The sequence below is a fragment of the Heterodontus francisci genome, chromosome 21, assembly GCF_036365525.1.
Source record: "Heterodontus francisci isolate sHetFra1 chromosome 21, sHetFra1.hap1, whole genome shotgun sequence".
NCBI lineage: Eukaryota > Metazoa > Chordata > Chondrichthyes > Heterodontiformes > Heterodontidae > Heterodontus > Heterodontus francisci.
Genome location: NC_090391.1, coordinates 47,544,298 through 47,616,386, shown reverse-complemented (window position 1 = coordinate 47,616,386; position 72,089 = coordinate 47,544,298).

The window sequence follows — 72,089 nt, the reverse complement described above, 5'->3', positions numbered from 1 at the left end:
CGGAGAGGGAGAAACTGTGATTCAGAGGGTAACAGAGGGAGAAGTAGAGATGAAGAGTGAAGATGGGAGAAAGACAAAGTCCAGTGTTCGTAACACATGGATAAAGAGGAACAGAGAGGTGAGACAGGGCTTGAGAGAGTAAAAGACAGAGGAAGGAGAGATAGAGATGGAGAGATTACCAGGAACATAAATCTCCAGCAGTCTCTTCATGCTGATCACTCCTTTTCTCTGGATGTGGCAGGATTGCAGAGCTTCGATCTGATCCGTTGGTTATGGGATCGCTTAGCGCTGTCTATCGCATGCTGCTTAAGCAGTTTGGCACGCAGATAGTCCTGGGTTGTAGCTTCACCAGGTTGACACCTCATTTTGAGGTATGCCTGGTGCTGCTCCTGGCATGCCCTCCTGCACACTTCACTGAACCGGGGTTGGTCTCCTGGCTTTATGGTAATGGTAGAGTGGGGGATATGCCGGGCCATGAGGTTACAGATTTTCTTTCTTTCTGTCTGTCTGTCTGTCTCTCGTTCCCTCCTCTCTCAGAACATCAGTCAGTCATTTTAGGTTTGTTCACGGTGGCCATTTTATTTTACAGCAGCACTGGGACATTTATTTCAGAGACTGACTCCTCACTAATGCAAGGTTAGTGCTTTAAACGTGACAGAGAAACGGGTCCTGGGGTTCAGTTGAATGTAGCTTCTCATCCCGAAAAGTGTTAGCAAACGTGTTTTTCAAATCAATTCCGCAACAACCTCAACAGGAGGAAAAACACCAACAAATTCAACAACAACTTCAACATGAGAAAAAAACCACCAACAAATGCAACAACAACCTCAACAGGAGAAAAAACACACCAACAGATGCAACAACAACCTCAACAGGAGAAAAAACACCAACAAATGCAACAACAACCTCAACAGAAGAAAAAAACACCAACAAATGCAAAAAATTCAACAGGAAAAGAACAGCTTCCCGAGGACTAAAACTTCAGTAGGAGAAAAGCCACTAACAAATTCAACATCATCAGAAGGGGAAAACACACCGATAAACAGGGCAGTGGCACAAGCTGTTGGAGGGACAGGAAATCGTTTGCGAAGGGACAGAGTATCTGATCACACCCGGGATGGTGGAATTGAGTATTTATTAAATGGTAAGAGATTAGAAAGAGTAGATGTACAAAGCGACCTGGGTGTCCCTGTCAATAAGTCACTGAAAACTAACATGCAGGTGCAGAATGCAATTCAGAAGGCTAATGGGATGTTCGTCTTTATCACAACAGGATTTGAGTACAGGAGTAGTGAAGTCTTGCTTCAATCACATAGAACATTGGTTAGACTGCACCTGGAGTACTGTGTGCAGTTTTGGTCCCCTTACCTTAGGTAGGATATTATTGCCAGAGAGGGAGTGCAATGAAGGTTCACCAGACTTGTTCCCGGGATGACGGGACTGTCCTATGGTGAGAGATTGGTGAAACTGAGACACAGAGAGAGATAGGGACAGGGAGAGGCAGAGAGACAGAGGCAGAGAGAGAGAAATGGTGTGAGAGAGACACAAACAGAGTCATGGACAGAGAGAAAGAGGAGAGACAGAGAGAGAGCAACAGACGGAGAGACACAAAGAGAGAGAGAAACAGAGAGAGAGAGACAGGAAGAGGCAAAGAGAGAAGCAGTGAGAGAGAAAGAGAGAGAGGGAGAGTGAAATAGAGGGGGAGAGTGAGATAGAAGAGCCCTGTGAGATAGAGGGGGAGAGGCACATAGAGGGGGAGAGTGAGATAGAGGGGAAGATTGAGATAGAGGGGGTGTGTGAGATAGAGGGGGTGTTATAGATAGAGGGGAAGAGTGAGATAGAGGGGGAGAGTGAGATAGAGGGGGAGAGTGAGGTACAGGGGGGAGAGGGAGATAGAGGGGGAGTGGGAGATAGACGGGGAGTGGGAGATAGAGGAGCAGAGGGAGATAGAGGGGGGAGATCGAGATAGAGGGGGAGAGGGAGATAGAGGGGGAGAGGGAGATAGAGGGGAGAGGGAGATAGAGGGGGGTGAGAGGGAGAAAGAGGGGGGAGATGGAGATAGAGGGGCGGAGAGGGAGATAGAGGGGGGAGAGGGAGATAGAGGGGGGGAGAGGGAGATAGAGGGGGTGTGTGAGATAGAGGGGGTGTGTGAGATAGAGGGGGGTGTATGAGATAGAGGGGGGTGTATGAGATAGAGGGTGTGTGTGAGATAGAGGGGGGTGTGTGAGATAGAGGGGGGGTGTGAGATAGAGGGGGGTGTGAGATAGAGGGGGGGTGTGAGATAGAGGGGGTGTGAGATAGAGGGGGGTGTGAGATAGAGGGGGGTGTGAGATAGAGGGGGTGTGAGATAGAGGGTGGTGCGAGATAGAGGAGGGGTGTGAGATAGAGGGGTGTGTGAGATAGTGGGGGTGTGTGAGATAGAGGGCGTGTGTGAGATAGTGGGGGTGTGTGTGATAGTGGGGGGGTGTGAGATAGTGGGGGTGTGTGAGATTGTGGGGGTGTGTGAGATGGAGGGGAAGAGTCAGATAGAGTGGGAGAGTGAGATAGAGGGGGAGAGTGAGATAGAGGGGGTGTGTGAGATAGAGGGGGTGTTATAGATAGAGGGGAAGAGTGAGATAGAGGGGGAGAGGGAGATAGAGGGGGAGAGGGAGATAGAGGGGGTGTGTGAGATAGAGGGGGAGAGTGAGATAGAGGGGGAGAGTGAGATAGAGGGGGAGAGGGAAAAAAGGGCGGAGAGTGAGATAGAGGGGGTGTGTGAGATAGTGGGGGTGTGTGAGATAGTGGGGGGAGTGTGAGATAGAGGAGGTGTGTGAGATAGAGGGGGTGTGTGAGATAGAGGGGGTGCGTGAGATAGTGGGTGTGTGTGAGAGAGTGGGGTTGTGTGAGAGAATGGGGGTGTGTGAGATAGAGGGGGGAGAGACAGATAGAGGGGGAGAGTGAGATCGAGGAGGAGAGTGAGATAGAGGGGGTGTGTGAGATAGAGGGGGTGTGTGAGATAGAGGGGGGTGTATGAGATAGAGGGGGGTGTATGAGATAGAGGGGGTGTGTGATATAGAAGGGGTGTGTGAGATAGAGGGGGGTGTGAGATAGAGGGGGGTGTGAGATAGAGGGGGGTGTGAGATAGAGGGGGTGTGAGATTGAGGGGGGTGTGAGATAGAGGGGGTGTGAGATAGAGGGGATGTGAGATAGAGGGGGATGTGAGATAGAGGGGGTGTGAGATAGAGGGGGGGGGTGTGAGATAGAGGGGGATGTGAGATAGAGGGGGTGTGAGATAGAGGGAGGGTGTGAGATAGTGGGGGTGTGTGAGATAGAGGGGGTGTGTGAGATAGTGGGGGTGTGTGAGATAGTGGGGGTGTGTGAGATAGTGGGGGTGTGTGAGATAGTGGGGGTGTGTGACTGGAGGTGAAGAGTCAGATAGAGGGGGAGAGTGAGATAGAGGGGGAGAGTGAGATAGAGGGGGTGTGTGAGATAGAGGGGGTGTTATAGATAGAGGGGAAGAGAGAGATAGAGGGGGAGAGTTAGATAGAGGGGGAGAGGGAGATAGAGGGGGAGAGGGAGATAGAGGTGGAGAGGGAGATAGAGGGGGTGTGTGAGATGGAGGGGGAGAGTGAGATAGAGGCGGAGAGTGAGATAGAGGGGAGAGGGAAAAAAGGGGGGAGAGTGAGATAGAGGGGCTGTGTGAGATAGTGCATGGGGTGTGAGATAGAGGAGGTGTATGAGATAGAGGGGGTGTGTGACATAGAGGGGGTGCGTGAGATAGTGGGTGTGTGTGAGAGAGTGGGGGTGTGTGAGAGAGTGGGGGTGTGTGAGATAGAGGGGGGAGAGACAGATAGAGGGGGAGAGTGAGATAGAGGAGGAGAGTGAGATAGAGGGGGTGTGTGAGACAGAGGGGGTGTGTGAGATGGAGGGGAGAGGGAGATAGACGGGGTGAGTGAGATAGAGGGGGTGAGGGAGATAGAGGGAGGTGAGGGAGATAGAGGGGGGTGAGGGAGATAGAGGGGGAGAGGAAGATAGAGGGGAGAAGGAGCTAGAGGGGGTTGAGGGAGATCGAGGGGCGTGAGGGAGATAGAGGGGGTGAGGGATATAGAGGGGGATTGGGAGATAGATGGGGAGAGGGAGATAGAGGGGGGTGAGGGAGATAGAGGGGGAGAGGGAGATAGAGGGGGAGAGGGAGATAGAGGGGGGAGAGGGAGATAGAGGGGGAGAGGGAGATAGAGGGGGTGTGGGAGATAGAGGGGGTGTGGGAGAGAGAGGGGGAGAGGGAGATAGAGGGGCATTGGGAGATAGAGGGGGAGAGGGAGATAGAGGGTCGTGACGGAGATAGAGGGGGAGAGATGGATTGGGTAGAGGGTGGTGAACCTTTGGAATTCTCTACCGCAGAAGGCAGTGGAGGCCAAGTCATGAATATATATTCATAGAGGAGAGAGATGTCTTTCTTAATGTCAAAGGGATCAAGGGGTATGGGGAGAAAGTGGGAACAGAGTACTGAATTAGACCATCGGTCATGATCTTTATTGAATGACGGAGCAGGCCCGAAGGGCCGAATGGTCTGCTCCTGCTCCTATTTTCTATGTTTCTGTGAGAGAGGCGGATTGAGAGAGGGAGAGAGAAGGAGAGATAGAGATGTAGCGAGGTGACCCTGATATTCTCACTCTCTCACACACACACATCCAGACACACACAGACACATACATAAAGGGACACACACACAGACACACACACACACACACACACACACACACAGACAGATTTTACAATCCACACTGATGTCAGTAAAAATGACCAACAGAACCTCAGTAACAATCCCCAGTGTGTGCCCAGTCTGGAGAGAGACAGAGAGAGAGATAGGGCAGTGACAGAGAAAGACAGTGAAAGAGGGAGGACAAAACAGCTTGCAGGAGAAACTTTACATTTATTTGTGTTCCACAGATTTTATTAAAAGTTGAAAGGGACTGGACACTGGAATAGCTGTCAACACACAACAACAACACTGAGAGACTTTAGATGTGAGGGAAGGGGAGACACACTTTAAAATCCACACTGATGTCAGTAAAAATCCCCAAACACAACCTCAGTAACAATCCCCATTATCTGCCCAGTCCTGTATTGTGGGTTTCTTCTTTGGCCTCCTTATCTCGAGAGACACTGGGTAAGTGCCTGGAGGTGGTCAGTGGTTTGTGGTGCAGCGCCTGGAGTGGCTATAAAGGCCAATTCTAGAGTGACAAGCTCTTCCACAGGTGCTGCAGAGAAATTTGATTGTCGGGGCTGTGACACAGTTGGCTCTTCCCTTGCGCCTCTGTCTTTTTTGTGGGTTTCGTGTGAGGGTTTGAGGGGGGAGGGTTGGATCAGTGTTTGATATTTTGAAACTGCAGGCAAAGAATTAAAGGTTTAAAATGAACTAAGAGATGGCTGAAAGCATTGCTGTGCTGGGATTAACATATCAATGGACTGTAAAAGTCAGGAAGGTCCTGTCCTGGGATTAACATATCAATGGACCGGCCCCCTCCCCCGCCCCCGAGGCGGGAAATTGAGAGACAGCCCAACATGTCAGAGGCTCAATGGGTGGAGTTTGCAAACAGCTCACTCAGGATATAAACTGGGTTTGAAGATCTCAGTTCCAATCACAAAACCCACCTTTCACTCTCTCTCTGGAGAGAGTGGACACATTCCCCAGTCTGATTCAGTGTGTGTGTCTGTGTATCTGTGTGTGTGCTCTCTCTGTCTCAATTTGGTTTATAACTGTGATTTGATTGTATTTGAATATTGATGATTGTCTGTGTAACTGAGAGAGGAAACTCTGGGCTCTTGCTGTGCAATTTTGTTTAAAAATGTCCTCGCTTTGTATTTTAATCCAATTTTTTTCTCCTTCTTTCCCCTGAGGAATTTTCATTCTGAAAACTGCACGGTGAAGGTGAAAAGAGGGAAAGTTTGGGACGAGGAATCCTTGGACAGGAGCTTCCTCCAGAGGGGATGGACTGAGGCCTTGTCCACAGGCTGCACCCAAAGGGCCCACGTGAGTTGTGTCTGTTTATTAGCCTGTGGTTTAATTTCCTCTCTGGGGCCCTGGGTTAACCATTTCATGTTGTATTGGGGTTAAAGGAGCAGCCCCAGGAGGGAGTCACATTTGCCCCTTGCTCCTTCCAGCCCTGTCTGTGAGGTGTGCTGGTGTTCTGGTCAATGCTATGAAGCTAACAGTTAAATAAGATGCACGGTGCCCATTTTAATTCATTTTACTGTCGGTCTGAGCTTTCTCTCTGTCTCCACATTCTTTCCCTGTGTCTCTATCTCCCCCTTGCTTTCAGTTCTCTGTCTCTCTTTCACACTCACCTTCTCCAATTAAACCTTTAATAAATTTAAAAAAAAACATGCCACACACAGCAATGTGATTTGTCGTTATTTGACAGATTTGTCAGACAGAATCAGCACCTTGTTCCCAGTTTAAGGAGGGAGTTTCACCCTTTCTGGGGACTGAAATCTAGCTATTATCACATTGCTGCTCGTGGGATCTTGCTGTGCATCTCGTGCCCTTAAGCATTTCCTGCACAGCAATGAGGACACTTTAAAATTCAGCTTCCTGAGGGTCAGATTGTAGATTTCTCTGTGTTTTCTCTCCATCTTCCTCTGCTTTTCTCTCCCCTGCACTTTCTCTATTTTAACCATTAATCAATAGGTGCCACAATGTGTGCACAGCAAGATCCCACAGTCATCAATATGATAATATGCAGATAATGTGTTTTCAGTGATGAAAGTTTCGGGATCGCAGAGGGAGGGACTTTCCTGCAGTGGCTAAGTGGTTAGTACCGCAGCCTCACAGCTCCAGCAACCCAGGTTGGGTTCTGGGTACTGCCTGTGCGGAGTTTGCAAGTTCTCCGTGTGGGTTTCCTCCGGGTGCTCTGGTTTCCTGCCACATGGCAAAGACTTGCGGGTTGATAGGTAAATTGGCCAGAATAAAAATTGCCCCTCGTGTTGGTAGGTGGTCGGAGAATTGAGGGAAGGTGGGGACGTGAGAGGGGGAAAAATGGCATGAATGTAGGATTAGCATAAATGGATGGCTGATGGTCAGCGTTGGGACGAAGGTACTGTTTTAGTGCTGTATCTCTCTATGACTCGAATGGGACGTGTGGTTATTTTAAACGGTGACAGAAACATTTCAGCGGACGTTTCAATCTAGATTAAAGCCCAGATCGAGAGAGGAAGAAACAGATGTGGACCAGTTCGGGGAGGGAGCAGGAAAACGACAGGGAGAGGGGTGTTTGAGATTTTCAAACTGCAGGAATGTCCCTCCCTCCTGGATCTCGAAACTTACATCACTGAAAACAGATTATCTGCATATTAGCATATTGCCGCCTCTGGTATCTTGCTGTGCACAAATTGGATTGAACCCCTGGAGTTTTTGCAGGTTGAAAGCCTGGGGATAAAGGAGCAGCCCCAGGAGGGAGTCCCCTCCTGCCACTTGCTCCTTCCTGCCCTGTCTGTGAGGTTTGCTGGTGTTTTGGGCAATGCTCGGAAGCTGAGAGTGAAATAAAATGCGCGATGCCCATTTTAATTAATTTTACTGTAGTTCTGTGGTTAGCTTTCTCTCTGTCTCCACATTCTTTCCCTGTGTCTCTATCTCCCCCCCATGCTTCTGCTTCTCTGTCTCTCTTTCATACTCTCCTTCACCAATTAAACCTTTAATAAGTAAAAAAAAACATGGTGAGACAGAATCAGCCACTTGTTCCCAGTTTAAGGAGGGAGTTTCACCCCTTCTGGGGACTGAAATGTGGCTATGATCACATTGCAGCTTGTGGGATCTTTCTGTGCATCTAGTGCCCTGCAGCATTTCGTACATGACAACAATGAGGACACTTTAAAATTCAGCTTCCTGAGGGTCTGAGTGTGGATTTCTCTGTGTTTTCACAAGAATTTTACAACAGTTACAAGAGCTGAACGTGAAGCTGTATAAAGACTGGTTAGAAGTTTAAAGATGGAGTTCAGCATTTTCAGAGGACTGTGATGGGATATCTGGCTATGGTCACATTGTGGGATCCTGCTGTGCATACATTCCCTGCATCAATTCTTACATTACAACACTGAGGCAGAAACAGATGGAGAGAAAAAGAGGGAGAGTGAGAAACAGCTGGAGGTGGCAGGTTAAACAGAGAGAGAGAGAGAGAGAGAGAGAGAGAGACAGGCGGAGTGTGGATGAGGGAGGGAAGGCAGAGAAAGATGGAGAAAGACACAGAGAGAGAGAGAAATACACACTCAAAATCTTGGGAAACTAAATTTTGAAGTGTCACCATTGCTGGGATCTTGCTGTGCCCAGCTTGCCTGCAGAATTCCCTGCATTGTAACAGTGACTGCATTTTAGAAGTTAATTCATTGTGTGTAAAGCTCTCCTGAAGGCCTGGAATTTAAGTCTGGAGCTTGAAGCCAGTATAATTCCCGAATAATGCTGGTGTTTTGGGCAGTGCCGTGAATTTCTCTCTCTCTCTCTCCATCTGTCTCTCTGAATGAGACTAACAGGAGGGAGAGAGACGCAGGAGAGTGAGGGAAACATGGAGGGAATCAAGAGGGGGAGAGAAGGGGTAGCCCACTGTTATCAGACTGCTGCTTGTGGGATCTTGCTGTGCACCAATGGTCTACAGCATTTCCAACGTTGCAACAGTGACGACCACTTTAAAAATTAATTCATTGAGTGTCAAATAGTTCTGTGAATCAGCAATGAAATGGGTGAAATGTGACGGTTTGTAAAGGCTTGTTCTCATTCCCGATTATTGCTGGTGTTTGAGGCTGTGGGCTGAATTTGACAGTGAAATGAAACACCGGGGGACCATTTGTATTCAGATTTTCAGGGATGGGAATGTGGATTTCTCTCTCTATCCTTCTACAGGAGAGAGGATGGGGGTCTCCAGTGTTTGTGTGCTTTTACAATGAGGCAGAAACAGATGTAGAGAGACACAGAGAGAAATAGAGAGAGAGAGAGAGAGAGCAGGAGATGACAGGGTAAACACATCTACACTTCCCAGTCTCTGGCTGTGTGTCAGGGGATGTGTTTGTAAGTCACTGAGAGATTGTTTTATGTCAGTGAGTTTGAGCGAGAGTCCTGGGCTCTCGCTGTGTTTTATTTCTGTGCAGAAATGCTTTGCTTTGTTTGAATCAATTTTATTTCTCTTATTCCCAAGGAGAATCTTTTCGGAAGCTGCAGCTGTGATGATGCAGAGGGAGAATCTTTTGGCCACGTGGAATTCTCCGACAAGAGCTTTAACCAGGGAGGGAAAGTAATAATAAAAATATATTTGTCATTGTCAAATTAATTTCTAGATCAGAAAAGAAGACTGTGTGATTTCGGGACTGATAGAAAAACAAAGTGCTGGAAATGCTCAGTATTTCCAGCACGGTTTTTATTTCAGATTTCCAGCATCCGCAGTATTTTGATTTTGTGTTTTCGGGTGTCTGTGGATTTTGTATTAACCACAAGGGAGGGGGCTGCATGGTGCTCCAAAGGGAATAGTTTGGGAATCGCTGCTCCAGAACAGTCAATGTAATCCCATAGATTTCCCTCTCTCCATCTCTTGCTGCAAGTTGTTCCCTGCACCTTCCTCTTTGTTCAAAACTCTGTTTCTTCACATCTTTAAATCCCTATCTCTGTATCTCTCAACATCCTTTCTATCTCTGCCTCTCTCCGGAGTCTCACAAGTTTCCATTGTCACTCTCTTTCTGCGACTCTCTGTATCTTTATCTGTCTCTCTCTCTCTCACTCTATTTCTTCTCTCACTCACTTCCATATCCCTGAATCTTTCCATCTCTGCTGCTCCATTCCTGCAAGATTATCTCTGCCTTTCCCTCCGACCTGTCCCGGGACACCCCTCTCCGTTCTGTGAACACATCTTACTTTGTATCTCTGCCCCTCCACTTCTTTCTGTCTCTGCATATTTAGATGGTATTTAGATGGGGTTCTGTCCCCGGGTGGGGGGGTAGATAGATTGGGGTCTGTTCCCGGGGGTATTTGTAACAGGGGTATTATAGGGGTGTAATTAGATGGGGTTCTGTCCCCGGAGGGGTAGTTAGATGGGGTTCTGTTCCCGGGAGGTATTTGTAACAGGGGTATTATAAGGGTATAATTAGATGGGGTTCTGTCCCCGTGGTGGTAGTTAGATTGGGGTCTGTCCCCGGGGATGTATTGAGATGGGGGTCTGTCCCCCAGGGATTTATTTAGATGGCGGTCTGTCCCCGGGGATCTATTTAGAGCGGGGTCTGTCCCCGGGGGGGGTGTATTTAGATGGGGGTCTGTCCCCGGGGATCTATTTCGATGGGGGTCTGTCCCAGGGGGGGTATTTAGATGGGGGTCTGTCCCCGGGGTGAGTATTTAGATGGGGGTCTGTTCCCATCAGGTATTTGTAACAGGGGTATTATAAGGGTATAATTAGATGGGGGTCTGTCCCCGGGTGGGCTATCTCAATAGGGGTCTGTCCCCGGGGATGTATTTAGATGGGGGTCTGTCCCCGGGAATGTATTTAGATGGCGGTCTGTCCCCAGGGATGTATTTAGATGGCGGTCTGTCCCCGGGGATGTATTTGTAACAGGGGTATTATAATGGTATAATTAGATGGGGGTCTGTCCCCGGGGGGTAGTTAGTTGGGAGTCTGTCCCCGGGGGGGGGTATCCAGATGGGAGTCTGTCCCCGGGGGGGTATCCAGATGGGAGTCTGTTATTGGCGGGGTATTTAGATGGGAGTCTGTTCCTGGGGGGGTATTTAGATGGGACTCGAACCTTGGGGGCTATCTAGATGGGAGTCTGTTCCTGGGGAGGTATCTAGATGGGAGTCTGCTCCTGGGGAGGTATCTAGATGGGACTCTGTCCTGGGGGGGGGTATCTCGATGGGTTGTCTTGTAACATGGGGAAGGTGATAATTAGATGGGGTTCTGTTCCTGGGGGGGGGGTGGATTCTGTTCCTGGGGGGATATTTAGATGGGAGTCTGTTCCTGGGGGGATATTTAGATGTGAGCCTGTTCCTGTGGGGGGGTTATCTAGATGGGACTCGGTCTTGGGGAGGTATCTAGATGGGCGTCTATTCCTGGGGGGTATTTAGATGGGAGTCTGCTCCTGGGGAGGTATCTAGATGGGACTCGGTCCTGGGGGGGGTATCTAGATGGGAGTCTGTTCCTGGGGGGGGGGTATCTAGATGGGACTTTGTCCTGGGGGGGGGGTATCTAGATGGGTTGTCTTGTAACAGGGGGATGGGGATAATTAGATTGGGTTCTGTTTCTGTGGGGGTTATCGAGATGGGACTCGGTCCTGGGGAGGTATCTAGATGAGACTCGGTCCTGGGGGGTTATCTAGATGGGACTCGGTCCTGGGGGGATATCTAGATGGGAGTCTGTTCCACGGGGGGTATTTAGATGGGAGTCGGTCCTGGGGGGTATCTAGATGGGAGTCTGTTCCTGGGGGGGTATCTAGATGGGACTCGGTCCTGGGGGGTATCTAGATGGGAGTCTGTTCCTGGGGGGGATATCTAGATGGGACTCGGTCCTGGGGGGTATCTAGGTGGGAGTCTGTTCCTGGGGGGGGGTATCCAGATGGAACTCGGTCCTGGGAGGGGTATCTCGATGGGACCCGGACCTGGGGGGGGGGTATCTAGATGGGAGTCTGTTCCTGGGGGGGTATCTAGATGGGACCCGGTCCTGGGGGGGTATCTAGATGGGAGTCTGTTCCTGGGGGGGGGGGGGGGTATCTAGATGGGACTTGGTCCTGGGCGGGTATCTAGATGGGTTGTCTTGTAACAGGGGGATGGGGATAATTAGATGGGGTCTGTTCCTGGGTCTGTTGATAGTGAGGGTATTAGATGGGGGTCAGTTACTTGAGATATCAGATAGGGGTCTGTAGATGAGGATTATTTAGATTGGGTGGGGGTCTGTACAACAGGGGAATGTTATCCGGGGTGGGGGGTGGGCGAAATATTGCAGTGGATAAAATTTACATCGTGGATATAAATTGCGGTTGGAGGAAATTTTGCCGGCGGGCGGGGTGAAATTGCGGGGGGTGGGTGAAATTGCGGGGGGGGGGTAAAATTGCCGGGGGTGGGTAAAATTGCGGGTGGGGTAAAATTGCGGGGGGGTTGGAAATTGCGGGGGGGGGGAATTGCGGGTGGGGGGAATTGCGGGGGGGTGTGAAATTGCGGGTGGGTAAAATTGCGGGTGGGTAAAATTGCGGGGGGGAATAACTGTGGGGGGGATAATTGCGGGGTGGATAATTGCGGGTGGGGATAATTGCGGGGTGGGGATAATTGCGGGGTGGGATAATTGCGGGGGTGGATAATTGCGGGGTGGGAATAATTGTGGGGGGGATAATTGCGGGGTGGGGATAATTGCGGGGGTGGGGATAATTGCGGGGGTGGATAATTGCGGGGTGGGGACAATTGCGGGGGGATAATTGCGGGGTGGGGATAATTGCAGGTGGGGATAATTTCGGGGGTGGGGATAATTGCGGGGTGGGGATAATTGCGGGGGGGATCATTGCGGGGTGGGGATAATTGCGGGGGGGATAATTGCAGGTGGGATTATTGCGGGGTGGGGATAATTGCGGGGGGGATAATTGCGGGGGGGATAATTGCGTTTGGAATAATTGCGGGGTGGGGATAATTGCGGGGGGGATAATTGCAGGGGTGGGATAATTGCGGGGGTGGATAATTGTGGGGGGGATAATTGCGGGGGGTATAATTGCGGGGGGGTTAATTGCGGGGAGATAATTGCGGGGTGGGGATAATTGCAGGGGGGTTAATTGTGGGGGTGGGGATAATTGCGGGGGTGGGGATAATTGCGGGGTGGGGATAATTGCGGGGGTGGGGATAATTGCGGGGGTGGGGATAATTGCGGGGGGGATAATTGCGGGGGGTTAATTGCGGGGGGATAATTGCGGGGGTGGGGATAATTGCGGGGGAAGGGATAATTGCGGGGGGGCTAATTGCGGGGGGATAATTTCGGGGTGGTTAATTGCGGGGGGGTTAATTGCGGAAGTGGGGATAATTGCGAGGGTGGGAATAATTGATGGGGGGATAATTGCGGGGGGATAATTTCGGGGTGGTTAATTGCGGGGGGGGGGTTAATTGCGGGGGTGGGGATAATTGCGAGGGTGGGGATAATGGCGGGGTTGGAATAATTGCGGGCGTGGGGATAATTGCGGGGGTGGGGATAATTGTGGGGGGGATAATTGCGGGGGGGGATGATTGCGGGGGGGGATAATTGCGGGGGGGACAATTGCGGTGGAGATAATTGCGGGGGCTATAATTGCGGGGGGGTTAATTGCGGGGGGATAATTGCGGGGGTGGGGATAATTGCAGGGGGGTTATTTGCGGGGGTGGGGATAATTGCGTTGGTGGGGATAATTGCGGGGTGGGGATAATTGCGGGCGTGGGGATAATTGCGGGGGGGATAATTGGTGGGGGGTTAATTGCGGGGGATAATTGCGGGGGTGGGGATAATTGCGGGGGTGGGGATAATGGCGCGGGTGATAATTGTGGGGGGGATAATTTCGGGGTGGTTAATTGCGGGGGGGTTAATTGCGGGGGTGGGGATAATTGCGGGGGTGGGGATAATTGCGGGGTGGGGATAATTGCGGGGGTGGGGATAATTGCGGGGGGGATAATTGCGAGGGTGGGGATAATTGAGGGGCGGATAATTGCGGGGGGGATAATTGCGGGGTGGGGATAATTGTGGGGTGCGGATAATTGCGGGGGATAATTGCGGGAGTGTGATAATTGCGGGGGTGGGGATAACTGCGGGGGGAATAATTGTGGGGTGGGGATAATTGCGGGGGGGATAATTACGGGGGTGGGATAATTGCGGTGGTGGGTTAATTGCGGGGGTGGGATAATTGCGGGGGGGATAATTGCGGGGGTGGGATAATTGCGGGGGGGATAATTGCGGGGGGATAATTGGGGGATAATTGTGGGGTGGGGATAATTGCGGGGGGATAATTGCGGGGGTGGGATAATTGCGGGGGTGGAGATATTTGCGGGGGGATAATTGCGGGGGGTATATTTGTGGGGTGCGGATAATTGCGAGGGGGATAATTGCGGGGTGGGGATAAGTGTGGGGTGCGGATACTTGCGGGGGGAGAATTGCTGGGGTGGGGTTAATTGCGGGGGTGGGTATAATTGCGGGGGGTATAATTGCGGGGGTGCGATAATTGTGGTGTGGGGATACTTGCGGGGGTGGGATAATTGCGGAGGTGGGATAATTGCGGGGGGGATAATTGCGGGGGGGATAATTGCGGAGGTGTGGATTATTGCGGGGGTGGGGATAATTGCAGGGGTGGGATAAATGCGGGGGTATTGATAATTGCGGGGGGATAATTGCGGGGCGGATAATTGCGGGGGGGATGACTGTGGGGTGCGGATAATTGCGGAGGGATAATTGCGGGGGTGGGATAATTGCGGCGGTGGGGATAATTGCAGGGGGGATAATTGTGGGTTGGGGATAATTGCGGGGGGATAATTGCGGGAGTGGAATAATTGCGTGGGGGGTAATTGCGGGGGGGATAATTGGGGGGGATAATTGTGGGGTGGGGATAATTGCGGGGGGATAATTGCGGGGGTGGGATAATTGCGGGGGATGGGATAATTGCGGGGGGGATAATTGCGGGGGGATAATTGCGGGGGTGGGATAATTGCGGGGGATGGGATAATTGCGGGGGGGATAATTGCGGGGGGATAATTGCGGGGGGATAATTGCGGGGTGGGGATAATTGCGGGGGGGGATAATTGTGGGGTGCGGCTAATTGCGAGGGGGATAATTGCGGGCTGGGGATAATTGTGGGTTGCGGATAATTGCGGGGGGATAATTGCGGGGGTGGGGCTAATTGCGGGGGTGGGGATAATTGCGGGGGATAATTGCGGGGGGGATAATTGCGGGGGTGGGGATACTTGCGGGGGTGGGATAATTGCGGGGGTGGGATAATTGCGGGGGGGGATAATTGCGGGGGGGATAATTGCGGGGGTGGGGTTTATTGCGGGGGTGGGGATAATTACGGGGGTGGAATAATTGCGGGGGTGGGGATAATTGCGGGGTGGGATAATTGCGGGGGTGGGGATAATTGAGGGGGGACAATTGCAGGGGGGATAATTGCGGGGGTGGGGATAATTGTGGGACGGGGATAATTGCGTGGGGGATAATTGCGGGGGTGGGGATAATTGCGGGGGGATAATTGCAGGTGGTGGATTTGAACTCGCTGTCTTGGTGTTGTCCGGGGTGATTGTGAAGTGGGATCCTGCTTTCCATCTCTGCCCAGAACCACCCTCCTCCCCTCCACCCTGGTTTGCACCATTGGCACCAAGTCCGAGTCCAGCCCAGTGTCTCTTTGACTCACTGTATCTGCTCCCCGACTGTCTCTGCCTGTCTCCTTGTGGTTCAATGGGGGAAGGGACAGGTCAGCCATGATCTAACATGGGTGGGAGAGGATCAAAGGGCTGAATGGCCTCCTCCCGACCCTGTGCCAGTCAATGTGTGAGTGTTTGTGTGTTTCCCCCTCTGTTTGATTCCCTGAAGCCAATGGGAAGAACAGGTGAAAAATCTTTCTGCAGAGAGGGATGTGTCTGGGGCTAGGATCTTCCAGTGCGTTAAAGGCTCATAATGCCAGTTAGCCTCTGAAGGTCCTTGCTCTTTGCCCGGCCCTGTGTTTGGCCGGACAGGGGTTAAAGGTGTCGGAGGCCTGGGAGAAAGTTGATGGAATTCCAGTGGCTTATCCAGACCAGGAATTAAAGATTGTCGGGAGACGGAGCCAAACCCAAGAAAGTGATGGAGGTGGGAACTACACAGTGGGGAGGCTGGTGACTGGGACGGGAGTTAGACAGGGGGCGTGCGTGGGTGGCTGTTTACGAGGGAGATGATACAGGGTGGGAATTGGTAGAGGGGGCGCTTTTACAGGACAGGGAGTGTATTCAGAAAGGCGGGAGTGTTTACTGTGGAGGGGAGAATGAGATTGGGGTCAGTTAATGGGGGGTAATTAGATGGGGGTCTGTTCCTGGGGGTATTTAGGTGGGGGTCTGTTCACAGAAGGGGGGTATTTAAATGGAGGTCTGTTCTGGGGGGGTGGTATTTATAGGGGGGTCTGTTCCTGGGTGGTTTATTTCGATGGGAATCTGTTCCTGGTGTGTATTTAAATGGCAGTCTGTCCGGGGGGGTATTTAGATGGGAGTCAGTTCCTGGGGGGTTATTCAGATGGGTGTCAGTTCCTGGGGGGTGTATTTAGATGTGAATCTGTCCTGGGGGTGTGTTTAGATGGGAGTTTGTCCTGGGGGTGTATTTAGATGGGAGTCTGTTCCCGGGGGTATTTAGATGGGAGTCTGTCCTGGGGGGTTATTCAGATGGGAGTCTGTCCTGGGGGGTTATTTCGATGGGTTGTCTTGTAACAGAGGGACGGGGATAATTAGATGGGGGTCTGTTCATAGTGAGGGTATTAGATGGGGGTCAGTCATCAGGAGATATCAGATAGGGGTCTGTAGACGAGGATTATTTAGATTGGGGGGGTCTGTACAAGGGGGGGCATATTGCAGGGAAAAAAATTTACGTGGTGGATAAAAATTGCCGGGGGAGCGGGGGCGTGGTGGTATAAATTGAGAGGGGGATTCAGACTGATCTCCCTCTCTCTCACACTGTAATCAGCTTGTAATTCACCTGGGCACAGAGACACAGAAACTGAGACACAGAAACTCACCTTCACAAACCAGCCGCATGGAAAGAAAGAATGGAGGCTGATGTTATCCTAATATATACCAGAACCTGTCACTGAATACAGACTGTCCACCCAAAATACAGCTCATCCAACCAGCTCTAAGCTTCCTCCATCTGGACACTCCCTCCCAGATATGGGGCAGTCCAAGGTGAGTCTCTGTGTGAACAAGGAATGGGGGAGAGAGGGATATTCCAGCCATATCCCAAATGGACCATTCCAGACAGAAACCTGTCTGTCTCTCTTTCCCTCCCCCAAAAACCTCATTAACAGAACAGAAAAGCTGCTGTAATTTAAAACCTGGAGGGGCCGGTTTGGATAATGACCATTTAACACTTATTGTATTAAATGTCTTTCACTATTCACCTCCAGTTAACAGAAAGTTCAGAAAATGACTCACTGCAATTACCTTGAAATTGTGACAGAGAGTTTTTGCTAGAGAGGCCTGTTTGACTGCAGTATAAACATGCGGTTTATATTCGGTTTTTCAGTTCCACTGTGTGGCAAAGACTGAAACTAGAGCCAGGTTAATGATGCTGCGAAGAGAACTTTTATAACCAGTGACATTTCAGACAACAATTCTTACCCATATTTACATTTATATTTGTCAATGATTCTTTGCCCTGTATTTGATGCTGCTGTATTTATGTATTCGCTGTAATCAATCAATAAAGCCTTCTTCACATTCACCAGTTTAATGTTACAAGGGTTTACAAAGCTGGGAAATGGCCATTTATCACAAATGGTGTTAAGATCTTCCACTTTTCACCTCCAGTTCACATAAAGTTCAGCAATAAAGACCTTTACATTCTGACAAAGTGTTTTTACTGATGCAATAAAGTGTCACTTGTTTCCATTTGCTTCCAGACTGTTTCTATCCTCTGCTGTCCTGGGGGATTCAGAGGGATTTTTGTTCATTGTTTGTCCACATTCAGGAGGTTCCAGATCCTCTGCAGCTGCTGCCCTGGAGAAATTAATTGCATTGTATTCAAAATCTTTCCCTCATTTTGGAGATATGAGGAGAGACTGTTTGCACTCTTAGAGGGGTGAAACAAATAGGCAGGGAGTTATTATGGTCTGGAATTCACTGTCTGACAGGTTTCTGAAAGCAGATTCAATATTAAATTTCAAAGGTCAAATGGAGTAAAATTTCAACTACTCGTAGTTATGGTACAGAAGATACCAACATAGAAAGAGAAGTGTGAGAGATCACAACTTATATTGACAGTTTTAATTTCTAAATAACTGTTTCAGTTTTATTTGATCCTGTTGTTTTATTTATACATTACCTTTAATCACTCAATATAACTTTCCAAACCGGAACGAGTTTCATGTTACAGGTGTTCACACAGTAGTAAAATAGCCATTTTACAAAAGTTGCATTGAAATTATTTTGTTCAGCATCTCAAGTTTAAAATAAAGTAAATTCTTCAGACTTGTGGAAACTTTCAAACTCAGCAAGGGAATCTCCCATCAGTAATGGCTCAGCATCTCCATCTGCTGGTGTCCCTGACTCACTGCAGTTACTGCCCCCTCTCAGCATCTCCATCTGCTGGTGTCCCTGCCTCACTGCAGTTAATGTCCCGCTCTCACCATCTCCATCTGTTGGTGTCCCTGTCTTACTGCAGCTGCTGTCCTCCTCTCACCATCTCCATCTGCTGGTATCCCTGTCTTACTGCAGCAACTGTCCTCCTCTCACCATCTCCATCTGCTGGTGTCCCTGTCTCACTGCAGTTACTGACCTCCTCTCACCATCTCCATCTGCTGGTGCCTCTGCCTCACTGCAGTTGCTGCCCCCGCTCACCATCGCCATCTGCTGGTGTCCCTGCATCACTGCTGTTACTGTCCCACTCACCAGCTCACAATCCTTTGCAGCTTTGTCCACTGGCTGCGGTTGTTGACAAAGCAACCACAAGTGGCGCTGTCCTGGCACATGCGCAAACGTACACTATTCCAGTTCAACGTCAGGGTCTGCCCACGCTCAGGCAGCTGCCAGGACTAAAGATGGCGCCGGTCAAATAATCACAGAGGCGGGTGGAGGGTGGGAGGTGAGGCTGGGGGTCTGGTGGGTGGGGGGAGGAGGGGGAATGGGATTTAGTTCCAGTGTTTGAAACCCTTCAGCTCTTTCTATGATTTCACTAATTTAACAATGAGATTGAAAGGGTATTTCACCCCCTTCTTCAGCTCCTGTCTGAATTTAGTCTGGGTCACAATGTAAATACATGTCTTGGTGCAGGAACTGAGAATCTGCAGCATCTTTGATGTTTGATCTGTGAGAAAGAGAGGGTCAGTGTAAGAGGAATAATAATTAATATCTGTAATTCTCATATAAATGATAGACACAACCCGGGTCACCCAGAACAGGATAAAACTGCCGGATATACTGAAGTTTAAAATAATTGATTTCCTGCGATTATCCATCTCTGGGTCATTGTGATTCTCTGCATTGCTGTGGCGCCGGAATCCCTGCGGACTTTACTGGAGAATAAAATCCGTCTGACAGTCAGAACATTGAGCAGCAAAATCAGAAAGACCGGGACACAAGGGGTTAAAATGAGGTTAAACAATTCAAATGCCCCCCATATAGGGGAAGTATAGAAGCTCGGTTTAGTAACACAACCCATGGGAACATTATCATTAATGTATTGTTGTTCCAGTGTAAAGTACCAGGGGAGAGACTGCAAACAGCCCAGCACACTCACTGTTCCCACAACCACAGCCGCCCTTTTCTCGCTGCAATATTTTGTTTTCAGCTTCTCACAACAAATGGCCACAAAGCGATCAAAGGTGAAAGTGACTGTGAGCCAGACAGAAACATCTGTGGATGCAGAAAGCAGAACGGTAATTAGAGAACACACAGGAGTAATGTTCAGGAATGAATATGGGAAATAAATTGAAACAATCCAGGTCAATATGGGATCAGTGATAACGGCCAGGAGATCAGACACTGCCATTCCCACCAGGTAGACACTGATACATTGGGAGAGACCGCACTTTCCTCGGGACAGGATCACAATCGCCACCAAGTTAACTGGAAGAGAGAGAGAAAAGGAAGCAGAGAAATTACTGATCTGACCTGGAGACAAAGCAGCAGTTTGACAGGATCTGGGCTGAAATTTCCAGCTTTGTTGCTGCATCGAGCAGTGCAAACTGATTCATTGACTCGGGCAGTGCTTTGTCACAGTGAAATGTTTGAAAACACAATTATTAATAATGAATTGGGAAATTGATGCAGAAAGTGAATAAAGTCAGCACCGGATCGACTGGAAGTACTGAGTGAGGATGCAGTGCCAGTGAAGAATGAGAAGGGACTTTACAGAGATGGAATCCAATGGGTTAATTGGGAATTTGTCTCCAGACTGTTGGTTGGGCTGTTTTGGGGAGAGCGGGATGTGTAGCTGGTTTGTTGCTCTGGGTTTAGGGAACAGACAGGGACTGTTCCCACATGGGAAAAGGCTAAAAACCGCAGTGCTGAGTTTGATTATCAGCCATGATCTAGAATGGTGGAGCTGGCGAGAAGTGCTGAATGGCCTCCTCCTACTCCCATGTTCCTGTATTCCTATCAGGTTGGACGAGGCAGCTGGAGGTGGAGCCTCAATACATTGAAATCCCAGTTAAACTCAGCCATGTTATTGGGGAGGGAGGACATTGTTCTGTCCCCTTGTAACACTGAGACTGTGAGATGTCTCATAATCAATCACTGAAAAAAATCATTAAAATATTCCAGGACCGGTTAGATCCACATCATGAAACTATTAAAAGCTCCTGATGGTCTGATTATTGATCCTAACCAAGACCGTTCCAATACATCTCATTCCAATACATTCAATGCACAGAATGATCCAGTAATAATGCCACAGTTACTTAAAACAATACCATTAAATACATAATACTGTTCCTGCAAGAATGAAAGAGTCGACAATGAGGAGATTCCATCAGTAAATTGCTGGAAAGGAACAGGCGGCTGTGTAACAAACACATTGAGAAATAATACCGAGGACAGCAGCACAGTTAACATCGATTTACACCGTTAACAGCTGAGATACTGGCTTACCAGCAACTCCAATTGCTGCAAGTACAGGATAATAAATGTCTTCTATCTGATACATTACTGGATATCCCATTTCTGTGAGAAGCAGGGACTTCGATTAGCCTGGAATCCACAGCTCCACCAGGCACTCTGAGCTGATCCATTCCAATGGGTCCTGATTTATACAGGGGATAAGTCTCCACTGACACGGTTATACCCCTGATCATTGCTATTAATTACACTCACCTGAACAAACACATTACATCAGCAGCTTTGACTCTGATGTAAATAATGTGGTGGATAAAACACAATCAATTTAATGTCAATGACATTTTCTGAGTAAGACCTCTCTCTGAAATAAATCTGAAATCTGTACTCATACTGGATGGATGGCAATTATGAGAGGCGTCATTTAGTTTAGTTTAGTTTAGACATACAACACTGAAACAGGCCCTTCGGCCCACCGAGTCTGTGCCGACCATCAACCAACCATTTATACTAACCCAACACTAATCCCATATCCTTACCACATCCCCACCTGTCCCTATATTTCCCTACCACCTACCTATTCTAGGGGCAATTTATAATGGCCCATTAACCGACCAAGCTGCAAGTCTTTGGCATGTGGGAGGAAACCGGAGCACCCGGAGGAAACCCACGCAGACACAGGGAGAACTTGCAAACTCCACACAGGCAGTACCCAGAATTGAACCTGGGTCGCTGGAGCTGTGAGGCTGCGGTGCTAACCACTGCGCCACTGTGTCGCCCATTTTCCATATTATTGTATTGACCTTGTTCACTCCTGGCATTTCTATTGTAAATGTAACTGATCTGTCTGCAGTGGACACTGAATCCAGGGTCAAAAGCAATCCCGTTTCACTCTGTTCCTGCCTTTTCCCAGTTAAAATGTGAAATTTGAGTCTCTGATTCGGGACCATGTTCAGGGTTACAGCCCAGAAACTAGTGTGAGTGATATTACGGGACATACACTGTACACATCCATTTGGGAGGCAGTTGGGTAGTGATAATATCACTGGTCACGTAATCCAGAGGCTTAAACTGATGGCCTGGGGACAGGGGTTCAAATCCCCCCACAGCGGCTATATAAAACAGAGGGAGCTCCCTTTCTGTGTATAAAGTAGCGGGAGCACACACTCTATTTATAAAGTTGGGGGCGATGAAGGAAAGAGGTGAAGAGGGAAACGGAAACAAATGGGGAAATGGAGAGAGAGGGACAAAGTGGAAGAAAGTGAGAGACAGAAGAGGTAGCGAAATGAGACCTTGATGGAACCCCAGTAACAAACCCCTTGGTCTGCCAAGTACGATATTTGGGGTTTAATGGAAGGGTTTTCGGGATGAGTGTTAGATGAGTGTTTGATATTTTCAAACTGTATTGACATTCCCAACAAAAGCAAGAGTTAAAGATTCAAAATTAACCAAACAAATGGCTCAAATCATTGTTGTTCATGAACAGAGGGACAGAGAGATGGAGGGAGTGAGACACAGACGGAGAGAGACACAGAGAGAGTGGGACAGACACAGAGGGAGAGAGACAGAACGGGAGGCAGACAAATTCAGAGGGAGAGAGACATAAAGGGGGGCAGGCAGATGCAGAGGGAGAGAGACAGATGCAGAGGGTGAAAGGGATAGTGAGAGAGAGAGGGAGAGGGACAAACAGAGGGAGAAACAGAGACAGAGAAAGACAGATAGACAGGGAGAGAAGGGGACGGCGAGATTATAGGAAAAACTTTATATCTAATAATGTTGACAAAAGATAGAATTAAAAAGTAAAACTGGCTGTGTGCAAGAACTAATTTTGAAAGGAAAGATCAGGGGTTTCGTGTGAGTGTTTTGGGGGTGAGTGTTGGATCAATGTTTGATATTTTCAAGCTGCAGTGACGTTCCCAGCAAGGGCAAGATTTACAGGTTCACAATTAACCAAGAAATGGATAAAAACATTTCTGTCCAAGGAGAAAGAGATTGTGTTAGAGACAGAGTCATGGAAAGAGGCAGAGAAAGAGGGAGAGGGTGAGAGAGAGAGAGAAAGATAGGAGGAAACAGACATGAGAGGGAGAGACAGAGAGAGGATGAGGCAAGTTGTAACAATCATTAACAATCCTCATTAACTGCCCAGTCCTGTTTTTGGAGTTTAGAGGGACTGTTTTAGGGGTGAATGTTGGATCAGTGTTTCATATTTTCAAACTGCAGTGACAGTCCCAACAAGGCTGTTAAAGTACATAAGAGCAGGGAGGTTATGCTGGAAGTGTATAACTCATTGCTTAAGCACCATAATGAGACCTCCCAGGGCAGGTACAGTGTGAGTTCAGATACAGAGTAAAGCAGTGGATTTCGAGAAGGAGGGAGAGATGGGCAGAAAGAGTGAGGAGATACGGGAAGGCAGGGAGATTGTAGGAGAAACTTTACATCGAACCACATGACAAAATAAATAATTAAAAATATAAATGGACTGCGCACTGAAAATACTGTCCGCACACAACAACGAAAGTCACACTCCATCCTCACTTGAAACTATATCACCATTCCTTCACTGTTACTGGGTCAAAATCCTGGAACTCGCTTCCGAACAGCACTGTGGGTGTACCTACCCCACATGGACTCCAGCGGTTCAATAACGAGGCTCAACACCACCTTCTCAAGGGCAATTAGGAATGGGTAATAAATGCTGGCCTGGCCAGTAACGCACACATCCAACAAATAAATGAGGCGAATAAAAAGTTGACACCGAGTCAATTAAAGAGATATTACACGAGACGAACAAAAACTTGGTCAGAGAGGTTGGTTTGAGGGAGAGTCTTCAAAGAGGAAAGAGAGTTAGTGAGACAGAGAGGCTTCGGAAAATAATTCCAGAGTTAGGGTCTTGGCAGTTTGAAGGCACGGCCACCAATGGTGGGACGATTCAAATTGAGGATGCTCAAGAGGCCAGAATTCGAGGATTGCAGATATTGGTGGATTGTGGAGCTGGAGGAGATTGCAGAGATAGGAAGGGGTCATTTGTGGAAGACAGTTCCAAACTTATACCACCCTTTGTATGCAGAAGTGTTTCTAAATTTCATCTTTGAAAGGGCTTTCGACTGATTTTTGATTTTTAGACAGTCCCCCCCCCCCCCCCCCCCCCCCCCCCCCCGTCTGAGACTGTCCCCATTGAATACTCACAGGTCAGGTACGCACGGGGTTAGATACAGAGTAAAGATCCACCTACCAATGCCAGACTCACTGTTCCTCTGTCTCTTTCTCCTTATCTCTCACTGCCTGCAACACCCTTTCTCGGCCTTGCTTTCTCCCTCTTCCCATCCTGAGAGCAAGAGGGAGAGATTGAGATAGTGTGCAGAGTGAGATAGAGATGGAGGGAGAAAAGTAGAGAGATAAAGTTGGAAAGTGAGCAACTGAGTGAAGAAATAGGGTTTCAGACAGCAGAAGAGATTGGAAGAGAGAGATCGAGATGGAGAGAGATTACCAGCAAGAGAGTTTACCAGAGATTACCTCTCTCTCAGTCCCTATCACTCCTTTCCAATTTGTTACCACCTCCATCTATTTTTCTCCCTCTACCCCGATGTTTCACACTCCATGCCTCTCGCTCGATTGTCTGTGTATACTGCAGTGAAGGATTACATCATATTATTATGTTTTACATTTGCTCTTTCAATCTAACTGAACAATCTCTCAGACTGTGAACAGAGGGGCCTTGGAGTGACTGCCCACTGATTGCTGAGGGTAACAGGACAGGTGGATAACGTGGTTAAGAAGGCTTACGGAATACCTCCATTTATTGGCCGATGTAGAGAACATAAGAGCAGGGAGGTTATGCTGAAACTGTATAAAACAGTAGTTAGACCACAGCTAGAGTACTGTGTACAGTTCTGGTCACCACATTACAGGAAGGATGTGATCATACTAGAGAGGGGACAGAGGAGATTTACAGAGGATGTTGTCAGGAATGGAGAATTTTTACTATGAGCAAAGATTGGATAGGCTGGAATTGTTTTCTTTGGAACAGAGAAGGTTTAAGGGAAGATTTAATTGAGGTGTATAAAATAATGACGGGCCTAGATAGAGTGGCTAGGAAGGACCCATTTCCCTTAACAGAGGGGTCAATAACCATGGGCATAGATTACAAGATTTCCACACCAATATCATGAGGGTGTGATGGCTTCCATGGTGGAATAACTTGCTGGACGTTTACAATTGTGCGTTCTCCTTCCTGATCATTAAAACTTGCCGCCTGGGCCCCAACTTCATGCACATTTCTCCTACTCCACCAATATTTCACTCTCCATATCTATCTTTCTCTGTTTGCATGCACAGTAGTGAAGGATTGCATCAAATAAATATATCTTACATTCTCCCTTTCAATCCACCTCAACAATCTCTCTCTGTCTCCAACCTTGTACCTCTCGACAGCCCTCTCTCTGCCTGCATATCTAAGCCTCTCTCCCTTTGTCTCCCTCTTAGTGTCAGAGATAGCAGGAGGGAGAGATAGAGAGAGGAAGACACAGAGAGACACAGAGAACAACCCAAGCTTCTCCAATCTATCCACTAATTGTTCTGGACATGCCAGCACTTTATGATAGTGAATTATTTACACTGCTGCTTCTTTCTCTTTACTTCTGCTTTTCTTTTCCAATCGGTTTCGTTCTTCCTGCTCCTTTTCTCCTTCCCTATCTCTCTGACGAACACACACCCAGTAAACTGTTACATAAAGCGACTTTTCACATATGATTTATTCCTAACATTCTGCGTCTGTGTTCTGTTCACCAGCCCCAGGTTCAATGATTCTATTCACAGAGTCAGTTTTTTCAATGGTGAAACCTCTGTGAATAATTTAATGTATCTACAGAACACCCAAGTCTCCACCTGTTCACCTGCACTCTTCACTTCATCTGCAATACATGGAATAAACAGGATCGAAAGCTACTTCCAGACAAACCTCACAATCATTGAAATTCCTTCTCCTGGAATTATAAAGTAATCCGTTAGAATGTGGGATTGTTTAATTAATAAAACACTAACATCAGCGCTGCAGCTGATAATCTACAGATAAATGGAAAGACTCCTGATTTCAACTGATAGAGTGTAAACCAATAAAACATCACATCAATACTTTCTATTTTACAATGTAGTCCAGTGATAGTGAAGGTCCACAGTGAAGCAGAGAAAGAGATGTGAAAGTGTCAGCAGCAAACTCAGTTCATTAGCCAGACTTCTGAAGCAGCGTCAGACACACACAGAATGAAACAATATTTGATAACAGTGATAATCAATAAACTCATTGAAATCCCAGTTAAACTGAGCCATGTTATTGGGGAGGGAGGACATTGTTCTGTCCCCTTGTAACACTGAGACCGTGAGATGTCTCATTATCAATCATTGAAAAAAAATCATAAAAATATTCCAGGACCGGTTAGATCCACCTCATGAAAATGTTAAAAACTCCTAATGGTCTGGTTATTGATCCTCACTGAAACACCTGATTCCAATACATTCACTAGACTGAATAATCCAGCAACAATGCCACAGTTACTTAAAACAATACCATTAAATACATAATGCAGTTACTGCAAGAATGAAAGAGTAGACAATGAGGAGATTCCATCAGTAAATTGCTGGAAATGTTCAGGCGGCTGTGTAACACACAGTGAGTAATAATACCGAGTACAGCAGCACAGTTAACATCGATTTGCACCATTAACAGCTGAGATACTGCTTACCAGCAACTCCAATTGCTGCAAGTACAGGATAATAAATGTCTTCTATCTGATACATTACTGGATATCGCATTTCTGTGAGAAGCGGGTTCTTCTGTTAGCCTGGAATCCACAGCTCCAGCAGGCACTCTGAGCTGATCAATTCCAATGGGTCCTGATTTATACAGGGGATTAGTCTCCACTGACATGATCTCTCTCAACCACACGGCCATTTTTTTTGTATCATTTGCAATCTTTTTGAACATGCCCACTACAGGGGATATGTCTCCACTGACACGGTTAAACCCCTGATCATTTCTATCAGTTACACTCACCTGAACAAACTCATTACATCAGCAGCTTTGTCTCTGATGTAAATAATGTGGTGGATAAAACACAATCATTTCAATGTCAATGACATTTTCTGAGTAAGGCCTCTCTCGGAATAAACCTGAAATCTGTACTCATACTGGACGGATGCTACAATTATGAGAGGCGTCATTTACATTTTCCATATTATTGCATTGACCTTGTTCACTCCTGGCATTTCTATTGTAAATGTAACTGATCTGTCTGCAGTGGACACTGAATCCAGGGACAAAAACATTAGGAAGGATGTGAGGGTCCTTCGGGGGATCAGAGGAGGGGAGCTTATGTCAGATACTGATAGCTCAATACCACAGAAAGCCGAGAGGAGTGAAGAAAGTGCAGGGGTGACATTAAAAGGCAAATTAGGAAAGCAAAGAGATAGTCAGAAAATAATATAACCAAGTAAAATCAAGGAAAGCACTGAGATGTTTTATAAATACACGAAGAACAAGAGGATAACTAGGGATAGAGAATTCGGGATCAAAAGGGGAATTGGTTTATAGAGGTGGGATTTGTGGGCATGGCTCCCCTTAAAATCTCAACAACTTTGATCAAATCACCTTGATCCTCCTAAATTACAGGGAATACCTCCCCAGTTTGTGTAATATCACCTCGTTATTTAACCCTTGGAGTCCAGTTATCATTCTGGTAAATCTACATTGCACTCAAATGGACATGGACCCCCGCTCCCCCCCCTCAAGTCTCTTTGGACATCCAGTGTTTCTAGTTTTTCACCATTTATAAAATACTCTGTTCTCGTCTTTTTGAAATCTATCGACCACAGTATTGCCCATTTATTTAAGATATTAATATCTTTAGTTTAGTTTAGTTATACCGCACTGATACAGGCCCTTCGGCCCACCCATTTATACTAATCCTACACTAATTCCATACTCCTACCACATCCCCACCTGTTGCTCCATTTCCCTACCACCTACCTATACTGGGGGCAATTTATGATGGCCAATTTACCTATCAACCTGCAAGTCTTCGGCATGTGGGAGGAAACCGGAGGACCCGGAGGAAACCCACGCAGACACAGGCAGAACTTGCAAACTCCACACAGGCAGTACCCAGAATTGAACCCGGGTCACTGGAGCTATGAGGCTGCGGTGCTAACCACTGCGCCACTGTGCTGTAATTTGATGCCTCCAGCTACACTGCTTACAATGCTGCCTATTTTGTGTCATTGGTAAACATGGGTATGTGGCATTCTACCCCATCATATTAAATCGTTAATAAATACAGCAAAACTGAGGCACACACGGACTTTGCTCCAGTCGACAGGAGTGAATCATTCCATCCTAGAGATTTTTCAATTCCAGATTTATGGGTTTTTTTATTTGGATAAAAACAGAATTCAAATTCACAACAGCCCAGTGTGGGATTTGAACTGCTTTTTCAATCATCATGGAACATAGAAAATTACAGCACAGTACAGGCCCTTCGGCCCTCGATGTTGCACTGACCTGTGGAACCATCTGACCTACACTATTCCATTTTCATCCATATGTCGATCCAATGACCACCTTAATGCCCTTAAAGTTGGCGAGTCTACGACTGTTGCAGGCAGGGCGTTCCACGCCCCTACTACTCTCTGCGTAAAGAAACTACCTCTGACATCTGTCCTATATCTTTCACCCCTCAACTTAAAGCTATGTCCCCTCGTGTTTGCCATCACCATCCGAGGAAAAAGACTCCCACTATCCACCCTATCTAACCCTCTGATTATCTTATATGTCTCTATTAAGTCACCTCTCCTCCTCCTTCTCGCTAACGTTAACAACCTCAAGTCCCTCAGCCTTTCCTCGTCAGACCTTCCCTCCATACCAGGCAACATCCTAGTAAATCTCCTCTGCACCCTTTTCATAGCTTCCACATCCTTCCTATAATGCGTTGACCAGAACTGCACGCAATACTCCAGGTGCGGTCTCACCAGAGTTTTGTACAGCTGCAGCATGACCTCGTGGCTCCGAAACTCGATCCCCCTACTAATAAAAGCTAACACACCATTTGCCTTCTTAACAGACCTATTAACCTAGGTGGCAACTTTCAGGGATTTATTTACCTGGACACCAAGATTTCTCTGCTCATCGACACTACCAAGAATCTTCCCATTAGCCCAGTACTCTGCATTCCTGTTACTCCTTCCAAATTGAATCACCTCACACTTTTCTGCATTAAACTCCATTTGCCATCTCTCAGCCCAGCTCTGCAGCCTATCTATGTCCCTCTGTAACGTACAACATCCTTCGGCACTATCCACAACTCCACCGACCTTCGTGTCATCCGCAAATTTACTAACCCACCCTTCTACACCCTCATCCAGGTCATTTTTAAAAATGACAAACAGCAGTGGCCCCAAAACAGATCCTTGCGGTACACCACTAGTAACTAAACTCCAGGATGAACATTTGCCATCAACCACCACCCTCTGTCTTCTTTCAGCTAACCAATTTCTGATCCAAAGCACTAAATCACCTTCAATTCCATACTTCCATAGTTTCTGCAATAGCCTACCGTGGGGAACCTTATCAAACGCCTTACTGAAATCCATATACACCACATTCACGGCTTTACCCTCATCCACCTGTTTGGTCACCTTCTCAAAAAACTCAATAAGTTTTGTGAGGCACAACCTACCCTTCATAAAACCGTGCTGACCATCGCTAATGAACTTATTCTTTTCAAGATGATTATAAATCCTACCTCTTATAACCTTTTCCAACATTTTACCCACTACCGAAGTAAGGCTCACAGGTCTAAAATTACCAGGGCTGTCTCTGCTCCCCTTCTTGAACAAGGGGACAACATTTGCTATCCTCCAGTCTTCCGACACTATTCCTGTCGACAATGACGACATAAAGATCAAGGGCAAAGGCTCGGCAATCTGCTCCCTGGCTTCTCAGAGAATCCTAGGATAAATCCCATCTGGCCCAGGGGACTTATCTATTTTCACACTTTCCAAAATTGCTAACACCTTCTCCTTGTGAACCTCAATCCCATCTAGCCTAGTAGCCTGAATCTCAGTATTCTCCTCGACAACATTTTCTTTCTCTACTGTAAATACTGACGAAAAATATTCATTTAACGCTTCCCCATCTCCTCTGCTTCCACACACAACTTCCCACTACTATCCTCGATTGGCCCTAATCTAACTCTAGTCATTCTTTTATTCCTGATATACCGATAGAAAGCCTTAGGATTTTCCTTGATCCTATCCGCCAATGACTTCTCGTGTCCTCTCCTCGCTCTTCTTAGCTCTCCCTTTTGATCCTTCCTGGCTAGCTTGTAACTCTCAGCTCAGGCCTACAAATTAAAACCGATAAAAATAGATTCATTTTCCTACTGCTGTAGTCGGACCATCTCAGGTTTTGTATATTGTTCCCTTTTCCTCTTCTTCCATGTGTCTGAAGTCTTTGAAGTTTGTCAGGCTTTGGTAAACTACTTCATGTGGTGTTCTGTAAATACCTTCAATTCTGTGCATCTGCAAGGGACACAATTCAAGTTCTCACCTTATTGCAATAACCAAAACCTGCAGGTCCATTCAAACACCCCGATTTCCTGTCTCTGCAAAGATAGCTCACACTTCCACAATGTCGGAATGACTGAATGGAAACAGTTTTGACACATTTCCCAACATGTCTGCTGACACGTTTCAGGGTGGAGCTAAATTCAACTTACAGATTGCAAGCCGCAAATTGAATCTTGAAGAGAGAAGAAGTGACACAAATGAAATCCCAGGTCTCTCTGTCCCTGCACCCAATTTAACATTGTACCACTTTGTTTATATTGCTTCTGCTCAGCCTTCCTTCCAAAATGCATCATTTTACATTTCTCAGCATTAAATTTAACCTGCCATGTGTCTGGCCATTTCACCAGGCTCTGTCTATCCTCCTGAAGTCTACTACTTTCCCTTCCCTGTTTATTACATTGCAGATGGCACAATGTTGAAGTTATGCCCTGTAAACCCAAGTCCAAGTCATTCATATGTATCAAAAAGATCAGTGGTCCGAATCCGAACCCTTGGGGAATATCCCTGTACCACAATGGATACTGTACATCGTGACTACAAAAGCAGGGAGGTTATGCTGATCATTTATCAAGCTCTAATTAGGCCCCAACTGGAAAATTGTGTCCAGTTTTGGTCACCACACTTTAAGAAGGAGGTGAGGGTCCTTGAGTGGGTGCAGAGGAGATTTACCAGAATGGTTCCAGGGATGAGGGATTTTAGCTACAAAGTTACGTTGGAAAAGCTGGGTGTGGTCTCCTTAGAACAAAGGAGATTGAGGGAAGAGTGAAAAGAAGTGTATAAGATTATGTCAGATACCGTCCTCCAGTCTGAAGCAACCATTCACCACTACTCTCTGTGTTCTGTCCCTTAGCCAATGTTGTATCCACTCTGTCCCTGTCCCATTAATTCCATGAGCATTCATATTGCTAACTAGTCAATTATGAGGCACCATTAAGACGTCCCCATAAGCAAATTGGTCCCAGAGCACAGAAAATAAACACAGACAGGCAATGAGCATCTGCAACAAGAGAGAATCCAACCACCTCCCCTTGGCATTCAAAGCATTATCCCATCGCTGAATCCTCCAGCATCAACATCCTGGGGAGACATTGACCAGGAACTGAGCTGAAGTAATCACATCAGTACTGTGGCTACAGTGACTCACCACTGACTCCCCAAAGCCTTTCCACCACCTACAAGACACAAGTCAGGTGTGTGATGGGATCTCTCCACTTGCCTGGATGAGTGTAACATCCACAACACTCCAGAGGCTCGACACCATCCAGGACAAAGCAGTCCACCTGATTGGTACCCCATCCACCACTTTAAACTTTGATCAGATCACCCCTTACCCTTCTAAATTCCAGGGATACAGAGTAAAGCTCCGTCTGCACTGTCCCATCAAATGCTGCCAAGCTATTAGTTAGCTATTGTGTAAATCTCTGTCCTCACTGTTCTATCAAACACTCCCAGGGCAGGTACAGTGTGGGGGTATATACAGAGTAAAGCTGACTCGATATGTGCCTCTCTTTCCCTTCCTCCATCCAGATGGAGAGAGTAACAGTGAGAGAGACAGGGATAGATATAGAGAGAGTAAAACAGAGAGAGGGAAGGATAGCAATGGGGAGGAAGTATCAGTGAGAAAGAGGAAGAGATTGGGATGGAGAGTGTCAGTCAGTGTTCCTGCAAAGCTATGTTCAGCAGACTGGAAGATTTGACACAGCGAAGATTGGGATTGAGCGGGGACAGAGGGAGATAGAGATAGAGAGAGAAGAGGAGACATATAAACATGGAGAGAGTAGCAGAGTGGGGAACTAGTGATTGAATGAGTAAGGGAGAGGGGAAGACGGAGATGGAGAGAGATTACCAGTCAGAGTCGCTTTCCGCATCTCTCTCCATGTATATCTCTCCCTTTCTCACTGTTACACTCTCTCCATCTATATTTCTCCTGATCGTTCACACTCTATGCCTATTTCTTGTACCTCCGTGTGCACAGGATTACATCAAACTATGATTATATTTGACATTTGCCCTTTCGATCTAACCGAACAACGTGACTGTTTCCAACATTCTCTGTGTGTGTGAACAGCGGGACCTTGGAATGAATGTTCACTGATTCCTTAAGGTAACAGACAGGGAGAGACTGGGATTCAGAGGATAACAGAGTGGCAGAGTTTGGGATTCAGAGGGTAACAGAGAGGGAGAGATTGGGTTTCAGAGGATAATACAGAGACTGTGATTCAGAGGGTAACAGGGAAGGAGAGACTGGGTTCAAAATGTAACAGAGGGAGAGACTGGGATTCAGAGGGTAACAGGGAGGGAGAGACTGGGATTCAGAGGGTAACAGAAAGGGAGAGACAGGGATTTACAGGGCAGCAGAGAGAGAGAGACTGGGATTCAAAGGGGAACAGAGAGAGAGAGACTGGGATTCAGAGGGTAACAGAGAGAAGAGACTGAGATTCAGAGGGCAACAGAGAGAGAGAGACTGGGAATCAGAGGGTAACAGAGAGAAGACAGTGGGATTCAGAGGGTTACAGAGGTTAACAGAGAGGGAGTAACTAGGATTCAGAGGGTAACAGGGAAGGAGAGACTGGGATTCAGAGGATAATAGAGAGGGAGAGACTGGGATTCAGATGGAACAGAGAGGGAGATACAGAGAGAGAGAGAAGGATAGAGGAACAGCCAGTGATAGATGCAGAGACAGAGATAATGCCAGAGAGAGACAGAGATCGAAGTTGAGAGTGAGAGAGGGATTGACAGAGAGGAAAAGACAGATGGAGGGAGAGAGAGATAGAGACAGAGAGAGGGTCAGAGATCGAAGAAGAGAGGGAGTGACAGGGAGGGAAAGACAGATGGAGGGACAGAGAGAGAGACAGAGAGAGGAGAGAGAGGGAGTGACAGAGAAGGAAAGACAGACGGAGGGACAGAGAGAGAGAGACAGAGATGGAAGGAGAGAGAGGGATGGACAGGGAGGGAAAGACAGATGGAGGTATAGAGAGAGAGACAGAGTTCGAAGGAGAGAGAGAGGCAGTGAGAAAGAGGGAAATACAGATGGAGGGACACAGAGAGATGGAAGGATAGAATGGGACAGATAGGGAGGGATACAGAAAGAGGGAGAGAAAGAGACAGAATGAGGGAGAGACAGAGGTAGAGAGAGCGAGAGAGGGAGGCACAGAGGAAGAGAGACAGGGATTGGGAGAGACAGGGATTGGGAGAGAGGGTGAGGCAGAGAGAGATAGAGAGAGGGAAAAGTAGAGGAAGAGCCCGAGATAGATGGAGAAACGGAGATAATGACAGAGACAGAGATAGAAGGAGAGAGAGGGAGTGACAGAGAGGGAAAGGCAGATAGAGGGACAGAGAGAAAGAGGGAGAGACAGAGATAGAAGGAGGGAGAAGGAGTGACAGGGGAAGGAAGACAGATGGGGAGACAGAGAGAGAAGGAGGGAGATGGAGAGACAGAGAGGGAAAGACAGATGGGGAGATAGAGAGGGAGAGGCAGAGATGGAAGGAGAGAGAGGGAGTGACAGGAAGGGAAAGACAGATGGAGGGACAGAGAGAGAGAGAGACAGAGAGAGCAGCAGAGACAGATATAGAAGGAGAGAGAACGTGTGACGGGGGGTGGTGGAAGACAGATGGAGAGACAGAGAGAGAGAGACAGAGAGACGAGAGAGAGGGAGTGACAGGGAGGGAAGGACAGATGGAGGTATGGAGAGAGAGATACAGAGAATGAAGGAGAGAGAAGGAATGACAGAGAGGGAAAGACAGATGGAGGGACAGTTCGAGACACAGAGAGAGGCAGAGACAGAGAGAGGGGGAGAGAGAGGGACAGAGAGGGAAGGATAATGAAGGAAGGAAAAATGGTTTAAACCATTGCTATCCTGGGAGCGAGGGAGGACGGGAGAGATGAAAAGAGAGAGGGGGAAGTGAAAGGGAGAAATGGTGTCAGAGACACAGACAGAGTTATGGACAGAGGCAGAGAGAGAGAGGGAGATAAAGAGACAGAGAGACAGGAGAGGGAGATGGAAGGAGAGAGAGGCAGTGACAGGGAGGGAAACACAAATGGAAGGATAGAGAGAGAGAAGGAGAGAGAGGGAGAGACAGAGAGGGAAAGACAGATGGAGGGACCGAGAGAGAAGGAGAGAGGTGGAGTGTTAGGGAGGGAAAGACAGATGGAGGGACAGATAGAGCGACAGATAGTAAGAGGCAGAAATAGAGAGGGAGACAGAGATATAGAGAGGAAAATACTGAGACAGTGACAAAGAGAGAGAGAGAGAGAGTAACAGAGAGAGATAGAGACACAGAGAGAAACAGAGAGAGAGGCAGCGGCAGTGAGAAAGAGAGAGAGACAGAGACAGTGATAGCAAAAGACAACGAGAGGGATATATGGGGGAGAGAAAGTTGTACGGGGAAGAGAGAGCGGGTGAGAGAGGGGAGAAAGAGATAGAGGGGGAGTGAGAGATAGAGGGGGTGTAGAGAGATAGAGGGGGAGGAGAGAGATAGAGGGGAAGGAGAGAGATAGAGAGGGAGGAGAGAGATAGAGGGGGAGAAGAGGGAGATAGAGGGGGTGAGGGAGATAGAGGGGGAGAGGGAGATAGAGTGGCAGTGGGAGATAGAGAGGGAGAGGGAGATAGAGGGGAAGAGGGAGATAGAGGGAGGAGAGGGAGAGAGAGCGGGAGAGGGAGATAGAGGGGGATTGGGAGATAGAGGGGGATTGGGAGATAGAGGGGGAGAGGGAGATAGAGGGTGGAGACGGAGATAGAGGGGGAGAGATGGATGGGGTGGAGGGTGGTGAACCTGTGGAATTCTCTACCGCAGAAGGCAGTGGAGGCCAAGTCATTAAATATATTCATGGAGGAGAGAGATATATTTCTTAATGTCAAAGGGATCAAGGGGTATGGGGAGAAAGTGGGAACAGGGTACTGAATTAGACCATCGGTCATGATCTTTATTGAATGACGGAGCAGGCCCAAAGGGCCGAATGGCCTGCTCCTGCTCCTATTTTCGATGTTTCTATGAGAGAAGCGGACTGGGAGAGGGAGAGGTGGAGAGAGAAGGAGAAACAGAGAGAGAAGGAGAGATAGAGATGCAGAGAGGTGACCCTGAGATTCTCTCTCACTCACACACAAACATGCAGACACACACATAAAGGGACACACAGACACACACACATAGACACACACAAAGTCACACAGAGAGAGAGAGACACACGCACACACACACACATATTTTACAATCCACACTGATGACAGTAAAAATGGCCAACAGAACTTCAGTAACAATCCCCGGTGTCTGCCCAGTCCTGTGAAAGACAGAGCGAGAGATAGGGAGTGACGGAGAGAGACCTTGGAAGGAGGAGGACAAAACAGCTTGTAGGAGAAACTTTACATTTATTTGTGTTCCACAGATTTAATTACAAGTTGAAAGGGACTGGACACTGAAAAAACTGTCAGCACACAACAACAACCTTGAGAGACTTTAGAAGTGAGGGAAGGGGAGACACTTTACAATCCACTCTGATGACAGTAAAAATCCCCAATCACAAGCTCAGTAACAATGTTTGATATTTTCAAACTGCAGGGAAAGAATTAAAGGTTTGAAGTTAATTAAGAGAAGGCTGAAAGCATTGCTGTGCTGGGATGAACATATCAATGGACTGGAAAAGTCCGGATGGTCCTGACCTGGGATTAACATATCAATGGACAGGCCCCCTCCCCCGCCCCCGAGGCAGGAGATTGAGAGACAGCCCAACATGTCAGAAGCTCAAGGGGTGGAGTTTGCAAACATCTCACTCAGGATATAAACTGGGTTTGAAGATCTCAGTTCCAATCACAAAACCCACCTTTCACCCTCTCTCTAGAGAGAGTGGACACATTCCCCAGTCTGATTCAGTGTGTGTGTCTGTGCATCTGTGTGTGTGCTCTCTCTGTCTCAATCTGGTTTATAACTGTGATTTGATTGTATTTGAATATTGCTGATTGTCTGTGTAACGGAGAGGAAACCCTGGGCTCTTGCTATCCTATTTTGTTGAAATATGTCCTCGCTTTGTATTTTAATCCATTTTTTTTCTCCTTCTTTCCCCTGAGGAACTTTCATTCTGAAAACTGCACCGTGAAGTTGAAAAGAGGGAAAGTTTGGACGAGGAATCCTTGGACTGGAGCATCCTCCCGAGGGGACGGACTGAGGCCTTGTCCACAGGCTGCACCCAAAGGGCCCACGTGGGTTGCGCCTGTTTATTAGCCCGAGGTTTAATTTCCTCTCTGGGGCCCTGGGTTATCTCGTTCCTGTCGGATTGGGGCCCTGGAGTTTTAAACATGTTGAAAGCCTGGAGTTAAAGGAGCAGCCCCAGGAAGTAGTCCCATTTGCACTTGCTCCATCCAGCCCTGTCTGTGAGGTTTGCTGATGTTTTGGGCAATGCTTCGTGAACTTAGTGAAATAAGATGCACGGTGCCCATTTTAATTCATTTTACTGTAGTTATGAGGTTAGCATTCCCTCTGTCTCCACATTCTTTCCCTGTGTCTCAATCTCCCCCCATGCTTTATCTTCTCTGCCTCGGTTGCACACTCTCCATCGCCACTTAAACCTTTAATAAATAAAAATAAACATACCACACACAGCAGTGCAATTTGTCGTTATTTGAAATGGTGAGACGGAATCAGCAGCTTGTTCCCAGTTTAAAGAGGGAGTTTCACCCTTTCTGGGGACTGAAATCTGGCTATTATCACATTGCTGCTTGTGGGATCTTGCTGTGCATCTAGTGGCCTGCAGCATTTCCTACATGACAACAATGAGGACACTTCCCTCCCTGTCACACCATTTTAGAAGTGAATTCATTTTGTGCAAAGCTCCCCTGAAGGCCTGGAATTAAAGCCCTGAGCTTGGAGCCGGTATAATTCCAGAGTGATGCTGCTATTTAGGGCAGTGACGTGAATTTGAGGGTGAAATAAATTGTGGGATCTTGCTGTGCACATATGGCATGCAGTGTTTCCAACATTGCAATAGTGACGAGCACTTAAACAGTTCACTGAGTGTCAAATGTTCCCGATTCAAACAATTCAGTTTACTGAAGTTCTGAGTTTCGAATTCTCTCTGTCTTTCTCCAGATTTCTGTCCATCTGTCTCTCTATTTAAGCCTTTAATAGTTAAAAACACTCACAGCTGTGTGATTTGTTGTTGGTTTAAAAGGTGAGACAGAAATATTTCACAGCTATTTTCAGTCAAGATTACATATGAGATAGAGGGACAAAAACAGATATGGATGGAGAGAGAGAGACAGGGGAGAGAAATACACAGACAGGGGAGAGAGATACAGAGACAGGGAGAGAGATACAGAGACAGGGGAGAGAAATACACAGACAGGGAGAGAGATACAGAGACAGGGGAGAGAAATACACAGTCAGGGGAGAGAGATACAGAGACAGGGGAGAGAGATACAGAGACAGGGGAGAGAAATACACAGACAGGGGAGAGAGATACAGAGACAGGGGAGAGAAATACACAGACAGGGGAGAGAGATACAGAGACAGGGGAGAGAGATACAGAGACAGGGAGAGAGATACAGAGACAGGGGAGAGAGATACAGAGACAGGGGAGAGAGATACAGAGACAGACACAGAGAGGTGGAGGTTGCTGTCTGAACCCTTTTATCCTTTGGTTTATGAACTGTGATTTGTCTGTATTTCGGTGCTGCTGAGAGAGTGTCTGTGTCACTGAGGGCAATTCCTGGGCTCTTGCTGTGCTATTTTGCTTAACAATGCCTTTTAATCAATTGTGGGATCCTGCTGTGCATCTATTCCCTGGATCAATTCAAACATTACAACACTGAGCCAGAAACAGATGCAGAGAAAAAGAGGGAGAGTGAGAGACAGCTGGAGGTGGCAGGTTAAATGTAGAGAGAGAGAGAGACAGGTGAGTGAGGGAGGGAAGGCAGAGAAAGATGGACAGAGACAGAGAGAGAGAGGGAGAGAGAAATCTACACTCAAAACCTTGGTAAACTGAATATTGAAGTGTCACCATTGCTGGGATCTTGCTGTGCACACACTGCCTGCAGGTTTCCTGCATTGCAACAGTGGACCACTTGCAAAATTAATTCATTGAGTGTCAACTGCTCCTGAGGGCCAATAATTACAAGAGCTGAACGTGAAGCTGTATAAAGACTTGTTTTCAGTTTAAAGATGGAGTTTAGCATTTTCTGAGGACTGTGATGGGATATTTGGCTATGATCACATTGTGGGATCCTGCTGTGCATACATTCCCTGCATCAATTTCTACATTACAACACTGAGGGAGAAACAGTTGGAGAGAAAAAGAGGGAGAGTTCGAAACAGCTGGAGGTGGCAGGTTAAACAGAGAGAGAGAGAGAGACAGGCGGAGTGTGGTTGAGGGAGGGAAGGCAGAGAAAGATGGAGAAAGAGAGAAAGAGAGAGAAATCCACACTCAAACCTTGGTTAAAGTGTCACCATTGCTGGGATCTTGCTGTGCACAGCTTGCAGGCTGTTATCAGACACTGCTTGTGGGATCTTGCTGTGTACCAATGACCTGCAGCATTTCCAACATTGCAAAAGTGACGAACACTTTAAAAATTAATTCATTGAGTGTCAAATACTTCTGTGAATCAGCAATGAATTGGGTGAAATGTGAAGGTTTGGAAAGGCTTGTTCTCATTCCCGAATATTGCTGGTGTTTAAGGCTGTGGGCTGAATTTGACAGTGAAATGAAACACATGGGGACCATTTGAATTCAGTTTTTCAGGGATGGGAATGTGGATTTCTATCTCTATCCTTCTACAGGAGAGTAGATGGGGGTCACCAGTGTTTGTGTGCTTTTACAATGAGGCAGAAACAGATGTCGAGAGACACAGAGAGAAATAGAGAGAGAGAGGGAGAGAGAGAGAGCTGGAAATGACAGGGTAAACACATCCACACTTCCCAGTCTCTGGCTCAGTGTCAGGGGATGTGTTTGTAAGTCACTGAGAGATTGTTTTATGTCAGTGAATTTGAGAGAGAGTCCTGGGCTCTCGCTGTGTTTTATTTCTGTGCAAAAATGCTTTGCTTTGTTTGAATCAATTTTATTTCTCTTATTCCCAAGGAGAATCTTTTCGGAAGCTGCAGCTGTGATGATGCAGAGGGAGAATCTTTTGGCCACGTGGAATTCTCAGACAAGAGCTTTAACCAGGGAGGGAAAATAATAATACATATATATTTGTCATTGTCTAAATTAATTTCTAAAAACAGAAAAGAAAACTGTTTGTGATTTCGGGGCTGATAGAAAAACAAAGTGCTGGAAATGCTCAGTATTTCCAGAACAGTTTTTATTTCAGATTTCCAGCATCCTCAGTATTTTGATTTTGTGTTTTGGGGGTCTGTGGATTTTTTTGACCACAAGGGAGGGGGCTGGATGGTGCTCCAAAGGGAATAGTTTGGGAATCGCTGCTCCAGAACAGTCAATGTAATCCCATAGATTTCCCTCTCTCCATCTCTTGTTGCTACTTGTTCCCTGCACCTTCCTCTTTGTTCCTAACTCCGTTTCTTCACATCTTTAAATCCCTATCTCTGTATCTCTCAACATCTGTCTATCTCTGCCTCTCTCTAGAGTCTCACAAGTTTCCATTGTCATTCTCTCTCTGCGACTCTCTGCATCTTTATCTGTCTCTCTCTCACTCCATTTCTTCTCTCACTCACTTCCAAATCCCTGAATCATTCCATCGCTGCTCCTCCTTTCCTGCAAGATTATCTCTGCATTTCCCCCATCCCGCAGCATCCCTCTCTATTCTGTAAAGGCATCATACTTTGTATCTCTGCCCCTCCATATCTTTCTGTCTCTGCGTCTCTCTCTTCGTCTGGGATCTTTCTCAATATCTCCATTTCTCTCTCTCTCTCTGCCCTTCTCAGTATTTCCGACCCTCTATTCTCAGTTTCTCTCACTGGTGTTGGACTCCCTGAATCTCATTCTCCATCTCCCTTTCCATTTATTTTTCTCTCTCTCTCTGTTCTGCCCGAATCCCGGGATCTGTTTTCTGTGTTTCTGTCCCTCTGACACGTGGTGGATTTGAACTCACAGCCTTGCTGTTGGACAGGGTGATTGTGAAGTGGGATCCTGCTTTCCATCTCTGCCCAGTTTTGCTCCCATTGAGGTAAAAACAGGGTAGAGATTCTGAACGGACAGCCGATACACAACATCCCTCCTCCCCTCCACCCTGGTTTGCACCATTGGCACCAAGTCCGAGTCCAGCCCAGTGTTTCTTTGACTCTCTGTATTTGCTCCCCGACTGTCTCTGCCTGTCTCCTTGTGGTTCAATGGGGGAAGAGACAAGTCAGCCATTATCTAACATGGGTGGGACAGGATCCAATGGCTGAATGGCCTCTTCCCGTCCCTGTGCAAAATCAATGTGTGAGTGTTCGAGTGTGTCTCCCTCTGTTTGATTCCCTGAAGCCGATGGGGAGAGCAGGTAAAACACCTTTCTGCAGAGAAGGCTGTGTCCTGTGCGTTAAAGGCTCAGAATGCCAGTTAGCCTCTGAAGGTCCTTGCTCTATGCCCGGCCCTGATTGTGTCCGGACAGGAGATAAAGGTGCCGGGGATCTGGGAGCAAGTTGTTGGAATTCCAGTGGCTTATCCAGATCTGGAATTAAAATCAACGGAAGATTGTCGGGAGACGGAGCCAAACCCAGGAAAGTGATGGACGTGGGAATAACACGGTGGGGAGTGAGGGGTGATGATACAGGGTGGGAATTAGTAGAGGGGATGCTTTTACAGGACAGGGAGGGTATTTAGAAACCGGGAGAGTTTACAGTGGAGAGCGGGGGGAGAATTAGATTGGGTTCAGTTAATGGGGGGGGGGGTATTTAGATGGGAGTCTGTTCACAGAACGGTGGGTATTTAGATGGGGATCTGTTGCGGGCGGGTATAGAGATGGGAGTCTGTTCCCGGGGGGTATTTAGATGGGAGTTTGTTCATGGGGAGGTATTTAGATGGGAGTTTGTTCCTGGGGGGTTATTCAGAGGGGAGTTTGTTCCCGGGGGGGTATTTAGATGGTAGTTTGTTCATGGGGAGGTATTTAGATGGGAGTTTGTTCCTGGGGGGTTATTCAGAGGGGAGTTTGTTCCCGGGGGTTATTTAGATGGGAGTTTGTTCTGGGGATGTATTCAGTTGGGCGTTTGTTCCCGGGGGGGTATTTAGATGGGAGTTTGTTCCTGGGGTGTAGTTAGATGGCAAAATGTTCTAGGGGGTGTATTTGGATGGCAGTCTTTTCTGGGGTGGGGGTATTAAGATGGGAGTTTGTTCCCAGGGGGTATTTAGATGGGGGTCTGTTCCTGGGGGGTGTTATTCAGATGGGAGTCAGTTACTGGGGATGTATTTAGATGGGAGTTTGTTCCCGGGGGGGAATTTAAGTGGGTGTTTCGTTCCCGGGGTCTATTTAGATGGGAATCTGTCCTGGGCGGGTGGCCGTTTGATGGGTTGTCTTGTAACAGAGGGAAGGGGATAATTAGATGTGGGTCTGTTGATAATGAGGGTATGAGATGGGGGTCATTTAACAGGGGATATCAGACAGTTGTCTGCAGATGAGGACAATTTAGATCGGGGGTGTCTGCACAAGGGGGGGATGTTTTCTGGCGGGGGGAATTGCAGTAAAAAGATTTGCGTGGTGGATAAAAATTGCGGGCGCTGGATAAATTGAGGGCGGTGGATTAATTGAAATTGGTGGATAAATTGAGGGCGGTGGATAAATTGAGGGCGGTGGATAAATTGAGCATGGTGGATCAGGTCAGGAAAAGACAGAAAAATTTTGAAAGAGAGAGAGAAATGATAGAAAGAGAAATAGAGAAGACAGAAAGATACAAAGAAAGAGAGAAGGGAAAAAAGTGGAGGGAAAAAAGTGGAGGGAAATAACAGAGACACAAAGAAATTGAAGGCACCAAAGAGACAGACAGAAAGCCAGTGAGAAAGTCACAGAGAATCACAGAGAGATTGAGAGAGAGGACAGAGAATCACAGAGAGATTGAGAGAGAGGACAGAGAAACACAGAGAGATTGAGAGAGAGGACAGAGAATCACAGAGAGATTGAGAGAGAGGACAGAGAATCACAGAGAGATTGAGAGAGAGGACAGAGAAACACAGAGAGATTGAGAGAGATGACAGTGAATCACAGAGAGATTGAGAGAGAGGACCGAGAATCACAGAGAGATTGAGAGAGAGGGCAGAGAAACACAGAGAGATTGAGAGAGAGGACAGAGAAACACAGAGAGATTGAGAGAGAGGACAGAGAATCACAGAGAGATTGCGAGAGAGGTCAGAGAAACACAGAAAGATTGAGAGAGAGGACAGACAATCACAGAGAGATTGAGAGAGAGGACAGAGAATCACAAAGAGATTGAGAGAGTGGACAGAGAATCACAGAGAGATTCAGAGAGAGGACAGAGAAAGCCATTGAGACAGAAAGACGCACAATAACTCAGAGAGAGAGAGAGAAACACAAAGTGAGGGACAGAGAGAGATGGAGGAACAGAGAGAGAGAGAGAGAAAAACAGAGACAGAAATACAAGGTGAGGGAGAGATTGAGAAATAGAGAGAGTGAGAGAGAGATTCAGTGCGAAAGAGAGAGATTGAGTGCGAGAGAGATTCAGTGAGAGAGAGATTGAGTGCGAGAGAGATTGAGTGAGAGAGATTGAGTGCGAGAGAGAGAGATTCAGTGCGAGAGAGAGAGATTCAGTGCAAGAGAGAGAGATTCAGTGAGAGAGAGATTCAGTGTGAGAGATTCAGTGAGAGAGAGATTCAGTGACTGAGAGATTCAGTGAGAGAGAGATTGAGTGAGAGAGAGATTGAGTGAGAGAGAGATTCAGTGAGAGACAGAGAGCGATTCAGTGCGAGAGAGAGATTCAGTGCGAGAGAGATTCAGTGAGAGAGAGATTCAGTGGGAGAGAGATTCAGTGGGAGAGAGATTCAGTGGGAGAGAGATTCAGTGGGAGAGAGATTGAGTGAGAGAGAGATTGAGTGAGAGAGTGATTCAGTGGGAGAGAGATTCAGTGGGAGAGAGATTCAGTGAGAGAGAGATTGAGTGAGAGAGTGATTCAGTGAGAGAGAGATTGAGTGAGAGAGAGATTGAGTGAGAGAGAGATTGAGTGAGAGATTGATTCAGTGGGAGAGAGATTCAGTGGGAGAGAGATTCAGTGAGAGAGAGATTGAGTGAGAGAGTGATTCAGTGGGAGAGAGATTCAGTGAGAGAGAGATTCAGTGGGAGAGAGATTCAGTGAGAGAGAGATTGAGTGAGAGAGAGATTGAGTGAGAGAGAGAGTGATTCAGAGAGAGATTCAGTGAGAGAGAGATTCAGTGAGGGAGAGATTGAGTGAGAGAGAGATTCAATGACAGAGAGATTGAGTGAGAGAGAGATTCAGTGAGAGAGACTTAGTGAAAGAGACTGAGTCAGAAGAAGGGACAAAAGCAGAAACAGACAATCAAGATGTGATACTCACCATCCCACACCGTCTGCTTTCCATCGTTGGACTCGAACACCTTCCCTCCATCAGCTCATCCATGGGGAAAAGATCCTGGAGAGGGGCATTGTGGTGGGATTTGGAGAAAAGCTTCAGGACTGGGACAGAGAGTGTGGGGGTTTCAGACTGGACTCTCTCTCACACACACACACACACTGTAATCTGTTCCAATTCACCTGGGCACAGAGATTGAGACACAGAAACTCACCTTCAGAAACCAGCTGCATGGAAGGAAAGAATGTGGTCTGATGTTGTCCTAATATATCCCAGAACCTGTCACTCAAAACAGACAGTCTACCCAAAATGCAGCTCAACCAACCAGCTCTCAGCTTCCTCCATCTGGACACTCCCTCCCAGGTATGGGACAGTCCAAGGAGAGTCTCTGTGTAAACAGCGAATGGGGGAGAGAGGGATATTCCAGACATATCCCAAATGGACCATTCCAGATAAAAACCTGTCTGCCTCTCTCTCTCTCTCTCCCTCCACCAAAAACCTCATTAACAGAACAGAAAAACTGCTGTAATTTAAAACCTGGAGGGGGCGGTTTGGATAATGGCCATTTAACACTCATTTAATTAAATGTGTTTCACTATTCACCTCCAGTTAACAGAAAGTTCAGAAAATGACTCATTGCAATTACCTTGAAATTCTGACAAAGTGTTATTGCTGGAGAGGCCTGTTTGAATGCAGTACAAACATGCGGTTTTTATTCGGTTTTTCATTTCCACTGTGTGACAAAGACTGAAACTAGAGCCAGGTTAATGAGGCAGTGAAGAGAACTTTTATAACCAGTGACATTTCGCACAATAATTCTTACCCATATTTACAGTTGTATTCGTCAATGATTCTTTGCCCGTATTTGATGCTGCTGTATTTATGTATTAGCTGTAATCAATCAATAAAACCTTCTTAACATTCACCAGTTTAATGTTACAAGGGTTCACAAAGCTGGGAAATGGCCATTTAACACAAATGGTATTAAAGATCTGCCACTTTTCTCCTCCAGTTTATATAAAGTTCAGCAATAAAGACCTCCACATTCTGACAAAGAGTTTTTACTGCTGCAATAAAGTGTCCCTTGTTTCCATTTGCTTCCTGACTGTTTCTATCCTCTGTTCTCCTGGGGGATTCAGAGGGATTTTTGTTCATTGTTTGTCCACATTCAGGAGGTTCCAGACCCTCTGCAGCTGCTGTCCTGGAGAAATTAATTGCATTGCATTCAAAATCTTTCCCTCATTTTGGAGATATGAGGAGAGACTGTTTACACTAGTGGAGGGATGAAACAAATAGGCAGGGAGTTATTATGGTCTGGAATTCACTGTCTGACAGGTTTCTGAAAGCAGATTCAATATGAACTTTCAAAGGTCAATTGGAGTAAAATTTCAACTACTCGTAGTTATAGTAGAGAAGATACCAGCATAGAAACAGAAGTGTGAGAGAGAGATATCATAACGATAGTGATAAAGAACTCAACCCACCTCCCTCTCAATCCTTTTCTGTTTATCACCCTCTCTGCCTCTCTATTTCACCCTGTCTCTCCCTTTCCCACGATCTCTCCCTCCTCTTCCACCTCAATATCCTGTTCTCTCCCTCTCTCATTTCCCTTTCCCCTACTCTCCCACGCTTACCACCACCTCCTCTCTCTCTCTCTGCTTCCTCACCATCAATCCTCGGGAGCTGTAGCAGAAGTTGGAGGAGGCAGAGAACAGGTTATCAGACCTGCAGACCATGGTGGAGGACCTGCAGTGGGGCATAGACAAGATTCATAGATGGTAACAGAGAAAGAACAGGCTCCTGACAGAGGTTCTGGAGCAGGGGAGCATGCTGAGCCAATGCACACAGTACCCAGGGCACGAAGTTCTACCTTGACAGTTAGTCCATCACTTTACACCAGCGTCTTCATCGAGTATTGCAAAGGCATGTACAGCACGGTGTTAGATACAGAGTAATAGTCCCTCCACACTGTCCCATCAAACACTCTCAGGGCAGGTACAGCACGGGGTTATATACATAGTAAAGCTCCCGCCACACTGTCCCCATCAAATATTTCCAGGACAGGTACAGCACGGGGCTAGATACATAGTGAAGCTTCATCCACACTGTCCCAGCAAATAATCTCAGGAAAGGTACAGCACGGGGTTATATACCGAGCGAAGCTCCCTCTACACTGTCCCACCAAATATTCGCACAGCAGTTACAGCACTGTTTTACATGCAGAGTAAAGATCCCTCCACACAAACTCATATTTCCTTCCTTCTCTTTCACTGTCTCTTTGAAATACAAGCTTAACTCTTTCCAATCTACTTAGTTTTTCTTTTCCCGTTGAAACTTAATTTTTGCCATTTCCTGTGCATGCTCCAGATTTTGTCATTTGTATCTGAATTTTAGCTAATTTAACAGCACTGCCATCTGATTTACTTTTTTCTTCCAGTTTCAAATGTTTGGCTGTTACTTAATTATCTCTGTTTTTTAAGGTTTTAATACTAATCCACATTGTGCAACCAAATCCCTTAGTTTAACTTTTTTAAAGCTTTGCAAGTCAGTGAGGAATACACCCTCCTTCCCCAGAAAGGTTGCAACAGATATTCTGGTGGTGTAGACTTTACTTGACTACACAAGAAACCTGGCTCTTTTATTTCCCTTTTCAATAGGGTTGGCACAGTGGTGCAGTGGTTAGCACCGCTGCCTCACAGCTCCAGCGACCTGGGTTCAATTCTGAGTATTGCCTGTGTGGAGTTTGCAAGTTCTCCCTGTGTCTGCGTGGGTTTCTTCCAGGTGCTCCGGTTTCCTCCCACAGCCAGAAGACTTGCAGGTTGATAGGTAAATTGGCCATTATAAATGGCCCCCAGTATAGATAGGTGGTAGAGGAATATAGGAACAGGTGAGGATGTGGTAGGAATATGGGATTAGCGTAGGGTTAGTCTCAATGGGTGGTTAATGGGCGGCACAGACTCGGTGGGCCGAAGTGCCTGTTTCAGTGCTGTATCTCTGAACCTAAATCTAAAATTGTTGTTACCCCATTTACAATTGATCGTTGTCGGCGTTGGATTTAATCCCGACAAGAGCCCCCAAATAATATGTTACTCCTAAGGTGGGAGGAGTACACTGTCAATTCAGTCCCACTTCTCAACAGGTCACAACACATCCGTAAATCTTTCCACTTACACAAACAGTCAGTCAGATATTCTATTTCACCACAAAATAAAGAACACCAACCAGGTTTCTTTTAATAAACAACAAAATTACATACATACAAAGTGAAATGCTGAAGCCACTTATTTATACTCGCGTGCACACACACATACACACGCACACACGCACACACACACATACAAACACACAGAGAGACGCTCACACCCACACACACATGCACACAGTCCCACACACCCACGCACACTCAGAAATACATAGACACAAACACACTCATGCATAAACACACACACACACTCAGATACACGCACATTTAGTGAGGTCAGAACTGAGCTGCACCAAACTCCGTCCACCCGTTTTGGACTCCATATTCCTTAATGCCCTAGGCGAGCAAAAATCTATCCATCTCAAATTTATAATGATTCATGGAGCTCCAGCTCTTGCTTGGTATGGGAGAGAGTTCCACACTGCTACCACCATTTGTGTGAAGAACTGTTTCCTAAGTTCTCTCCTGAATGGCCTCGCTCTGCTTTAATGGGTCCGTACCCTTGTCCTTGAAACCCCCACGAGCAGCAAAAACGTTTTTTTACCCATCAATTCTCACCAGTTCCTTTCATTATCCAAATAATCCCCAGTACAATCCAGGACCTACAACCCTCTCTATCTCTGCAACAATACCCTGGCCATGAATATTCCCTATCTCTGTAAACTCCTCCAGCCCTGCAATCCTCCTTATCTCTGTAACCTACTTCAGACCATAAATCCTCCCTATCTCTGTGACCTCCTCCAGCCCTACATCCCTCCCTATCTCTGCAACGTTCACAAGCTGCTCCAGCACTCCCTATCACTGTTACTGCCTCAGCTGCTCCATCCTTCCCGATCTCTTTAAATGCCTCCACGCCCTTCAAATCTCTCGATCTCTTTAATTTCCACCATCCCTTACAATTCTCCTTATTTCTGTAACCTCCTCCAGCCCATACACCGTCCCTATCTCTGTGACCTCCTTCGACCCGACAATCCTCCCTATCTTTGTAACCCCCTCCAGTCCCTACAGCCCTCCCTATCTCTGTAACCTCCTCCAGCCCTTCCATCCCTCCCTATCTCTGTAACCTCCTCCAACCCCTCCAGTCCTCCCTATCTCGGTAACCTCCTCCAGCCCTGCTATTCTCCTTATCTCTGTAACCTCCTTCAGTCCATAAAGCATCCCTATCTCTGTGACCTCCTCCAGCCCTACAAGCCTCCCTATCTCTGTAACCTCCTCCAGATCCTGCAACTCTCTCTATCTCTGTAACCTCCGCCAGCCACTTCATCTGTGGCTACCTCTGCAAGCTCCTTTAGCCCTACTCACGTCCCTTTATCTGAAATCCTCTTGAGCCCTATTGCCCACTGCGATCTCTACATTCTGCTAATGCTGACCTATTAAACATTACCATTTCCAATACTACCCCATTGGCGGCCGTCCCTTCAGCCACTTTGTCCCCAAGCTCTGGAATTTCCTGGCCTTACCTTTGTGACTCTTTACCTTCTCTGCCTTTCTTAAACAGTTATCTCTTTTACCAAGATTTTTGTCACCAGTCTTGATATCTCCTTTCTTGGCTTGGTGTCAAAGTTCTGTCTGATTAATGTTCCTGCAAAGAATATTGATAAGTTGCTGCTACATTACTGGCCCTGTTTAAATGCAAATTTTTTGTCTTGTTCAAACTCAGCGCTTTCACTGTGTAATTTATTTGCAGTCGCTAAAATGCAGCTTCATGTTAAATGCATTGAGTGTTTGTACAGCTGCTAAGAGAGGACACACTCTGACATGAAGCATTAAAGTTTCAAGAGTACAGAGCATACGATTTGCTATGTTTGCTTGCGCCTTAGTTGGGGAGGAGCAATGAAATGCTGTAACCATCCCTCAATTTTACTCGCTCCACTATTGGCGGCTGTGCCTTCATCTGCCTGGGACCTCAGCTCTGGAAGTCCCTCCCTAAATCTCTCCACCTCACCCCTTACTCCTTTTTGAGGCTGGTTAAAGCCTCTGTTTCACCAATCCTTTGGTCACCCTTCCTAATATCTCCTTACATGGCTCGATTTCAAATTTCTGTTTCACTTACGCTCCTGTTCAGCACCATGGGACGTTTTACAATGTTGAAGGCACTGTTGGTGTTGAGTGGCAAACTGTCATAGAGGTTTGGAAATCTGATGCACCCAGCCCTGACATTTAATTCCTCAAGTTCACTGTTAAACATAATAACAGGAGGAGGACATTCAGCCCTTCGAACCTCCTGCATCATTTAATGAGATCATGGCTCATCTGGATTCAGCTCTATCCACCTGCCTTTGCTCCATACTCTTTAATCACCCAGGTTAAATAAATTCTATAAAACTCAGATTTAAAATTATCAGTTGAGCTGGCCAATTGTGTTGGAGAGTTCCCCATCTCTACAACGTGTTGCATTAACAATTGCTTCCTAACCTCTCTCCTGCAAGGCTTGCCTCTGTTTTTACGATGATGTCGCCTTGTTATAGATTCCCAAATCCGCCAGGAAAAAAAGTTTCTCTCACTCTAATCCTAACACTTCCTTTGAACAGCCTGAAGTCTGCAATCAAATCACCACCTTTACATTGTGTATTCCAGGGAATGCAAGCCTAGATTGTACAATCTCTCTTTATATTCCAACCCTTCTGGACAACATTTTGATGATTCTGCACTCCTTCTAAGGCTTTCGAAGGTGTGGTGCCCAGACCTGTGCACTGGAGTGAGGGACTAAATAGCCATTTATTGCTCCTATGTTCCTAGCTAACCTGGAGAATCATAAGGGCCAAGCACCACCAGAGTGAAGTGACTCATTCTCTTTTACCCACGTGTATCGAATATGTTCTGCTCCATTGCAGCCCGATACCTGATTGTACACGGTAAATGATCTGTCCCACTAACACTCCAAGGTGAGGTATCGCAGGAGTTAAATGCAGAGTAAGGCTCCTTCTATACTATCCATTCAAAGACACACATGCCAGGCACAGTAAGATACAGTGTAATGCTCCATCTACTCTTTTTCTGTCTCAGTCCCTTCCTCTCCCTCTCCAGCACTCTTGTTCTATCTCTCCCTCTCTCACGCTCTCCCTTTGGCTTTCTAACTCTGTCGCTCCCTCTTTTTCGCGGTCTCTCTTCTCTGTAGCACCCTTTCCCACTCCCTTTATTACCCTCTCCCACTCTTTTCATCTCTCTGTTTCTCCCAACACGTCACTTGTCTTCCGAAATATAGCTGCACCAGCTAGTTATCTTTCTAAGGCTGATGTACAAGGGCATCAGAATAACTTTGAACATAATTTTATACTTTCTCACCACTTTAATAATATTCTATGTTTCTATTCTTCCCACCAAAGTGAAGAATCGCACATTTCTCTACATTATGTACCATCAGTCACTTCCTTGCCTACTCGCTGAACCTGTTCATATCCCTTTGCAGCCGTTTCCAAACCTCCTCACAGCCCACTGCCCCACCTAACCTGAAAACCAGGATGCAATAAAATAATGTTCCCTTCAGCCAACTCATTGATATAGAATGCAAATAACGCCGGTTCTAAGATCCTTGTGATACCTTACTGGTACACGCCTGCCAACCTACTGAGCAACCCCAATTGACACAAGAGGGAAGTCACATTCCAGAGTGCAAGAGATCAGCTCTGAGACAGAAAATCTAATGTTTGGAATTTAATTGCTGAATGGCCACAACAGCTTGAAGGATATTTATGAGCCAATATGAGATGTAAAGGTCGGGCTGATGATTGTTGAGTGAACAACACTGTTGTTGGGAGATTACAACACTCAATAATTGTCAGTTAATTAATGTGGTAAGAATTGCCCAATTCAGTCTCAGTGTGAAATATATTCTATCAGCACAGGGAGTCAACTTGTTGTCGAAATCCGATTGTTCATTTTAAAAAATAGAAATCTATGTTGAACATTGTTGCAACTTCAATATTTGCAGAGTGCATAGGGTATAAGTTGCTGGCTCCGTGAATGTGTCACCTCACAGTTTAATGCAGAGAGATTGCTTGCAGTCTGAAGGGACAGAGCATTTCACACAACAAATGCATCAACCAACTGACAGTATCGAGAAAATATATTATCTGGCACTCGCCATCATTGGTGTCCCTGGTAAGTGACTATAACCATTGAATTTCTGTGAATCTGTGTGTGAGCTGTCCTCTGATTTTATTTTGCGACGGATGTTGTTACTTGCTGGGCTAGTGGCCACCGTTATATAGACACCCAATCAGTAATATCATTTCTATTATTAGGAGGTTGGAAAATCCACTGCTTATCCAACTTTTTATTTAAGTCGCATGGTCAAGTTAAACTACCAAATTTAGTGCAATACTGTGGAGTCTTGTCCACACACTCAATGCTGGGAATGGTCGTGGATATTTGTCCTGGGAGTATCTATCATTGTAGAATTGTATTGAGTGTGGGTCACTAACTGGAGTTGAACACCTGATCGCAGTGACCATGTATTACTGGAAGTTTCTGTCATTGTAGAATTGTGCTGAGTGTAGGTCACTAACAGGAGTTGAACACCTGATCGCAGTGACCATGTATTACTTGGAGTATCCGTCATTGTAGAATTGTACTGAGTGTGCATCGCTAACTTGAATGAATAAGCTGGTTCTAGCTTCAAATTGATGTTTTGCAGGACTGGTATCTCCAATCCATGGAGCTGCCTCGGTGTTTAATGCATGAAATATATGGGAAACAGGAAGACCTTTCCCGCTGGTTGAAGATGATTAGTTTTGCATGTATAAAGTGAAATGCATTGATTGCTCTTTTTCCTAGTTGGACTCTCCAATAGAAACATACACTTCGTATTTACTGACAGTTAAAAATCAGGAGAGCAGTGGTACAGTATTCAAATCTTCTGTAAAATGATGTATTCTTACCCAAATTATAGTTACTGCGAACACTTTAGTATTCGTTTTATTAAACCTCTTCCAACGCAGAGTCCTGTGAATCTGTTGATCATTCGTGCTGAATTTTATCATCTATCTATGGCACAATATGAACGTTGGACTGTGCTGATTGAATCGTCCACTTCTGTAACTGATCTTATCTATGATTCAGAATCTTTACAAATGTAACGGGTATCTCTCTCCGCCCTTAGCTCAGTGAGGTATGTCCCCGTGAGGAAAGTCACCGAGAACTGAGGAAGGTTCATATCGGGTTGTCATTATAGAGATCAGACTAGGGCCAGTAAAAAATAACATTATTAAACTGTTAATGGTGAAATAAATAGTGCATTTTTTCTCTGTATCATCCTGGTGAAAACAATTGCAACTTATCCAATGCATCGATATTCATTTTGTAATATGGAGACAAGAACAGGACCCATTACACTACATGCTGTGCAGCCAATGTTTTTCGATTAGTTTAATATCAACTCTTTGCTTTTTCCATTTCATTCCTCTAGAAATGAACACCAGTGCTTTGCTTGCCTTTGATGGCCATTAACCTGTATTACTACTTTAAACGATTTGTTAATCTATCCCCCTGAACCTCTTTCCGCTCGATACCATTCAGACATTTATTTGCCATGGGTTATTTGCCAAACTTATTCTTCCAGCCAAAATTCAGCACTTCACAATTAGCTGTACTGAAATTAATTTGTTATTTAAGTATTCATTGTGCAAGTTTATGAATTATTAATGTATTCTGGTATTTTGACGCATTCTTCCTTTACATTAACAGCATTGCCAATTTGGATTTGTCTGCAATTTTTTTCTTCCAGAGTCAATATTGTTTATGTAAATGGAAACGACTGTGTTCCCAATGTTGATCCTTGTGCAACATCACTTCAATCTGAGGAAATACCTTTAAACCGTACTCCATGTTTTTCCAGTCATGAGTCTGCTGTATGGTAGCTTATCAAAGGCTTTTAGAGAATTAACGTATCGTACATCTGCAGCACTAGTCTTTTCTACTCTTCCTAATATTATTCAAACAATTTCCTAAGGCTAGTCAAGTACAACCTTCCTTTTGGAATATGTGCTGACTACTCTTTATTGTATTATGTTTTTTCTAGATGTTTTCTTCTGTTTCATATTTGAATAAGGATTCCATTATTTTTCGTAACAGTGCCTTTATGCTAACTGGTCTATTGTTCCTTTCACTTGTTCTATCTTCTATTTTAAATACAAGGATCACATTAGCTGTCCATCAGTCCTCTGGTACTATTCCCTATTCTGATGAAAATTAATGGACAGGTAATCGTGCCCCCATTATTTCTTCCCCATATATTTTTAGTGCGTGTGGATGCAATCCCTCTGAAAGAGATATTTTCCCTTAATTTATCAAATATCTCCCACACTTCTACCTTAAATGTTTCGAGATTTTTTGTTGAACGTATTCACTATAATTTGACTGTTGAGTTCCTCCTCAAAGATCTCTTACTCTTCTTCAGGCACAGAATCCTCATCCACTGGTTCATTATTCCTCGATTGATCCACAACATACAAGACTTACTTCCTTCTGATCCCGAAGCTGGGCTCCAGAAGTCTATTTACATTTATGTCGATTTCATCTGTCCCTCTCTGCTCCAAAATGCAGTCAATCCGAGCTGTCCTTAAACTCATTGTCGATGGATCTTGCATGACAGTCACCATGAGGCCATTTGCCGGCCAGTTGCCCTGCACCATCTCCTGCTGGTACATTCCGAAGAGCCCATTTGGAATTGATTTGTTCTGTTTCATTCTCTAATCATCCGCACTGATAATCCTCTCTTCTTCATGGCTGTGGTATGGGAATTAAAACATTTGCAGGTTTCTGAGCCTGACCCCTGACTGCCCCTGGTAGCACAGTGGCGCAGTGGTTAGCACTGCAACCTCACAGCTCCAGCTGTGTGGAGTTTGCAAGTTCTCCCTATGTCTGCGAGGGTTTCCTCCGGGTGCTCCGGTTTCCTCCCACAAGCCAAAAACTTGCAGTTTGATAGGTAAATTGGCCATTATAAATAGCCCCTAGTATAGGTAGGTGGTAGGGAAATATAGGGACAGGTGGGGATGTGGTCGGAATATGGGATTAGTGTAGGATTAGTATAAATGGGTGGTTGATGGTCGGCACAGACTCGGTGGGCCGAAGGGCCTGTTTCAGTGCTGGATCTCTAAACTAAACTGTTAAGTATAGATGTGTGGATCTCGGGTGTAAGTATTGGGATATGCAACACTCAAATGATGTCCCTATGGTAGCCTTTATGGGTCTTGGCTATGCTCCCTTTGTGTAGATTACGTGGACCATTTTTTGTTCCAATCCTATTCAGGTCCCTACCATCGCATATTTTTTCTTGTTGATACTTTGGTAACTATGCTGGTGCCATTTCCTTCTTTTGGCTTGAACTGGAAAATTTGATCAACTTTTCCTCTCATTTGCAACCCTCCGTGGTTTTAACATGGTCCATCTCTGACACCTCCGTTTGCTTCCTCGACTTATTTACCTCCATTTAAGGGGATTGGAATTCCACAAAATATCCATTATAATCCCACCGACTCCCACAGCTATATTGATTATACTTCCTCCTACCTCATTTCCTAGAAAGACTCTGTTCCATTCTCCCATTATCTCCACCTCTGTTCCATCCCCTCCGGCAATGCTACCTTTGACACCAGTGCTTCTGAAAAGTCTTGATTTTTTCCACAACTGAGAATTTCCTGGCACTGTAGTAAATACGACCCTCGACCTGGTCCATCCCAATCCCTGCTTTACTGCCTTCACTCCTACCATCCCTGATTGAGCCACGATAACATTCCCCTTTTCCTTAAATTGCATCTCATGAGCCATTGCGTTCAATGCACCATCCTCCAACATTTCTGCCACATCCAGCTACATCCATCAGCTGCCCTCCTGCCACCACCATCCACCCCCCACTCCCCACTTATTCGTAAACCATGGCCCACTCCTCAGTCACCGCCAAGATCTGCTCCCTTTCCTAGATCACCTTTCCATGCAAGTTCAGGAGATGCAGCACCTGCCCTTTCACTTCCTCCCTTCGCAATGTCCAAGGTCCCTTCCAGATGAAACAGCGATTTACTTGTCTTTCGTGCAATTTGGTAACAGTAATCGCTGCTCACGATGGAGTCCCCTGGATATTAAGAAAGCAGCAAATTCAGATTGGGTGATAGCGTTGTAGCACGTATTTCTTTCAGTTTTCAGGTGTGACAGTGAGCTTCCTGCCATTTGTAACTTTGATTGTACATCCCACACCCATTCTGACCTCTCTATCCTCGGCTTCCTACTCTCTTCCACTGCAGCTCAAGTGAAACTTCGCTCAATTAAAATTTAGGTATTAAAATAAAAGTTTAGGGATTTTATGTCCTGTGAGACGTAACACGGAGATCAAAAACTTCATATTATGGCCATTGCTTCCATTTTATCGATGGCCTGTGCTGGTAATGGTCACTGGGAGTGCAGGGGGTGTGGACTGATGCTTGGGGTCAGGTTCCGCGACTGGCACACAGCTGGCAGGCCGGTCCACACCACTAGGATCTACCCACCATTCTCTGTCACTTTTCTGGGTCATTGGAGCCTTATCCTCTTCGCCAGATTTCCCATGCTCCCCTGTCGCTGTTATTCTGCTGTAACCATTTACACTGCCTATGGATCCATCCTTTGCTTCCATAATTGTCCCATTCGACCTGCACCATCATCTCTCTTGTCACTTCTGCAACTCCACCCAATCACAAACATTCCTTTCTTTCCTCCCTCTTTACCCACTTTTCATTAGCTCGATCATTGCTTTAAAACTGTTAATCTCCAAAATCTTTGAGTTCTGCTGAAAGGCTATCAGCCTGCAACGTTAGCTGTGTTTCCCTCTCCACAGCTGATGCCTCACCTGCTAAGTATTTTCAATGGCACAGTGGCGCAGTGGTTAGCACTGCAGCTTCACAACGCCAGTGACTTGGGTTCAGTTCTCGGTACTGCCTGTGCGGAATTTGCAAGTTCTCCCTGTGACCATGTGGGTTTCTGCTGGGTGTTCTGGTTTCCTCCCACAGCCAAAGACTTGCAGGTTGATAAGTAAATTGGCCATTGTAAATTGCTCCTAGTGCAGTATAGGGGGTGTGGTAGAGAATATGGAAGTAGTGTAGGATTAATGTAAATGGGTGGCTGATGGTCGGCAAAGGCTCGGTGGGTCAAAGGGCCTGTTTCAGTGCTATATCTCTAAACAAACTCTCTCCCAATTTTTATCAAGCTTGCAACAGTTTCAGTATTTCTTCTCACAATGCATAGGCCTGGATATTAACGGGGTGTGTTTCGTATGTGGGAAAGGAATTTCAACTGCACAGACAGCAACTTTTATCCTTGACAGGTTCCTGACACTGAGGTCAGCGTGATGGACAGGGTTGGCTTCCTGACGTGCAGGAAAAACTCTGAAGCAGGCCTCAGGACCAACGCAGCACACACCTTCACTCCGTGGTATGGGTAGCTGCCTGATATAGGGGTTGTGCAATCCCCAAATCCAGAGCGAAATAGAGTGGTTCTTCTGATTCTTGGTCTGCTATCCTGAAGCGTGGTCTGAGTCTGGCAAGGGAGTGATGGAGAAGGACTGTTTGATCCACAACTCCACGGAGGGGTCTCCTATGCTGGAGCCTGTTCTAAGTCAGGTGAGGGAGAGTCTGGGAGGGAGTTTCTGGTGCTGAACACCGAGGAGGGGGTTTCCTATACTGTAGCAGTTTCTGAAATTGGTGATAGGGATTGGACGGAGGGGAGAGGGAGTGCATGATTTCATACCCCCGGGAGGGGGCTCCCATGCTGGTGTCCAGGGACAGGTCGTAGTCTCGGGGAGGAGGCGTGTCTGATCCCCAACCCTGGGGAGATGTTGCCCATGCTGGAGAGTGTTCTCAGTCCCAGGACAGGGGCGAGTCATGCGGAGGGGAAGTGTCTGATTTCCAACCATGGGGGAGGGGGGGGGGGGTGGGGTGGGGGAGGGGTCTCTCAACTGGGAGTATGGTCCGAGTCTTGGGAGTGGGAGTGTGTAATCCAAGACTCAAAAGGGGACCTGATCTTCTGGGCGTTCGATCCAGGGGTATGAGTTGAATAATTGGACATTCCAAGCCTGCTGATGTGGTCTGATAGCTGGGGGGGAGGGGGGCATCTGATCCGCAAGGGACCAATTCTGGGGTGTTCTGATCCTGGGAGTGGGTGCGTAAAATCCCGGGAAGGGATCTGATTCCAGGCTGGTTGTCAGATCCGGATGGGTGGTCTGATCCTGGTGTGCTTCCGATCCCAAAGGGCATCCAGTTCCAGTGCGCTAATCTTGGAACATGGGAACAGACGAGCAGGAGCAGGCCATTCAACCCATCCAGCCTGCTTCACCATTTAATGAGCTCATGGCTATTCATCTACCTCAACACCACTTACCCACACTATCCACATATCCATTGAGGTCATTTGTATCCAGATAACTATTGATTTGTGTCTTAAACACGCTCACTAATTGGACGTCCACAGGCCTCTGGGGTAGAGAGTTCCAAAGATTCACCAAATTCTGAGTAAAGGAATTCCTCCTCATCTCAGTCTTAGATGGTCTACCCCATTCACACCCATTCACAGCTGATGAAGGGTCACAGACCTAAAACGTTAACTCTGCGTCTCTCCCCACAGATGCTGCCTGACCTGCTGATTATTTCCAGCAATTCTTGTTTTTATTTCAGATTTCCTGTATCTGCTGTATTTTGCATTTATCCTGAAGTATTGTGTACAGTTTTGGTCTCCTCAAATAATGAAGGATATACTTGCCATAGGGGGAATGCAACAGAGGTTCACCAGACTAATCCCTGGTTGATGGGATTGTCTTGTGAGGAGAGATTGAGGAAACTGGACGTATTCTCTAGAGTTTCGAATTATGAGAGGTGAACATATTGACACTTACAGCACTCTTAAAGGACGTGACAGAGTGGATGTGGATAGGATGTTTCCCCTGACTGTTGAGTCTAGAACCAGGGGACATAGTCTCAGAATAAGGGGTAGGTTTAAGACTGAGATGAGGAGGAATTTCCTCAAGACAGAAATCAATAGATATCTGGATACTAATGACCATCTGATGAAAGGTCACTGAACTGAAACATTAACTCTGCTTCTCTCTCCAAAGATCTTCCAGACCTGCTGAGTATTTCCAGCATTTCGTGTTTTTGTTTCACAATACTCCAGGTGTGGTCTCACCAAGGCTCTATACATTTGCTGCAAGAAATCTTTACGCCTGCATTCAAAACACCTTGTGATGAAGGCCAACATAACACTTGCTTTACTAATTGCTTTTTAGATTAGAGATACAGCACTGAAACAGGCCCTTCAGCCCACCGAGTCTGTGCTGAACATCAACCACCCATTTATACTAATCCTACACTAATCCCATATTCCTACCAAACATCCCCACCTGTCTTTATATTTCCCTACCACCTACCTATACTAGTGACAATTTATAATGGCCAATTTACCTACCAACCTGCAAGCCTTTTGGCTTGTGGGAGGAAACCGGAGCACCCGGAGAAAACCCACACAGACACAGGGAGAACTTGCAAACTCCACACAGGCAGTACCCAGAATCGAACGCGGGTCCCTGGAGCTATGAGGCTGCGGTGCTAACCACTGCGCCACTGTGCCGCTTTCTGCTTTCTGCACCTTCATACTAGCTTTCAGTGACTCATGAAGAAGGACACACAGGTCCCTTTGGACATTAACACTTCCTAACCTCTTAACATTTAAGAATTATTCTGCCTTTCTTTTTTTTCGACCAAAATGGATAACTTCACACCTATTTACATTATATTCCATCTGCCAATTCACTTCGCCTGTCCAAGGCTCCTTTGAAGTCTAGCTGCATCCTCCTCACAACTTACATTCCCACCTAGTTTTGTGTCAAGAGCAAATGTGAAAATATTACATTTAGTGTCCACATAAAAATCTTTTATATAGATTGTGAACAGCAGTGGCCCCACTAGCAAAATCCTGCCATTCTGTGAATGTCCCGTTTATTCTCACTCTCTGTTTTCTATTTGTTGACCAATTCTCAATCCATAATAAGTGTATTACCCCCAATCCCATGTCTTCTAACTTTGTTCACTAACCTCCTGTGTGGGACCTTTTCAAATGCTTTCCGGAAATCCAATAAACCACATCCATCTGTTCTCCCTTATCTATGCCACAAGAAAAATCATCAAAAAAATACAAGAAGTTTGCCAAACATGATTTCCCTTCCATAAATCATGGTAATCTGCCCAATCATTTCATTATTTTTTTAGTGTCTAGTTATCATATCCTTCATAATAGATTCGAACAATATCCTTACTACTGACGTCAAACTAACAGATCTGTACTTTCCCTGTTTTCTCTCTCCCACCTTTCTTAAACAATTGGGTTAAAACTACTTTCCTTCCTGCAGGAACCGTTCCAGGACCTATGGAATTTAGAATGATAACCATGAATGCATCCATTATTTCGATAGCCATCTCCTTCAACATTCTCGCATGTAGCTCACCTGGTCCAGGTTTTGATCAACCTACAATTTAGTTCATTTTCGTGTAGTACCTCTTTATTAATTCTAATTTCTTTCACTTACTTATCTTCACAAGCCTTTGATTCCCGAGCAGTGTGTGAGATTTACCATGAAGATAGGCACAAAGTAATTGTTTAGTTTCTCAACCATTTCCTTATTCTCCATGATTGTTTCTCCTGTCTCCGCCTGTAATGGACCACACTGGTCCTTGCTAATCTTTTTCTTTTCGAATACCTAAACGAGATTTTTTTTCGTTCCTGGGATGTGGGCGTCGCTGGATAGGCCAGCATTTATTGTCCATCCCCAATTGCCCTTGTGAAGGTGGTGGTGAGTTGTCATCTTGACTCCCTACAGTTCTTGTGATACAGGTACACCGACAGTGGTGTTAGGACGGGAGTTCCAGTATTTTCACCCAACGGCAGTGAAGGAATGGAAATATCGTTCCAAGTCAGGGTGGGATGTGACTTGAAAGGGAATATGTAAATGGGCGTGTTCCATGCCTCTGCAGCCCTTGTCCTTATCGGTGGTAGAGATTGTGGGTTTGGACGATGCTGTCAAATGAGCCTTGGCGAGTTGCTGCAGTGCATCTTGTAGATGGTACACACTGCGACCATTGTAGTGGTCGTGGAGGGAGTGACTATTGTAGGTGGTCAATGAAGTGCCAATAAAACGGGCTGCTTTGTCCTGGATGGTGTTGAGTTTCTTGAGCGTTTTGGAGATGCACACATCCAGACAAGTGGAGAGTATTCCATCACACTCCTGACTTGCTCCTTGTAGATGGTGGACAGGCATTGGAGAGACAAGAGCTGAGTTAGACGCCACAGGATTTGTAGCCTCTGACATGCTCTAGTAGCTACTGCATTATGTGCCTGTTCCAGTTTAGTTTCTGGTCAGCGGTGATCCCCAGGATGTTTATAGTGTAGGATTCTGTGACGGTAATGCCATTTAATATCAAGTGGAGATGGGTAGATGCACACCTGTTTGAAATGGTCATTGACTGGCACTTGTGTGGAGCGAATGTTACTTGCAAGTTATGAGCCCAAGCCTGAATATTTTCCAAGTCTTGCTGCATCTTTTACAGCCGACCTTTATGTTTCTTACTAGCTTGCATTAATATTCTCTTTTCCCTGTCTTTATCAGTTGCTTGGTCATCCTTTGCGGGAGTCTAGGTTGCTTCCAATCCTCGGGCTTACCACCTTATAAGCCATGTCCTTGGAGCTAATGAAATATTTAACTTCTTTGTTAGCCATGGTTGATGCATCTTTCCCGCTGAGTTTTTTTGTCTTAGAGGAGTGTATGTTTTTTGTGGGCCATATCATGTTTCTTTAAATGCTAGCTATTGCAGGTCGACTTTGAAATCATTTCGTCTTTTTTCCCAATCCACCATAGCCATCCTGCCACTCATGTCTTCTTAGTTTCCTTTGTTCAGAGTTAAACTGCTAGTTTTAGAATGATCTATTTCACTTTAAAACTTAATGGAAAATTCTATCATATTGAGGTCACTATTTCCCAAAGCTTCCTTTACAGCAAGGTTATTAATTATCCCTTTCTCATTACATAATACTAAACCTAAAATAGCCTGATCCATAATTGTTTCTTCAGCATAATGCTCCAGAAACCCATCTCATACGCACTCCAGGAATTCATCCTCCGCAGTGTTTGTGCTGGTTCTGTTCATACAGTCTATATGTAAATGGAAGCTTCCCACCACTACTTGATAACTGATGTTACATGCACCTTCAACTTCCTAAGTAATACCTTGCCCAACATTACCACTACTGTTTGTTGGCCGATAAAAAACTGCCACCAATGTTCACCCAAATTGATTCTCTAATCTTGACCCTTCGTTCTGAGATCCTCTCTCCCTAATGTACTGATCTCGTCCCTTATTAAGAGCGCTACCCCACCTCCTTTTCCTTTTTACCAATCCTTCCGAAGTGCCGAATATGATTGAATATTCAGTGCCCAATCATGATCACCTTGTGACCACATCTCTGTATAGCAATTCAATCATACCCATTTACCTCTATTTGTGCCTTCAAATCATATAGCTTCTTGCACTGCAGCCTCACAGTTCCAGTGACCCGGGTTCGATTCTGGGTACTGCCTGTGCGGAGTTTGCAAGTTCTTCCAATGACCGCGTGGGTTTTCGCCGGGTGCTCCAGTTTCCTCTCACAGCCAACGACTTGCAGGTTGATAAGTAAATAGGCCATTATAAATTGCCCCTAGTATAGGAAGGTGGTAGGGAATAGAGGGAAGGTGGGGATGTGAGAGGGTAATGGGATTAATGTTGGATTAGTATAAATGGGTGGTTGATGGTCGGCACAGACTCGGTGGGCCAAAGGGCCTATTTCAGTGCTGTATCTGTAAATCAATAAATAAAAAATAAATGAATAATATAGAGTGCCCTTAACTTTGTCTATTTAACAATATTTCGCATTCTGATCCTATTTGATGCAGGCCTTAGCTTCCTCTATCTTCTAATTTCGCTTGCTACCTTTCTACCTCCTGCTATCAGTTTTCTTTCCTTCTAATATTCCCTTCCTGCCACACTCAGCGTACCAATCCCATTATTGCTGCCTTGAAATCTTGTCTTCTCCTCTCTCTCGCTGAATTTTCACATCTTCCCTTACTTGATTCTTCGCCCCCACTATTTATTTTAAAGTCCTCTCTACTGCACTATTTATATGACTCACCGGAACAGTGGTCCCAGCATGCTTAAGTTGAAGACCGTTCCAACGGTACAGTTCCGTTTTTTCTCAGTATTAGTACCAGTGCCCCATGAATCAAAACCAATCTCTATCATACTAATCTTTCTGGCACACATTTAATTCCCTAATGTTATTTACCCTACTCCAATTTGCTCCTGTCTCAGGTAATAATCCTGAGATTATTACTTTTGTGGTTCTGCTTTTCAATTTAGCTTCTAGATCCTCATACACTCCTTGCAGAACCCATTTCTTAGTCTTATTTATGTCGTTGGTACCCACGTGGACCTGTAACCTCCCCCTCCCACCGCAAGTTCCTCTCCAGCCCTGAGCAAATGTCCTGAACGCTGGCACTGGGCAAGTGGCACATCTTTCTGGACTCTCTTTCTTGGCTGCAGAGAACTGCATCTATCCTCCTGACTACACTGTCCCCTACTACTACAGTCCTATTTACTCCCCCCACTTCAATGACTTCATGTACCATGGTGCCATGCTCAGTCTGTTCATCCACACAGCAACCCTCGCTCTGCTCTTGTAGCCACAGTATTTATATGGCTGGCCCACTTCAGTTTCTGGTCAATGGTAGCCCCTAGGATGTTGATAGTGGGGGATTCAGCGATGTTAATGCCGTTGAATGTCAAGAGGAGATGGTTAGATTATGTCTTGTTGGAGATCGTCACTGCCTGGCACTTGTGTGGCGTGAATGTTACTTGCCACTTTTCAGCCCAAGCCTGGTTATTGTCCAGGTCTTGCTGCATTTCTACACGGACAGCTTCAGTATCTGAGGAGTCATGAATGGTGCTGAACATTGTGTAATCATCAGCGAACATCCCCACTTCTGTCCTTATGACTGAAGAAATCTCATTGATGAAGCAGCTGAAGATGGTTGGGCCTAGGACAGTACTCTGAGGAACTTCTGCAATTATGTCCTGGAGCTCAGATGAACTCCAACAATCACAAACATCTTCCTTTGTGCTAGGTATGATTCCAGCCAGCGGAGGGTGTTCCGCCTGATTCCCATTGACCTCAGTTTTACCAGGGCTCCTTGATGCCATACTCGGTCAAATGCTGCCTTGATATCAAGGGCAGTCACTCTCACCTCACCTTTTGAGTTCAGCTCTTTAGTCCATGTTTGAACCAAGGCTGTAATGAGGTCAGGAGCTGAGTGGCCCTGGCGGAACCCAAACTGAGCGTCACTGAGCAGGTTATTGCTAAGCAAGTGCTGCTTGATGGCACTGTTGATGACACCTTCCATCACTTTACTGATGATTGAGAGTAGGCAGATGGAGCGCTAATTGGCCGGGTTGGACTTGTCCTGCTTTTTGTGTGCAGGACATACCTGGGCAATTTTTCACTTTGCAGGGTAGATGCCAGTGTTGTAGCTGCACTGGAACAGCTTGGCTAGGGGTGCGGCAAGTTCTAGAGCACAGGTCTTCAGTACTATTGCCGGATTATTGTCAGGGCCCATAGATTTTGCAGTATCCAGTGCTTTCAGTCGTTTCTTGATATCACGTGGAGAGAATCGAATTGGCTGAAGTCTGGCATCTGTGATGCAGGGGTCTTCAGGAGGAGGCCGAGCTGGATCATCAACTCGGCACTTCTGGCTGAAGATTGTTGCAAATGCTTCTGCCTTATCTTTCACACTGATGTACTGGGCTCCCCCATCATTGAGGATGGGGATATTTGTAGAGCCACCTCCTCCAGTTAGTTGTTTAATTGTCCATCACCATTCACGGCTGGATGTGGCAGGACTGCAGAGCTTAGATCTGATCCGTTGGTTATGGGACTGCTTTGCTCTGTCTATCGCTTGCTGCATATGCAGTTCGGCATGCAGATACTCCTGTGTTGTAGCTTCACCAGGTTGGCACCTCATTTTGAGGTATGCCTGGTGCTGCTCCTGGCATGCCCTCCTGCACTCTTCATTGAACCAGGGTTAGTCAGCTGGCTTGAAGGTAATGGTAGAGTGGGGTTTATGCCCGGCCATGAGGTTACAGATTGTGGTTGAGTACAATTCTGCTGCTGCTGGATGCCCAGTTTTGCATTGCTAGATCTGTTCGAAATCCATCCCATTTTGCACAGTGATAGTGCTACACAACATGATGGACGGTGTCCTCAATGTGAAGGCGGAACATCGTCTCCACAAGGACTGCGCGGTGCTCACTCCTACCAATACATTCATGGACAGAAACATCTGCGGCAGGCAGATTGGTGAGGACGAGCTCAAGTATTGTTTTTCCCACTTGTTGGTTCCCCACCACCTGCCGCAGACCCAGTCTAGCAGCTATGTCCTTTAGGACTCGGCCAGCTCGGTCGGTAGTGGTGCTGCCGAGCCACTCCTGGTGATGGACATAGAAGTCCGCCACCCAGGGTACATTTGGTGCCCTCAACTCCCTCAGTGCTTCCTCCAAGTGGTGGTCAACATGCAGGAGTACTGAGTCATCAGCTGAGGGAGGGCGGTAGGTGGTAATCAGTAGGAGGTTTCCTTGTCCATGTTTGACCTGATGCCATGAGACTTCATGGAATCCAGAGTCGATGTTGAGGACTCCCAGGGCAACTCCCTCTCTACTGTATACCACTGTGCCACCACCTCTGCTGGGTCTGTCCTGCTGGTGGGACAGGACGTACCCGGGGATGGTGATGGCACTGTCTGGGACATTGTCTGTCAGGTATGATTCCATGAGTATGACTATGACAGGCTGTTGCTTGACTAGTCTGTGGGAAAGCTCTCCCACCTTTGGCACAAGCCCAATGCGTCAATCTTCGGAGATTCACGCACGTGTCAAAGCTTCGGCGCGACTTTTTGAAAGTGGAAGGAGGAGAGGTTTCGTCTGGCATTTTCTCGCATTTTGTCTGAATTATTTAGTCGTTTTGGAGATTTGCTTCATTTTTATTAGACACAGGAGATTGTTCCAAGGCAAGTTGCTCTGCCGTTGTAAGTTGCTTTGAAAACATTTCCATTGTCTGGGGCACCGCATGTGCTCCAGTCCCTGTTGTGAGCTGCTCTGAAAACATTTCCATTGTCTGGGGCACCGCATGTGCTCCAGTCCCTGTTGTAAGCTGTTCTGAAAGCATTTCCAATGTCTGGGGCACCGCATGTAGTCCAGTCCCTGTTGTGAGTTGCTGTGTGCAGGCAGTGCATGTGCTGCAGTCCAGCAAACAACCAACCATCTGAACGGTCACTTTCATTTTTGTAACGTTTCAATGGAGTGCATTCTGTATTTCCTATCTCATCTCATGTTTCCCGTGTGGTCCCTTAATCGCCTTCCTGAACTTCAAACTTCGATCATGGCAACGTCAGTAGATTCCACAGAGCAGTTCCTTGCCACCTTCACAACCCAGGGGTTCGAGAGATATGACGACTTCAGCAGTAAAGTTGAGCTGTTTCAACAGGTAGCATGGTCTGCAGGCACATCCTGTGATGTGCCTTGTTATGTTTCACTATGTTAACAATGCTATTTAAATGCGCTTTGCTGTTGTGCTTACAGGCAACGGGGAGTCTATTTAAAATGTGAGCTCCCATACGCTTGAGAGGGAAAACAAGAGACGGCGATTCGAATTTCCCATCCGCTTCAAGTATGCCTCAGTGAGGCTGTGCTGTGTATACTATGGGCAGCCACGCATCCGTTCCACTGGAGTGAGACCGAATCAGAGGTAGGTGCTGCAGTCACTACATTTCCAATTGTGTAGCTTGTCAGTCCTGTAAAGCTGTTCCTTGATGCGCATTGAACCAAGATTAGATTTGCAGTATCAATACATCTCGTCAGTGAGATCCTGTGCCCACAAAGCCACGTGCATACCGCCCCCGTGTCTACGGACTACCTTTGTTGTGATTTCCTGGATAGACCAATGGCTGGGCGACCACCTCTGCGCAACCTCCTCTGGACTGCGAAATAGGTGCGCACCAGATTTTGGGACCTTGTCATGGTGCACATGTAAACTGCTGCCAGCAACACACCTGGGGGTGGCTGGCGTTTTAGTGAGGGCACGAGTCACGTGGGGCGTGCTCATTGAATGTCTGTGTAACTTTTCAGGTATCTCGCCTTGGGCTGTGAGGTCTTTCATCAGTGTGAAATTCAATATGCGCAAGAACAAACTGTGTGTCAGCTCCTACCATCTTGTGCATACCGGTCATGTTTTGCATCCAGAATGTTTATGCTTCTATGAAAGGAGACGACAATTGAACCACGAAGAAAGGCAGAAGGTAGAAGAGTTGGTCAAGCTGCAGGCTGGGAACAAACAGCTGAAGGATTATATCGAGCGTTCATTCAGTAAGACAGTGACCCTTAGTGACATTAGAAATGTAAAATCCCGGCCCAAAACAGAGGATGACAGCATGGATGCGCTGTGTGATACGCTGGAGAAGATTCAGCAGGACGGGGCTGCAGTACGGGTTGGCCTGCAGGGAAGCAGCATCCTCTATATTGCCTTCATGACACCAGCCATGAAGGCCCACATGCAGGCCTTTCCTGAACTGCTGTTCATGGACGGAACGTACAAGGTGAACAAATGCGGCTACCCTCTGTACCAAGTGATGGTGCAGGACAATGTTGGTAGGGGCAGGGCTGTGTTGTATGCCATGGTGAGGAATGAGACGGCTCAGATGCTGGACGAGATTGTGGGTGTTTCTGTCGATTTCATGGATCCAGCGCCTGCCGCGTGAGATCAGCCATTGTGAATAAAGACATCAATGAGATCAATGCGATCAGAAAGCATCTCCCAGCTGCAACGGTTCTCCTCTGTCAGTTACATGTGATGCAGAGCATGAGGAGGAAGATCAGCAGCTACCCACTGAATGGTGAACTGAGGGATCAGTTGTTTATGTTCTGCAAGGAAATGGTTCATGCACCTTTGGAGGAGAAGTTCACAAGTTGTGCAGAAAGGATTGGACACCTCTACCCACCCCTGCAGGACTACCTGCTTACAAACTGGATTCCGCAGAAGGAGATGTGGGCAGCATGAGCACGCGGTAAAGTCCTAACATTTGGGAACAACACCAACGATCGCATTGAGTCAGAGAATGGCAAGAGAAAGCACCTGCTCCACTCCTCCTCATCCATGAAGGAATGCATCTCAGCGCTGATCGTCCACAATAGTGTCCTGGATCGGGAGCGTGCCTATTACACATTCCTGCAGGGAGCCTCTTTCAAGCGCATCGCAGAGGCACCAGCAGATCTACAATCATTTTACACGGGATTCACCGGTCATGCTATGAAGCTGATGCATCAGGATCATAGCCACATTCAGCGATTACATGTCAAGGAGCAGGATGAAGGCACAGTGACTGTGATTTCTGGTGCCAAACAGTACACACTGCAGATACATGATGGCCAGGCTACCTGCAGCTGCATCTTCTCCATTCAGACTTTTTTGCCCTGCAAACATGCTATTGTTGTGCAGAGGCATCTGGGTCTGCCTTTGGACAGGCTTGCCCCCAACTGCCGCTGGCGTGCACCTCAGACACCAACGTCGACAGGCATGTCTGCTGCCATTGTGATTACAGAGGAACAGCCGAGGCCCCTCAGCTACATTGAAAAATACCGCTTGCTTTCAGATCAATGGTACCAGCTACAACAGGCCGTTCTGCAGAGTGGAACAGCATCATTCATGAGGAAACTGGATTGGCTGCAGCGACAGATTCTCCGCTGGCAGCAAGGACTGGCTGATGAGATGGAGCCATTTACTATGCCCAACAATTGCCCAGAAGCACCTTCGGATGGAGGTGGCCACGCGCTGGACATCAGTCACGTGCCACAATCCATGGACCCTGAGCGTTTCACCCCCTGGACTAATGATCTGATGGACCATACATACGCCTGCCTGTTGAAAGCTCCACTTACCCCACCTGCGGTACCCTCTCCTTGCTGCTCAGTTACACAGTCACCTGTTCCTGCACCCATCCGAGCAGTGCACGTGGACACACAGCCAAATGTTCGTGCACCCATCCGAGCAGTGCACGTGGACACACAGCCACCTGTTCCTGCACCCATCCGAGCAGTACACATGGACACACAGCCACCTGTTCCTGCACCCATCCTAGCAGGGCACGTGGACACACAGCCACCTGTTCCTGCACCCATCCGAGCAGTGCACATGGACACGCAGCCACCTTTTCCTGCACCCATCCGAGCAGTGCACATGGACACACAGCCACCTGTTCCTGCACCCATCCTAGCAGGGCACGTGGACACACAGCCACCTGTTCCTGCACCCATCCGAGCAGCGCACATGGACACACAGCCACCTGTTCCTGCACCCATCCTAGCAGGGCACATGGACACACAGCCACCTGTTCCTGCACCCATCCGAGCAGTGCACATGGACACACAGCCACCTGTTCCTGCACCCATCCGGGCAGTGCCAATGGACACACAACCACCTGTTCCTGCACACATCAGAGCAGTGCACGTGGCCACACAGCCACATGTTTCCCCATCCGCCTTTGAAACAACCATGCAGAGCCTTGTGAGACTCCGCAATTGCCAGCTGCTGCCTGTCAAGCAGAGAGGGCGTCCAAAGGGGTCAAGCACTTGGGGAACATTCAGCAAGAAGAGACTGAGCACTAAAAGAAACAAGCATGCCGTGTCCAGTGGTAGCAGAAATGTGAATGCTCTTGCTGCGTACACAACTGGTGAGGTGGGGGAGCAGCCACACCCTTCTCCATCCTCAGTGTTGCTTTAAGGCAAAGGTAGGTAAGAGTGAAAGAACTGGAAGGTGATGCTGATAGTAGTAGGCAGGATTAAATGGGAATGGTTGGGAAGATGCACGAGTAGCATAACCACTAGCAGGGAACAGCTGGGCTAAATGGCCAGCTTTATGTTCATTGTCCAAAAGAAATGTGCTTCTTTTTCCAGCACCCTCACATCATTCATGTTTTCCCTGAGAGCAGCATTGAACCATCACGAGATAGGGGCAGTAACATCATCCTGACTCCTGCAGCTGAGGTGGGTACTAAGTGATTCATTGGCGGTGTTAAAAGTACATGCCTATACAAAGAACAAAGAACAAAGAAAATTACAGCACAGGAACAGGCCCTTCGGCCCCCCAAGCCTGCGCCGATCCAGATCCTCTATCTAAGCATGCGCAACAGTACTTTCATTGGAGGGAGGGAAGCTCTGACACTGATGTTCTTTCTTTATTTCCTTTCATGTAAAACGTGCCCTTGAGAAAGCAATCCTTGAGACTTAAGGACGGCATTGGAGCAAAGGAGGCAGTGCAGGAGAGGACGCAAGGATGTGCTGATTCCTGCATCTGAGGTGGGTAATAAGTGCTTCATTGGCGACGTTATCAATTGGTGCCTTCACTGCAGAACTTAAAAAGGTGTGCACAACAGTAATTTCAGTGGATGGACGGAGGCAAGCTCTGACTCTGATTTGCTTCATTTCTTTTCATGTAAAACATGCCGTCGAGAAAACAATCCTTGAGACTTAAGGTCAGCAATCAAGCAACGAAGGCAACTGGATCATGCTGCGGAGCTCGTCACGATGTGGAAAGGAACATTGCATTTATGGATGAATAGGGAATTCACATTGGGATGCGCTTGGGGGACATTCACCAAGAATAGTCTGAGCTCAGATTCTTGTGACTTTGCCTTCTTCACATGGACAATGCAGTAGTGGAATAGAGAGCCAAACGTTCATTCACCACATGGCTCTCCAGGAACAATCTCTTTAGCTGTTCATAGCAGAGACTCGGCCTGTCTGTCTAACGGGAATGCTGGAAACACAACACTCATGTATCCATGCACAGCAGTGCCTCGGATGCTTAATGAACTTAATAAAACTTCTCAGTAATTAATCCATCCCTGACATTTCAGTTCTCTTTCAAACCTGCTGCCAAATTACAGAGGTCAATTCCAAGTGTTTACCCCACAATCAGCTGGACAACTTGTTCTTTCTGCTCTTCAAATGCCTGTCTGACCAGCAACCCGGCTGTTACAGTGCAGCCACTGTGCTCATGCCAAGCATCTTTAAATGACATGGCAGTGAACTTGAGGGCCAAGACTCGGACATACTTGAGGTGCCGATGGTTCATTTTCAATCAGTTCCTCACGAGCAGGTGAAAATTTCACTTCTGCAGTGTGTCTCCAAACTGGCCTCACAAACACACAGCAACAGTTGTGTCCTGTCTCCTCACTTCCCCAGTTCCTTTGGACAAGTATGTCAGTGACGTCTGGCGATCACTGGCCAAGGACACAGAATGTACTCTGAATTCAATGGGAGAGCTGATGGAAACGCTGAACAAACAGTTACCAGCTGGGATCTGCAGAACCTGTCCTGTCAGAGAGAACATGACACAGGATTCAATTCTTCAATCCTTGGACACAGTCTGTGGGCTGCAACAGCTGAAAGCTCACCCCAAGTCAGCAAGGGCAGTGACTACATTATGCCCACATTTATTTAATGTTTTCCTCATTCAACTGAGCTCCTGTGTTAATCTTCTTCTGCTCAACGGTTTTGGTCCTTATGCCCAATCAGAGCATGGAGAATTGACAGTTGATGCTCAGACAACTGAAAACATCAGTGTGTGTGTGAACTCTGAGGAGGCACGAAAGGAACTGTTCGCTCGAACAAATAATGAGTCCATGCACAATAACATGGCCTAAAGCGCAGGATGGGACCTGATGATGGATCTCTGCAAGTCCCACAAGGGGGTTAGTCCTCCTGGCAATGGTAATGGTGAAATATGCTGGCCCTGGTCTGAACGGCATTGTTAAACAGCTGGCAGGGGGGATTTATTCCATCCACGACTGTCTGACAGTCAGCATGGCTTCCTTCTTTGGAGAGAGAGCTGCTAAAATCTCCACTGGTTTCATAGCTGCAGCTCACAGACACTCTGGCGAGCAGGTTGTTAAACTGTTTGCTCTTTGCTTCTCCAGTTGCACGGTTGCTGTGTGTCAGTGGCCTGTACAATGTTACAATTGGAACACAGCACAAGTCTGAATAATAATAGTCTCTCTGAGCCCTTTAACATGGCGCCTGAGCCTGTGGAGTGGCACTGGACACGTTTGCCAAGGCAGCTCGCTCGCCCCCTCCAGCGCACCTGGAGGGCAGTCGGCCCGGCCATGTTAATAAGGTGCTGCATATAAGATCACGGTGGCACCACGCAGTGAAACTGGCCTGCAAAAGCCGCCAACTTTTACAGCGGTGGCCCAACTTGGCGGTGGCAACATAGAATCCAGTCCAACATGTTCACACAGTATTCTTCCCAATGTTTAATGTAATGCAGTATATTTTCAATATTTTGCAGTTCTACATTTGCTAACATCAAACATTCAATTCCGGTATTAACAGGATCAACATTACTAACTGCACAAACCAGAGAAAATTATCATTTTAATAACTATTGGGAATAACAGATTATACGAATCACTCGGTCTGACAAGAATGATGTGAAGTGATAACCAATGTATTTGCAAATGTAATATTTCAATGAGCTGACGTGATTCGTTCATTCAGCACCATTTCAATCCCGTACTCAGGGCTCTGTTAAACAGGATTGCATGAAAAGTCAACCAACAAACTGGACAAGACACCATCAAAATATCAGACATGAGGACAACACAAGATTATATTTATTTTATCATTCATAAGAATAGTAAGAAATAGGAGCAGCTTTCGGCCATTCGGCCCCTCAAGTTTGCTTCGCTATCCAATAGCTGATCTGATTGTGGCCTATTTCCACCTTCCTGCCTGCTCCCCATAACTCTTGACTCCTTTCTCAATCAAAAATCTGTCTAAATCGGCCTTGAATATATTCAGTGACCCAGCCTCCACTACTTAGGGGAAGAGAGTTCCAAAGAGTGACACCCTCTGAGAGAAGAAATTGCTCTTCTCTCTCTTAAATTGGAGACCCCTTAATTTGAAACTGTGCACCCGAGTTCTAGATTCTTCCACAAGGGGA